Source organism: Mustela lutreola, chromosome 1 (assembly GCF_030435805.1).
Source record: "Mustela lutreola isolate mMusLut2 chromosome 1, mMusLut2.pri, whole genome shotgun sequence".
In the NCBI taxonomy this organism is placed as follows: domain Eukaryota; kingdom Metazoa; phylum Chordata; class Mammalia; order Carnivora; family Mustelidae; genus Mustela; species Mustela lutreola.
Window position 1 is genome coordinate 36,164,645 of NC_081290.1, and position 72,089 is coordinate 36,236,733.

General features: G+C 43.6%; 1 protein-coding gene and 1 pseudogene across 2 annotated transcripts; one reads left to right on the plus strand and one right to left on the minus strand.

Moving 5' to 3' along the window:
• Positions 1-1,172: 1,172 nt before the first annotated feature.
• On the minus strand, positions 1,173-36,050 carry KLF3 (KLF transcription factor 3). 2 transcript variants are annotated; one of them, XM_059163647.1, is made up of 7 exons: positions 35,911-36,033; positions 22,448-22,571; positions 20,238-20,333; positions 11,726-12,212; positions 10,881-11,031; positions 5,438-5,598; positions 1,173-3,386 (listed from the first exon to the last, which is right to left on the minus strand). In XM_059163647.1, the coding sequence occupies exons 3-7, from the start codon at positions 20,292-20,294 to the stop codon at positions 3,205-3,207; spliced, it is 1,038 nt and encodes a 345-aa protein (XP_059019630.1). In that variant the 5' UTR covers positions 20,295-20,333; positions 22,448-22,571; positions 35,911-36,033; the 3' UTR covers positions 1,173-3,204. The 2 variants fall into 2 exon arrangements, with proteins under 2 accessions (XP_059019630.1, XP_059019619.1); XM_059163636.1 differs by lacking the exon at positions 22,448-22,571 and having other exon boundaries at positions 35,911-36,050.
• LOC131838778 (serine/arginine repetitive matrix protein 3-like) lies at positions 32,678-43,105 on the plus strand (annotated as a pseudogene).
• The last annotated feature ends 28,984 nt before the right edge of the window (positions 43,106-72,089 follow it).

Consider the following 72,089-nt stretch of genomic DNA (forward strand, 5'->3'; position numbering starts at 1 on the left):
TTAGATCTTTGAGATTGTCTTTAAAACAATCTAATGAGGAATGACGTGCAGATATACAGTATCAGCAATAAAGTCTTTCAGATCCCACATTAGTGCAACACTGATAGTGCAGATGGGTGTTTTAATAAAATATACATTTACATCTATGGTTCCCCTAGAAATCTGTTCCAAGGCTCCTGAAACTCCCGTGTATGTAGCATTTCCTTGGTTGGACCTAGTTACGCTGCTAACACATTCTCCCTACCGGACGATTTAGAATGTTAATGCCCATTTATGATGTAGATTTCCATTTTGGAACTCTACAATATGATGCATTCAGCCTTAAATTTTCTGATTTCCCCAAGATGACCCTTGGACAATAATCAAAAGAAACTCCTTAACAAGATTTATACCACGCTAACTTCATGTATACAAATTATTCTCATCAATGTAAAATACTGCAATTAAAACCACTGATGGTGACCTGGAACATCATTAAATCCACACGTTCAAGGGCATCCTATCTTGTATTTGAGGTCTTCCACCATAACAGCTAAAAACGTCTAAGAGACTAAATTTCTCAACTATCATAGTAAAATACAAATATATATATATAAAGGAAATTTGGTCAAGAGCCAATCAGTAACTGAAGTATACAGACCAGCAATGGGAACAGTGGGTCTTTGCCTTTCTTTCAGACTTAAAATCAATCTTTGTTAATGAACTTGTTAACATAATCTAAGTAAACTGAACAGTAATGGAAAGTCTTTGCAGGGTCTTGCTTGCTCTTTCGACAAAATTTAAATATGCTGTAACAAACACACCAAATTTCATGAGAACCTACGAAGCTTTCTATCAACCAGACCCACACTCAAAAGCTAATTATTCCAAGATGATCAATTCTACCCTTTCTTGCTTTTCCCCCTACCTTCTCTATAGGTTGAACACGTGCACGCGTGCACACACACACCACACACACACACACACCACACACACACACAGGTCATCTCCATGAAAACAAAAAAGTTCCTCACATTCCAACTTGATCTTCAGTGTGTTGCAGAAGAACCCCTCCTAGAAATACACACTTTGGTATGAAAGTGACAGCATTTACAGTACAGACAATGCCTACTTTCCCAAGAGCCATTTTTATCCCTCAATTCATGTCATAGTTTGCAAAAACACAAAGAAAGCCCAATTAGGAGGTTTTAATATTCTGAACAAATTTCGCAGTGCTTACAAAAAAAAAAAAAAAAAAGAAGAAGAAGAAAAAAAACCAACAGAACCAAGTGCCAAGAAGGTAACAAGTAACTCTGCATTTCTCAACTGCATTTCCTTTCAGCTGGTTCAGAGGGCTGGTAAGTGGGATCTCTTAGGTGCACAGTCCCTACAACTAACTTTTTATTAACACAAAGCCATCAGAGTAAGCTCCCCACATGATTCGCCGGCCTCCAGAATCACTCATTCATTGATGTCTTAGAAACAGATGAGCAATGGATTCCTCCCAGTTAAGGTTGTGTTGGATCCTGAGTTGTGGCCGGGATGGCTCTTCAGAATTCCTCTCCCTTCTCTTCCATCCTTTATCGAGGGATGAAGGCGTGTTTGGTGACACACACCCACTGTTGCCCACTTTCTTCAAATTTAGGACCAATGACTTTTCTATGCGTGAATTATTTTTATTGGCATTTAGACTATGGTGCTCAAAAGCCAGCTTTTGAAAAAATTAAAAAAAAAAAAAAAAAAAAGGAAAAAAACCCCCCACAAAACATTAAACTTCCCCCCAAAGAATGGCGCGCTACTTCTCTTTGACATAAACACGAGTCATTTTCAGCTTCTTCTAAGGGGATACTTGAGTGATCGATTTCCAAACCCTTAAATAGTAATGTTGGGGAATTTTGGAACTCTCAAGATCTGAATCCCTGAACTGGGGTTTTCTGTATTTTTCAGAAATCTGTCCCCCGACTGAAGGTATGTGCGCTTCCCAACCAGCTGTTATTTACAAATCGGGTCACTCGGGTCTTAAAATGAACACGTCCACTAGAGGATCAGCAGACGCTGACTTATGGTATGTGTCACAAACACAAGTGACAGCCCACTTGGCACCCTATGGTCCACAGCAGACTTTCCGTATAAAAGCTCTATGATTAATTTGATATGGAAATACAAATACACTCAACGTTTCCCTGTTTGCAAAGAAAAAAAAAAAAAAAAAAGCTGCAAGTAGGTTGAGTGAAAGAAAGGCCATCCAGACTCTTCCTCAAAAGACTTTTGTCCCTTCCTACCATTATTGGGCAAAATATTTTCATGGTGTTTCGACAATCAAGGCTCGATGACCCACATTAAGGGCATCGGAGGAATGGTAACAGGGATGAGGAGGACTCACTCCATCAATTTTCGGCTCTGGGGATGCCCTGTGCAGCTAACCCAGTGATGAAACCTCAGTGGGAAAGCCCGAGCCCAGAAGGAAGGGGCCGGCTTCCTCCCTCGTCCATGCTGCTGCCTCTCCCCTGCGCCACGCCCCTTCATTCTGACTCCCTGCGAGGCTGGGCCCCTCACTGACCGAGATCACCGCCTAGCTCAGCCCCGGGGGGTGGCAAAGACCTTGTTAGCTGCAGGCACAGAAGTGCATCAAGGACTGAGGACATGGTAAATCCAAGTCGACAAGCAGGGTTTGTGAAGGGCACCGGAAGGGAGGAAGGGTGGACGGACAGTCCTACCTGAAATCCGGCTGCACTGTCTGCCTAACCTGGGAGAGGGGCCGCCCTACTTCTTGCTGGCAAGCACAAAATACATTCACAGGGCACATAGGTATCAAGGTCCCCTGGCAAGGACTTGCAGGCTGGATACTGTATTTCTAATACATTTACTTTGACATTCTTTTGAGAAATACATGGAGAAATCGACAATTGGCTATTTTAAGTTTACATGTTCCCTTGTTCTCATTACATTAAACGTATCTGTAAGAAGGGTTTGCTTAGCATCCCCGGAAAAAAAAAAAAAAAAAAAAGAAGTGTTCACATTCTTTAGGTCTGACCCGTGGTAAGGAGAGATTAGAGAACATCTACTACTGACCATATGGAAGTTTGCATGATATAAATTCCGAGATTCAGGCCAGCTGAATCCAAATTAAAATGTACATGTAAAAAATGAGTTAGATCATGGGGAGGGGGACAGAGAGCGAGCCAGGAGAGTGGGGAGCCACGCTGAGGCGGGGGACGGAGCCGTTCAAACGAGCATGTGGCGTTTCCTATGGAGGGCAAGGTGATCAGAGCGGGAGAAGCTTCGGTCACAGTCTGGACACTGGAAAGGTTTGATTCCAGTATGTTTTCGGAAATGTCTTGTTAGTTCATCAGACCGAGCAAACTTCCATGTGCATCCTTCCCATGTACATTTGTAGGGTTTTTCTCCTGCAAAAAGGAAAAACGGAGAAGCTTATTTTTTTTTCCCCCCTGAGGGTGAAAGGCTATTCATTAGTAAAATCTGTAAAGATGTTTGAGTTACAACTCTGGGCAAATATTATTTCCGAGGTATGTCCCTCCATCCGCTCCCCAAACAAGAAAACAAGGGGCTTAATTCTCTTACTATTTAACTAGCACTCTGCACCCGTCCCCACACAAAGAAAAGATCTTAAAAGTCTTCACAGCATAAAGCCACTGAAATCCATTTGGAGGAGCTCACAAGTAATTTCAGTTTTGCCCTAAAAAGCAGGGAGGAAATCAACTTGTGATCTGTATTTATCTTCAAGTCTTAAGCCACCGTGGTGCTTAGTTACACACAATGCTTTCCACTTAATGAGAAGTCCAAACTGAAAGTTTACAGGATTTCCTTCTTATTTTAAGTTTCCTAAAAATAAGAAGCGTGATAGATACTGACAGGAATTTCAGCATCTTTTGTTTGAGTCAACTGCAATCATGCCGAGGTATAATGCTCTGAGACATCCTAAAAATACAGTAGTTCCTCCTCGGCCTGTCAGCAACGAGGTCTCTCGGACACCCTCCCGTGGGATAACGGTAGCGGACAGGTGAGGAACAGAAGACCCTTGGCGGGAAATCACAGGGAGAGCCAGCATGAAGGCCCTCACAAATAAAAAGGCTGTTAGTGGCCATCGTACATGTTTAATGTGAGTCACTAAGGGCAAATGGGCCTCACAAATCAATTCCCACTTACTATCTCCCTCGTTGTCTAGAAATTTTAAGGACTGACATGCCTTGGTATTTCGAGGAGCTCTTCAGAATTGTCTTACCTGCTTTGCTTCAGAGAATGTAAATGCTGAGGTGTTTTTCCTACATCTAAATTGTTGCTCAAATAACCAATGTCTTTTTTCATCTTAAGCTGAAGTTGGTTAACATCCAACCTTTCAGGTCGCATTAATGCCCTGGGAATGCTTTTTTACTGGTTTCCCTGGCATCTGAGACCTGATGCTTCTCTAAACGCAAGGCGCACCTCCTACCCCAAGTTCCCTTTAAGAACCCTGTGACCAAACCCAGGAACTCAGCTGTCCACAAGCTGCCGTTCCCTCTCCCTGGGAATCACCGAATATCTTCACTCCACTCTGCCCCTCTCCTTCCCCTTTCTCTTTCAAACCCCCGATTTTCCTTGTTGTAAACATTCCTAACAGGAGTGATTCCCAAGGCTCAACAACAAACAGCAAACAAACAACGGACATTCTGAGTGAAGGAAAATGTGCCCAGGGGACAATGGCTGTTATACTAGAATTTCACATCCAAGGGTCTGAGGTTAGAGCAGACGAGGCCTGCTGTCAGCACGGATCTCCCACACTGACTGACAAAGCGGGCTGTGGGCACCATTCCTGTAGGGGTTCCTCGAGCTGCTCTGCTCATGAAACGTTCAAGAGCGAACAGAACAGCTGTGTTTTCTTCACCCGTGGAATCACTTCTGGAAGATCTGGTGGCATGCTCTGTGTTCAATCCTGGGCAGAAGAAATAATACCCCAGAACAAACAGGGCAGGCGAGAGCAAAGAAGTTCCCTCTGTTTTAGAAAATGCAAGTCACCCAAATATCTTTCCTTTTCTGTATTTGTTCTGCATAAAGAACTGTGGTGGTTTTGGTTTGCTTGTTTGCTGCCGTTGTGAATCTGGTGATGTACCACATTTATTAAAGGATGGTGCCTACAAAGGCCACATCCTTGATGAAACAGGCCCAGGGCTAAGAACATTCCCACCCCCCCTTCCCACCCCCCATCTCCCTGGAACACAGAGCACACAACCCCACGGGACTGGGAGCTACCCTGTCACGGTGATAGCCTCACATCCATTCTAACTGATTACAAAAAAGTGCGTTTTTTACAACTGGCAGAAGAGACTGGAGACAGCTCTGCTCCTTTCAAGATGCCTGGACCATGTCCTTATCATCACCTCTGAAAGCTAGAACATTCCTAATATTCCATTTCACTCTCTCTCATGAGGAAAAGATGGAGGGCGTGTGGCGTGTCTGATACCTGTGTGTGTTCTTCTGTGCGCTTTCAAGTGAGAGCTTTTAGTGTACACCTTGTTGCACCCGTCGTAGTCACATCTGTGTATCCTCCGCTTCCTCTGGGTGTCCGGAGATTCCACAGGTAACGGTCTCTTTCCCGGTTGCACTATGACCGACGGGTGATTCCTAGGAAAGCCAACGTGCAGTGTGAAATATCCGGGTGAAAGCCTCTCTCCTGTCCTTCAGTCTACTACCAAAGGCATTAACAACACTAGGCAAAACCAACCAACCAAACAAAACAAAACAAAAAAACCCAACGACAACAACAACAAAAAGAAATTAGCTGATCAACCCAAGAAGCACTTCTATAGTCATTCAACAAACATGGAGTGAGCACCTACCATGAGCCAGGCACTGTGCTTGGCACCGGGACACAAAGATGAATAAAAACAGGGTTCCTGCCCTCGAGGAGCTCACACTCTAGGGGGAGACAGACATGTAGATAAGTAATGACAGTAAGAAGGGTTAGGTGCTACGCTAGAGGGAGACACAGGTGCTAGGAGAGGCTTTCCCTCAGTACAGATTCACCTATTTACAGAATCTCGTGGTAGGAGAGCGAAGCTGAGTAGGGTTCCAGCGTCCTTCCACGGCTTGCCCTAATGGTCATTTCGTGTAGGGAAGAACACAGGTCAAATTCCTAAAGCTCAGGCAATCCCGCTCATCTGCATTTTATCCTTTCTGAAATTGGCAATGAGCTTCGCTTAAAGATCACCAATCCACGTCTGAGTTTCAAATTCTGGCTCTTCCAAAAGGAATAAAGAAAGGCACTGCTCTTTTCAAAACCTCAGACCTTTCCTGTTGCTGTTCTTCCTGCGTGAGGGAGGATTCTGGTGCAAAACCAGTTCGCCTGCTTGCCCACACCCCTTCCTGCGTCCGCACACCTTTCCTGGGGGGCTCTGAAAACCAATCAGGTCAATCACCACTGCTCTAAACTTTCTCTTTTTCAGAAGGAGAGAAGAGGCAGATGGGGAAAGATCTGGGGAAAGGTCTGTAAAGCTTTCTGGGGCTTCCTCTGCTAATTAATGTCAGTAATTAAAAAATTCTAATCGGTTCATTAGCTTTCCTAATGACTGATTACTTGATACATCATCACAAGCTTATGGAACTGGCCTCCAATGGTAACAGGTAATAAAAGACTTGTCTCTTAAACTGGGATCTAAAGTTCTTTAAATGGTCCAAATAAAATCTGAGTTTTTCTGTGCTAAGTGTGGATGAGGAGAAGAAAAGGAATCTGATGAAAGCAAACACACACGCTTGGGAGAGAAAAAAAGGGTAATAAAATTTCACCATCAGGGACGCCTGGGTGGCTCAGTTGGTTAAGCAGCTGCCTTCGGCTCAGGTCATGATCCCAGCATCCTGGGATAGAGTCCCTCATCGGGCTCCTTGCTCAGCAGGGAGCCTGCTTCTCCCTCTGCCTCTGCCTGCCATTCTGTCTGCCTGTGCTCACTCTCTCTGATAAATAAATAAAATCTTTAAAAAAAAAAATTTCACCATCAAAATCAAAAGGGAGCCCCTGAAATGAAGCTTGTTTTGATCTTGGTAAAAATCTCAATACAGTGCCCTATCAGGAGCTCTTCCAGGCCCATTAAGTAACTAGGAAAAGAATAAAAGGTGCATTGATTTTAAGTGACTACTTATTTTTCACTTCTATTATTAGCAAAGAAAACTGGCAGTTTTGAGTCTCACTTTACCCCTACCTTAATGTTTAGTGGGGTCAATACAGAAGAATGAATAGCCAGGTTTAGGTGGAAAAGTCAACACTGAAGGGGGAGTGCGCAAGGACTTCAATTATATGTATGTACAAACAGAGAGAAAATAGAAGAGTGACAGACCTGGGCACACATACAGGTTTTTAGAAAGTGGAATTAGTACTTTAATTACTCTCCTAGAGAAAGAAAAGAGTTGTCGGTTTATTTTTAACTTTCAACTTTAATGCCATCAACTGTAAAGTTTCATCTTCATTAAAAGAACTTCAGGAAATAAAATGCTGGGGGAAAAACGGAATGGTTAAAATGTTATCTCCTCTGCCGCTGGAATACTAGGGGAGTATCCCAGGTGATTTTAGAAATCGCTCCCAATTATTAGATTTTATGGGTTGGAAATCTGTTTCATAGTATCCGTGTGGTAGTTCTGACTGCTTTCCCCAGCTCATTTTGCATATAAAGGTATGTTAAAAGGCTATGTGCTCCAACGTCAAATCCCAGCTCTGTCACTCAGAGTCCCTGGGACCCTGGGCAAGGGACCGATCTCTCTGTGCCTCCATGTCCTCTGTACAGTGGGGATGCTGGTAATAATATGATGTCAGAAAGTTGTAACATACACAGAGGACTGCAGGGTAACATCAATTCCAGATGTGAATCTAGTAAATGGTCTCAGTTAATATTTTGAAGTTCAGAAGAAACCCATTTGCAAACTTGGCCTCTACAGTGGTTTAATTTCATGAGGCGTTTTCTGGGGGATCTCCCAACACCAGGAAAGGAAATCCCTGCTCGAGCCAATGTCTACCTTGAAAAGTAGCATCATTCTGAGAGCGGGTGGTGGCCCCACCTCTAGAGGGCCGGAGGCTGGCACAGGCGGCAGTTGGAGGCTGGGGTCTCAAAAGACTGCCCCCTTTTTGGACTCTCCGCTGCTCATTTTCAGAGAGGCTATTTGGGATCATTACAACCAAGGGTTGTGCTGTAATTCACAGACACAGTTAAATGGGGAGATCTGATCCTCAAGTTCTTTGTTCTAAATACATTTCATATATTTAAATATAAAAAAAAGAGAAGAGAGAAGAAATCTGATAGATATTCAAGTGCCTTTAAAAATCATCCTAGGGCGCCTGGGTGGCTCAGTGGGTTACACCGCTGCCCTTTGGCTCAGGTCATGATCTCAGGGTCCCGGGATCGAGTCCCGCATCGGGCTCTCTGCTTGGCGGGGAGCCTGCTTCCCTTCCTCTCTCTCTGCCTGCCTCTCTGCTTACTTGTGATCTCTCTCTGTCAAATAAATACATAAAATCTTAAAAAATAAAAATAAAAATAAAAATCATCCTAGAGCTCTAACTCCTCTGTGCAAGCAAATGGATTTCAAAGCTGTATCTCAAAGTCTGCCTTCGGACAGGAAGAGTTTCCGGAAAGAGAATTATTGGGACCGCCTCACTGCAATGGCACTAGGCACTTGGTTTCAATCGATTCTTTCCTGGCTAGCTGGCTTCCTATGTGGGCTGCTACTGGGCACATTCCAAGACATTACTTAATCACATCTGTGAGAGAATTACTTAAAGACTACATGTCCCAGTTGTGGCTAATCTGTTGAATTTTTTGAGGAGCAAAATGCATTCATTGGTCAGCATTAAAATAAGCATATTATTCATTGATCATTAAAAGCCACCGAGCTTGAGATCATCAAAAGGACATCACTCAAAGCAAGCAGAAAGTATGTTCTTTTCAGCAGCATTTTGAGCGCAAAATAATGCTCTCCAATCTTCTTCTTCTGTGACGGTTTACGTTGCAATTCACAGTCACCTCGACTTTGGAATCACCCCTTTTCAGTCTGTGGGTCATCCCTCCCTCTCTCTGCGGGCACTTTGGCTGTATTCCATCTTACTCACCACGTGGGCAAGAACAATAAGTGCAAGTCATGTAGCCAGTCACCTTGCCAAAGACACCTGGCACCATAAAAGAGGAGGGAACTTGGCCCACAAGGTATGTCTATTCTGGGTCTTTCTTTGGGTCTTTCTGGGTCTCCTTCCACCCGAGGGCAGGAGTGGGGGGGCACTGGTCAGATAGGGACGTGGCAGGAAGAGCCCTCATCAGGTGGCAGGGGGATGGAGGCTGGACCCCGCTGCTGTTGTTCACACTGTGACTCTAGGCAAATTATTTAATGTCTTGGCTCAGCCGTCTCCATTTGCTCTGACTCCCACAAGCTTGTTGTGCTGCAATGAAATAATTCCTTTGGAAGCACGTGGGAAAGTCTCACCGGGGGTGGGGGAAGCATGATGCAACTGTGAACTGTGAAAGGTAGTACTAGTCCAAGTTCACCAGACACTCTTTCCCTGCTGATGTGGCTGCTCGTAGGATTCATTCTCTTCTCCAGTTCTCAGGGAGCCAAGGACAACCCCTCCCCCCAAAATAACCAACTAGGACTTGTTGCAATGGGCACTGAACATGACCTTGAACATGACCTACTATGAAGGGATGCCTGCCTGGGTTAGATGTGGACAGCACTAGAATGAAGATTTTAAGTTCAAGAAAATAGCTCTTGGAAAGTCGGAGAAATTCACACTCTGTTGCAGAACGCCTTGGGTAGGAGAGATGGGAAAAGATGAAGTAGAAAGGAGTGCAGAACACTGTTTCAAGTTGGAGAAAAGTACTATAGGAGAAAGAGGACAGAAGGGGCCTGGAGGGAAGAAAGCCTACTGCCTTGTACCAGGAAGTCGGCCATGGTAGTCAACCTTGAAAGTGCCACACCACAAGACAATGAACAAGGAAAATAATCACAACCAATAATGAAAACAGAGAAGAAACGGAGGCAGCAAGACTGACTAGGCCAAGGTCATACATATGGTGGAGAGCAGAGCTGGGATCCAAGATGCCTGACCCAAAGGTCACCTTCCGAGCTCCTACAAACACAGCCTCCAGTAGAAGGCCAGACAAGGCTATCTACTGCAGCGAATTCCATTAATAATGCTATTGAACTTGTGTAGGACACCCATCACAAGTTAGACCTAAAACAAGCCACTGTTCAGGGCTTGGATGTAGTTGATACAGAAACCTTCCTCCTGGATGGCAGTTCTAAACCACGCTGAACATTCTAAGGGCAGATGTGATGAAGACCAGAGACCAGAGCATAATGGGTTATTCCAACACTGAACTTCTCCGAGCTACACAGCAACTTTCTGTTGCCACCACTGTCTACAGGTCTTTCTTGGAATGACTTCCTCGGGCTCACAGGTGGCCTGAAAATTCTGACTGAAGACATTCCCCATCACAGAAACAGTATTAGAGGTGACAACTGGAAGGACGAGGTGTGTCTTTTCAAGTTTTCACGATCCAACCTCGTGTAGAATATCCAGGATATCAAATTCAATCCATATTGGGATAAAGATTATGGGAAAACTATGTATAGTCTAGGAGGGTTAAAAAAAACACCAAAAAACTCCCCCCAAACCCCAAAACCCCAAGATAAAAACAACTGTTGTGAAAAGTGGCAATCGTAAGTGCTCAATCTGTTGTCGACTTGATGAGAATGTCAGGATGCAGTCCATACAGCAGAACACACTGCCTTTGGAGAGATTTCCCATCCTTCCAAGTGGCTGCAAGGTGTTCCTGGCAATCCACACAGCACGAGCTGGAAGCGCGTGCTTCCAACCCAGGTCCCAAGATGTGCGCTGCCACGCAAAGTACGGCAGACCTGAACATACTTACTCTTGCAACAGTGCTTGCGGGGGGGACACTGAGTTCATTAAAGGGGGTGACATTTCTTCAGGATAATAATCTGTCCTCTGTGGTTCAATCCCAGGTTCTATTTTAATTTTTTTCTGTAATATAGGCTTCTCGTATGATTCAATTACAGGTACTAAAAAATAAAAATAGAAAAGTCACTCCATGTACAATCGACCGATTTCAGGTTTTTTTAAAAGTTTACTGCACAGCTTCTATCTACGACAAGGATGTGTGGAGTATCTATTGGCTTCTGGCAAAATTTACAGCAGAAAGCAAATCTGGGGGGTGGGGGAGATCTCGTTTCCCCCCAACCACTACTCCACCAGCAAGCAGCAAGCATCAGAAGCTGACCTTTGAGCACACTGGCCCCAAATGGGTCTTCCTTAGGATTCTAGGAAATCTCCTTTTAACCCCACAGTCTTCTGCCTGCAACCAGCCAGTAAATGAGCTGGCTTTTGGTAACCATTACTTATCACCGCGATCAAAGGCATTTATTAAATGCCGTTTTAACGGAACCAGGTCAGCATTCAATAAAGCAGAATACAAAGTCAGGATTTTTAGTATCCTGAAGTTGACAATTATGCAGTGGGCGTAACCATTTCATGGCATTAAACAGCCTGGTTCCTGGGAGCTCTTCTAGTAGCAACACTTAAAAAAAAGAGAAAGGACCCCCTCAGCCCACCCCAGGACATCAGAAAGGAAATGCCTCAGGCAGGCCTACCCGAAGGGGACTAGCTCCTCCAAGAGCACAAGAGCTCTTGGTCCCGCCCCCAGTGCAGCCCCCGGTGCAGCCCCCAAGCGGCTGCGCAGTGGGCGGTGGTCTTTACCTTGCATGCTGCTGTTCGAGTTCTCCATGTCCTCCGACAAGGAGACCATGAGCGGCTGCTGGAGGTGGCTGGTGTACATGAAGGGGACCGGCTGCACCACGACGGGCTGGATGACGGGCAGTATCCCGGGGCTGCGGATGCCGTGGCGGGACAGGGCGGCGGCCATGACCGGGGGCATGGACAGCGGCACGCCGAAGGGCTGCACGCCCGGGGGAGGCGGCGAGTACTTCTTCATGGGCGGGCTGGAGGAAGGCATGCTCAGGCCGGGCGAGGCTCTCCGGTGCGAGGGCTGGAACTTCAGCGATGAAGGAGAACTGCCCGCGGAGGGCGGCGAGCTGCGCTTGTTCACGGTCAGGTCCACCGGCTCCATCTGCATCCCATGTGACAGGCCCTCCGGGGTCTGGAAGAACTTATCCGGCAACGGGGTGGAGTAGATGACCCCGTACTTGTTGGGCTTCATGGACTCCATGTAACTGGATGGGTAGGACTGTCGGGAAGGAAACACAGAAGCGTCTAAGCCGCGACACAGGTGCATTCGCTTCGGACATGGGAATGAAACTGGAGAGGTCCTCCAAGGCACGCTCATTTCCGTGGGCTCAATAAGCAGGGTACGGTCAGACGGCTACTGACCCTAAACAATGCCATGAGGGGGCTAGTGCAATAAAGGTTAAGGTTAATGGGATAACTGTGTCTCATGAAAAATTCTAACTGAATTCCCCGTCAGACGTTAAGGTTGAGGTTCAGGTTGATACCAGGCAAAAATTCTAGAACAGGTCATAAACAGAAGACTTATCATGGGCCTTGATTGGTGGGAGTCGGTGTTGGGGTTCACCAACAGCTAGCCAAGCCAAGAACCCCCCCCCCCCCCAGCTTTGCTGATGGTGGCTCCTCAGCGGGCAGGAAATGCTGTCACACCCTTCCAGAGGAGGACGTCTGTCCTCACCATACGCTGGTGTACCGGGGCTGCAGGCAGTAGGTTTGGGGGGTGGCTTCAGCTGCTGACCAACCCATGCCGAGGGTCCCCCAACCAACAGTCCTGGTTTACCCCCGACGGTCTGGTTTTAGCACTAAAAGCCCTACGTCCCAGGAGCCGCCTCAGTCTCCGGCAACCAGGTCAGTATCCCTCCCACCTCCACACCCTGAAGCCCACCCGCAAGCAATCACGTCCTTGACCCAAAAAGTCCTTGATCCCAGCTTTTTCGATGGTCTTAGTCACCATTTGAATGAAACCGTAGAAGGTGACCTGATGTCCAAGTTTGTGCATGCCACAGAACTTTGAGACAGTTAATGGGACTCCAGTTAAGGACACAAGGTGCTTGAAGCAACTTGCACACTGACCCAGGCCTGGTGCCTCCTCCAAACCTAAGAGGTGACAACTGACCTACTTTATCTCCTATTCTATTCTATTCTATTTATTTTAAAGATTTTATTTGATAGAGAGTGAGTGAGACAAGCAGGGGGGAGGGAGAAGCCGGCTCCTACGGAGCAGGGAGCCCAACTTGGGGCTCAATCCCAGAATCCTGCGATCATCACCTGAGCCGAAGGCAGACACCCGAACGGCTGAGCCTCCCTTTAAAATACCCTCCTCTCTTGTTCTATCAGAATAATGGACTACTCCCAGTTTTAAATACAAACCAATTATAATCACTACACACTATGGGTATGGTCCTTGGCCCTGAATTAACTAGAATGACTTCTATTCCTTAGTCATCATTGGGGGGGGGGGGGGGATCTCTGCTATAGGATGCTTTTTAAAAATTTACATTCAACAGAAGTTATTTTCTTTACTCTTAGGTATTTTAGGGAAATGGAAACGTTCAGTGATGACCATTTCAAGTCCCTGTGCAGGAAACTACTTGTATTTGAATTCTTTACACTTGATCTTAGCCAGAAAGCCAAGAAACGATGTATATGAATATACTGAAAGTGGTAACATACTATTCCTCCCTTCCAGCTCTCAAATCCAATGCTGCTCTCATCCTGAAACAATACTAGCTCATAATACAGCCAAGAAAACCCACCAGTGGGGCCTTATCATTAAAGGGCTTAAATGCATGATAAACTTCTGGGTTGCCCCAGTCCCCCAGTGGCCACAATTGTGAGTTATAAACAACTGTGGGACAGCGGTGGTTTTTACTGGGATTACCACGGATATCACACCCTTTCTTCTCTGGGCCTCCACTAGGTAAAACCTCCACAGGGCTAAGCACCCTGGTGTTGTTGCAAAAACTCCCTTCTCTGAGCATAGCAGGCCTAAGATCAGAGAGTATATGGGCGGTATGGGGCCAGGCAGTATTCATCTTTATCTGCTTTTTAATTTTAATTTTTTTTGACAGAGAGATCCCAAGTAGGCAGAGAGGCAGGCAGAGAGAGAGAGAGAGAGAGAGAGAGAGGAGGAAGCAGGCTCCCTGCTGAGCAGAGAGCCCAATGTGGGGCTCATCCCAGGACGCGGGGATCATGACCCAAGCCGAAGGCAGAGGCTTTAACCCACTGAGCCACCCCCCCTTATCTGCTTTTGAAGTCACTTTCTCACTGTTAAGATTGTGTGTTTTGTTCTTTTGTCCTTTCTTTATCCCTGTCAACGCCCATCATCTCCTAGAACTGTGATTTCTGTAGTAGGTACACACCTCTCTGGGGGCACCGAAGAGCTTTCTAGACAGTACACAAAAAATACACAGTGCTTTAAAATAGTTACGTGTTTATTTAAATTGCACAAGAAAAAACTTTTTTGTACAGTAGTGATACGTCCTTTTCAAAATTAATTTATTATGTTAATAAAAGCATGTCGACAAAAGATGGCAGGAAAAATGACTAAGTATTAGAATCGAAGGTGCCATGGGGATAGGGCAAAATTTGTCAGGATGACTGAAAACCCCATTCTAAATTTTAAATAATTTAAAATTGTAACTGGATTCATTGAGCTATGTTGTGAGCTTTACTCACACTGTGGGGCTAGAAGTCCCTTCTCTTTCTAGACCAGTAGGAGCACTGTAATAGGTCTGATTCCCCCTAATCAGGGCTTCTCGAACCTCACTCTGCATGAATGCTCCTGACCCATCTTGTCAAAATACAGATTCTGAGTTTCTGGGGAGCAGCCCTATGGGAACAGACCCTTTTTGAAGAACAGCATGGCTCTAAATGACAAAGAGATACAGAGTAGAATAAAAATACCAATTTTGAGTATTAAAATTTGGTAAGCCATTCAGAAACAATTTAAAGGTGGGGGAAGAATTTTTCACTAATAATACTGTTTAAAAAACAAGGACGTGAATATAAATAAGGAAATACAAAATATATAAATGGTGATTTATAAAAGATTTAATTTATTTAAGAGAGACAGAGTCCGTGTGCACAGGGGAGGGGGGAGCAGCACGGGGTAGGGGTGTGGGCAGAAGGGGAGGGAGAGGGAAACAATCTCTAAGACACTCCATGCTGAGGAGGGAACCTGATGAGTAAGAGGTCGGATGCTTAACTGACTGAGCCACTCAAACGCCCCCTATAAACTGCTGTTTTGGAAAACAGCTCTGAGTTATATATCAAGAGTCAGAGGAAAAGACTATTTCTACCTTTCTTTAGAACCAAGTACATGTAAATATACCACAGGGTGAGAGACCCAAAACATCAAGCTGTATTAATACTAAATACATTTACATTTAAATATTAAAATATATAAAGTTAAGAGGCAGTGATTTGTTTCTTAAAAAAAAAAAATTCCTAGTATGTACAACAAAGGTTTAAAGAAGTCATTAAATACAGGGGTAGAAAGATTTCTCCTAGTTCTAAAGGTTAACTCACTTCATAGGATTCTCAAAAGGGCAAAAGTCATGGTACTAGAAACAAAAAGTTAGGAAATGGGAGGCAGCATTTTTTTCTCCTCACCAAAATATACTTCTCCCTTATTTTCAGCCCTATTCTTCAAAGACCTCCCTATGACCTAGATTTTAATGCCAAGTTATTGGCAGCTAAATAGAAAGCAGAATGAGGACACACTTTTACTGCTGTCACTGCTGGATTTTTCTAACTGTGGGGTGAATTTAAGGAAAAGTAGGAATTTAGAACCTGGGAGATTTGCAAATTTAATAATCATCTTGGGTTTCTCCAGCCATAAAGAAAGAGAAAGCCACACATCAAGCCAAGTTTTATAAACATGCACATTCCTGCTGACTTTGCTCCCCAGTGGCTGCCCCGCACCCACCCTCCACCCCCTATTCCCTGGCCCGACCTGCAGTGTATGTAAGGCTACAGGGCTACAAGTAGGGAGACACGTTTGGACACACAACAGAGTACACAATTAACTATTTCCAGTCTGACCGCCTTGTTAAAGGGTGAAGAAACGCAGCTTCTCATACCATCTCACCAGAAAACCCCACAGCAGTGGTTACCAGAGCCTTCTGTGAGATGCATCTGCTTCCATTGTCTGGGTGGAGCACACGAGCTACTACACAACCAGCAACTACACAGCCAGCAACGGTGCGGATCTCCACAGGACAGGGTTCGCTCCGGGTGTGTGCCTTCGGGGGACACCACGGTAATAGGAGCCTGTCTCTGTTCCAGAACTTCCCTATCTCCTAGCAAAGCAGTGCAAACAGGCGCTGGAGGAGCCCCAAATCCAAACCAGACTCAAGTGTTGATGAGGTAGCCAGCCCTCCTCCGGCCCCCGATGGCCATCCAGCTCCGCTGTGCACAGCGGTCACCTGGGGAGACCTTCTATCCTGGAACAGAGCAGCCTCAAGACAGACTCCAGCAAGGGTCTCTCCGATCTTTTGGCCCTCAATGGGGGTGGGAATGGGCTGTTAACTTTCCAGAAAGTTCTCTCCCGTTGTGACAGACATTTATGTCACATTTATTTGCAGACTGCCTCCTCTTACCAGAACAGGAGATGTGGGTCTGGCTTTCATCGATAAACACGGAATGAACGAATGAAGTGAATTAGTACACACTGAGCGGGTTTTTATCACTGTCAAGAATAAAGATAGCACCCATTCTTTGGATTCTTGAAAAGCAGGAGGATTTTAATTTTGACAGGGAAGGCACAGCGTTTGGATGATTTTCCAAAGCTAACACTTTGTACCTAAGTGAACATTTTTTTTTGAAGATTTTATTTATTTATCTGTGAGAGAGAGAGAGAGAGCACGCAAGCACAAGCAGGGGGAGTGGTAGGCAGAGCAAGAAGCAGGCGCCCCACGCAGAACTCGATCCCAGGACCCTGAGATCTTGACCTGAGCCACAGGCAGGGGCCCAACCGACTGAGCCACCCATGCATCCCTTAAGTGAGCATTTCAATCGTTTGTTTTATTGGGAAGAGTTTTGGTGAGTTTTCCATCACCAGACAGCTGAAGCGGATAAAGTGATTGCACGAAACACTGGCAGTAGGATCTCTAGTTCACTGTTCTTTAATATGAAAAAAAGAGTGAGCGTCTGTGACAGGGCCAAGGCAAGTCAGAGGAATCTTCCTACCAAGGGTGGGGTTCCCAGTGCTGGAAGGCGTGGTGAGTTTATAAACACAAACTCTGGAAACAGCCGATGTCATACCCTTCTATGCAAACAAAAGTAGAAAGCGCTCTTTCTGCCAGGCTCAGAAGAGTCATGAAAGTTTCTGGGAGAACAGAACAGAGGTCCTACTGATTTTAAGTACTTCTCAACCTGTAAGGAGTCTGTTAGAGGGTAATATTCATTACAAGAAGAGGGGGGAATACACCCCCCACACACACCAAGAAGTTATCTTTCCTTAGGAATAAAATTAAGAAAGACTACTTTGAAAAACTTTGGTTTCTTTCTCACTTCCTGAATTCAATTCCTTAATCTCCAGCTTTCTTTGATGATATACTGGTGAAAGTTAACTATTCACATGTGCATTTTGTATTCACAGGCTGTTTCTTCACGTACATATGATCATCTCCAATTTGACAGAAAGGAAAGAGGCTCAGGGAGCCATGGGTGGTTTGCCAACATCACACTGATAGGAGGTAGCGGGGATCCACAGCCAGGGGAGGGGGCCGTGGTCTACTCTGCCCCACATTCTTGCACTTTTTCCTAGGGCGGTTCAAAGCCATCCTGTTTGCCTCAAAGCTCAAGGTTGAAGCAGGGGAGGGTACTGAAGTCTTGCATTTCCCTAAGCGAGAAAGGACACTTCCTTAATTTCTCTAAACTACAGCAAAATACCAAATAAGTAACCAACCTTCAGGTCAAGGGTGGGATTTAAAAAAAAAAAAAAAGAGGAGTAAAGGAATAATAAATTAGGTTTAGCACATTCTACCTAGGGAGGCAGGAAAGATAAAATCGGAATATTCAGGAGTGGAAACAAAGGCTTTTTATTTAGTTTTGTTAAGTAAAATAAATCATAACACCCCACACCCCCCAAATGTTTCAGTTAACTGAGGTTTTGCTGTTAAGAGAAAGACATTTCCTTGTGGGGACTGATTCTAACTTTTGGTGAAATGATCTAATTAAATTTTCTAAGTGTCAGCTGGAAGCTGAAATTGAGAACTGCAGTATGAAAGAGAAAAAAGATCATTAATTGCAAAGACACTTCTATATGTTTTAACTTCATGTATTTATTTAAGTTACAGCATTATAAGTATAAATGTTACTTCAAATTCATTTCCCTTCCATTTTTTTTTTCAGTCAAGTGCATTTGCTTGCTCTTAAATTATATCATACCAACTTGGCAATGCCGATCTTCATTTGAGCTTTAAATTGGCTCTTCAGCCGTATTTTCATGCTTGATTAAAGGCAGTGGAAGTATACGGAGTATTAAAATGCATCAAAGATGGTTCTGCATCATTTATAAAATTAATCATATTCTCCAGTACTAAAAACCTATTCATATTTCAAGGATATAATTAATAGGGAAATTTTATACCTCAATTTTCCTGCCATGTGATCAAGCAATAGTTTGGGTAAAGGGTTGATGAGTACAGTGAAAGGACCACATAACATCAGAAGTCAATTCAGTTTTTTGATTAAGGAAGTTCTTATTGCTCAGTTACTGAGTATTTAGACACTTGCTTATCCAGTTATCACACCAGAATGTAAATGTTATTTCCTGAAAGCCACTCAGACCTCACTTTTCACTGTCCACAGCAGTAAACACTTCACGGGCTCAGTCCTACCCATGGCAACTCAGCTCCAAGGGCCTCTGAGTGACCCCTGTGTCTTGTATAAACATTTTTGGCAGGAGCTTCAGCGGCCGATGCATAAGGATGATCTAATTTTGCAAGCGTGTCATTACCAACCTTCGGATACACCACTCGGGCCAAGTTTTTCCCCTTGTGACTATTTTCCAAGCCCGTGGAAGAAAAGAACAAGTCGGAGTGGGAGCCTTGCCTTGTTATTTCCTATTGGCCCAACCAATGGCCGGGAGTCCAAACCACTCCCTGCCTGTCAGCCTCCTGCCCTGGCTTCACATACTGGTGCTGAGAAAGGCAAGCCTACTCCCTCCCAGCCAGACTCCTCCAAGTGCAAAAGAATCCCACCCTCAAGGCCATGTTCTCTTTCACTACCATCTCCTCAAACATCTCAGGATCGCTGCTGTCAGTCGGTTTTTAAGCAAATCATTTTATTCGGAGTAAGTGTTTAGATGCAGGACTTGAGGACTTCCCCCCGCCCCACCCCGTTTCCTTTTTTATTTCATCAGCTCCATGAAGGAGATGCGGAACACTACAGAAGACAAAATGGAATGCTTTCTTCTTCCAGTATTAAAAAGAAAAAGACATTCACAAACATTTTTAAGAAACTCTTCTACTGGGCCCCTGGGTGGCTCAGTCAGTTAAGCCTCTGCCTTCGGCTCGGGTCATGATCCAAGGGTCCTGGGATCGAGTCCCAACGCTGGGCTCCCTGCTCAGCAGACTGCCTGCTTCTCCCTCCCCTGCTCTCCCTCTCTGTGTCAAATAAATAAATAAAATCTTATAAAAGAAAAGAAAAAAAGAAACTCTTCTATTATGATCGGGGTGGTGATCTTGATTAAAAAAACACCTCACAGGATTACTGTTTTGATGCAGATTTCTTATAAAAGTACATCTGAAAATTGCTTCCTAACCATGATAAACATTGCATACAAGGATTTTTTTTTTTTTTAAATGTTCCTGGGAGCAATTGGCGGGGGCAGGGTGGGGATTGGAAGTCCCCAGATGCACATTAATTGTTAAAAATCAGTCTGGCCAGACCTTTTTTTTTTTTTTTTTTGCCCAAACCAATAATCCTGAGAGCTCAAACTAAAAAGCTGGTAACAGGAGTTTTTGTAAACCTCCTTCCAGTCATGGCCTAGATTCACCTATGACCCAAGTTCTGTGCGGATCCAATCTTGGGGGCATGGGGTAATGGACCCCACTGATTAAAGGACGCACACTGCTAAAAGGGTGTTCACCCCACTCACTGACTGAGGCTTTAAGAAAAGTCTGTTCACCAAATGTCTGTCCGGTGATGAGTAACTTGAAGGAGTAACACAACACACAGTTATGTTATTGGCACTGGGAATAAAAGAGAAGAGGTGGCTCAATTTTGGAAAACTTACCACCGACACGGGGTCCATGGCCTCTTGCTTGACAGGGACTGGGTCAAACATGAGCATTCTTTTAGTTCAGCTTTCTAGGGTGCTCTGGTGTTTGGCCTAGAAAACAAAACAAGCCGTCCAAATAAATCCCAAGGTTACTTTAAATATAAACTAGTAAAAAGAAAACTTAAGAATCCTCAAACCCCTTCCTTAGCTCCTTCCTCTCCCCTGGCTCCAGAATGGCTGGGATTTATTTTCCTTACCTACAAAAGATGCCATCTGATAGAATTAAAACCAGATTCCATGGTCCTAAGTCGATGAGAGCCAACTGGCATTTCTAACTCAAATACATAACCCTGACATTTCTGGAACAATATGTACACAGCCCCCTCTGGGCAGCCAAGCCTGCTTAAGATTGCTGTGCAATTCACCAGAAGTTCACATGATATATGAGTGTTAAATGTTTTTCCTTATGTTCATTACAGAAAAAAAATGAAGAAAAACCAAGACAGGCAAAAAGAAAACCTAGAACCAACCAACCACTGTTCCCATCTTCAGTTTTCATCCTTCCGAACTCTCTTTTAAAATGGATTATAGCACACCCATAATTTCACTTGACAACGGATTGTGAAAATGTTTCTTTTTCAGCAAGTATGGTTCCACACTATTGAATTCAGTGTGCCACTGTGCCAACAGTTTGCTTCAAGTTTTCAGTTTACTTCAAGTTTCCCTTTTAACTGGGCACCGAGGTTGCTTCTAAATTTTCACCATTATGGATGGCAGCGAGCATCTCTGTACTTAGGTCCTCCTGCATATCCGTAATTCATCTTTAGGGTAAACCTTATGTAGGGGAATTCTTGGGTGAGAAGCACTGTACATTTTCCAAAGCAGCTGAGGTATCATCCAGCGAAAATACGATTTCCATGAACAAAACAGAACCCACTTCTCAACATGTCCACCTGCAATGTGTATTATCATTAAAAACAAAACAAAACTTTGTTAGTTTCAAAACTGCAAACTACTTTTATTCTAAATTGATTTAATTATTAAAGTCGGATATCCCCCCCATGTTTATTAACCATTTGCATGTCTTCTATAGACCCTATGTGAGGGTCTTGCACCCCGCCCCCAAGGCTGCCCATTGCTTTCTAAGCACTTTTTATATATGAAGACTATTAGTTTGTATTCATTCCCATTCTTCGTTAGGAAATTAGCTGATCTTCAGCCTAATATAAAGGAAATGTCCATGTTAATCCTGTTTGGCTTTCTCCTCTTCTTTCCTTCACTTTCTTTCGGTGTTCTGGACTAGCTCACTTCTGGCACTTCTCTCCATCAAGCCAACTGCTTCCCCACAAGACAAAATATTCAGTCTGCTCAACAATCAGCTGCGTTTCATAGGCTTTGGAATCGCTGCCCAGCTACTGTCCAGATCTTCAACAACCTCCTTCAGGCACCTAAAATCCAAATTTGGCTTAAGTCGTTTAGAGCTTTGGTTGAAGACAAGGTCTTTTCTGGACCCCTCTGGTTTGGGTGGGAAAGTGAGCAAGTTCCCAAAAAAGCTGCCGAAGTCTCTGGTTCTCGGTTACCTCCTATTTTTCAGTATGAAAACTCCCCAGCCCGTACCTCCAGGACCACAGTCCCGCGGTTTGCTGTATCCACGCTCTGTGGGTCATACACTAGGAAAGCTTCACGTACAATGACAAAAATAATACTGTCCTCCTTGCGTGCCCTTGCTCCATTGAAGAAAGACTGTTCCGGGTCTCATGACAACACGTGAGAATCGTCATTAACTCCACATAAGGCTCTGACTTCGAATTTTATTTTCCTACATCACAGGAGGTATTATAATCTGTGAACACAATTTGATACCAGGCTGCTCCAATCAATGGTGCTAATACCCTCTTATGTATGCCAGCAAAAACAAACCCCAACAGCCAGTGAAAAATGGATGATTTCATAATGAAGGATGAAAACCCCTTTTGTGTCTTAGGATCTATTATTAACCAGTTCCCAGCCTAGCAGCTGCAGAGATGGATATGGTTCTGAGAACTGCTGCCCAGTGCCTCCTAGCAGACGGTCAACAAAAGATGCAGAGATCTCCTGCTCGCATCAATGAGGTCAGGAAATTCAGCAGCTCTGACCCTTGGCCGGCCACCCCTCCCCCCAAGCCTTTTAAATGGAATGTAAAGGCCACCCCTCCCCCAAGTCTTTTAAATTGAATTTACTCTTACAGATTCATCCACTCTACTGGAGGGGGTCTTGACGCAAATCCTTCTAAATAGAAGCAGTCCAAGTCTCAGGTGCATCATGAAAGAGCCCCGGGCTGCAGACTCAAGCAGGCGATCTGCATGCTTGCTGTGAAATTTAAAGCAAAGCAGAACTCTTTGCCCTGTAAATAGTTTATATCCACAAATACGTATACAAATTTTGGAGATGCATACTGTACTCACAGCACTAAAATTGTCGGTTCCAGCATTTGGAACAACATCAAGTACTGGACTCTGTGCTAACATACCCAGGCTTAGAGGTCAGTCCCCACCGCCCTTTAAAAAACTCATAACCGGGGGGCCTGGTGGCTCGGTCAGTTAAGTATCTGCCTTCAGCTCAGGTCATGATCCCAGAGTCCTGGGATGGAGTCCGTAGGGCTCCCTGCTGGGGGGTGGGGGAAGCCTGCTTCTCCCTCTATCCACCACTCCCCCTGCATGCACACACTCTGGCACACTTGACTCTCACTGAAAAATAAATAAAATCTTAAAACAAAACAAAAAAAAACCCCTCAGACCGAATGGTTACAAGTGACCAACAGCGGACATCCTGCCTGAAACCTCACCTAGGGCCTGGTCACTTCCCAACTGCACCACAACTTAGCTTCCGGCCCCACCATACCGTACACCCTTTGCCACCAGCAAGAATGCACAGTGGAATTAGGATGGGCTCTGGTTCAAATTCTAACTCCACCACCTAGCTCAGAAAGCCTTTAGCGACTTTTCCTAATGCCCACAGCAGGGACTACTAAATCCACTTAGAAATGAATGACACATTAACCTACTACATCTCTTCTCATTTTTAAGATATTATTTAAATAACTTGCATTCTTTTAAGTTTTATCTAAATCTAAAGGCACAAGAATGCGTCACAGGACTTGGACTTGAAATCGCAGAAGAAAAGTCAAGTCTAATAGGGAGCATCTGCTCTAATGACACTTGATTTATTTGTGTTAAAAACTAATTATAAAGGTATGCTTATGTGTTCAGAATGGTACCTCAAGAGTAATTCCATCACTGCAGGAGGGCTATTTTTATTGTAGAAGTATTTCAGCTAGTAAGTGAGAAAGGACTGGTAGAATTAGGGTACATTTCAAAACTCCTGAACAAGCCATCGCTGGACAGTCAATGACTCTGCAGAAGTCACGTATTACTACCAACAGAACCAAAGTTACTCACTGTTCTTTTGCATGGTGAACAGTAGTATTCTGTTCCCAACTTGGTCTGCTTCTAAAACGACTGCTCATACTTTCAGTGGTCGTCACTGGATACGGAACAAGAGTAGGTGAAGGGCATGGAAAGAAAACCATCCACTCTCAGCTGTTATTAAGACAGTCCTTTCTGGGAGGGGCTGGGAAGGGGGACAGCCTTACACACATCTGTGTGCCAATTCTTTTTTTTTTTTTTTTAAGATTTTATTTATTTATTTGACAGACAGAGATCACAAGTAGGCAGAGAGGCAGGCAGAGAGAGAGAGAGAGGAGGAAGCAGGCTCCCTGCTGAGCAGAGAGCCCGATGTGGGACTCGATCCCAGGACCCTGAGATCATGACCTGAGCCGATGGCAGCGGCTTAACCCACTGAGCCACCCAGGCGCCTCTGTGTGCCAATTTTTAAATACATTAATTCCGTAATTAAAATGTTCAATAAGAAAAGGTAAGCTAGATAGAAACCAAATTTAGGAAGAGAATCGAACACAGTAACACAAACGAGGCATCTGTTATTTGCAGGAAAAAAAAAAACAAAACCCTAAACTCTGTAACTACTGTGCCCATCTCTGAAGAGAACACTTTGCTACTGGTATTGACCTTGTCTTTGGGTTTTGGTCTAGAATCAAAGAGGGACTGCCATGTCTCCAAGATGCCTTCCACACAACTGAGAATTAACTTATGTACTGAAAGAATTAGAACTTAATGACTTTTGTTACATACGGGCCACTGCCATCCTTCGAAAAGAATGCTCAATAAAACACGAACGCTGACGGAACTCTAGCACACGACACTGAGTGCAGTCTTAAGTGGAGCCAGCAGGTGGCGCACTATAACAGGTATTAGAGACTAAGGACGCAGGCAGTGAATTTGAGTTTGCCAACCTCCGAGTCTTTAAACCTAGTGGATTTTAAGCAAGCCTAGGAATTCTGTTAACTGTTTTATGTGAGTATCACAGAGATGAGGAGTCCCCAAATGTTTGCAAACAACTATCTTCCAATCATTAATACATTTACATCTTAGCTGTACTGAACTTGCCAGAATAATTTTCCATAACTGGAACAAATACCTTCTCTGTGTTCTTTTACTGGGAAGGGTGATACGACTGAATTTTTCCTCCAAAAGGAAGACACACTTCCCTTCACGCTCTCAACTTACACTTCTGACTTTTCAGAAGTCAAAATATGGGTCAGATTTTTTTTTTTTTTTTTTTTTTTTTTGCCACAGTGCAAAAACCGTGGGATTTAGGTATTTAAAGGCTTTGGTGAACCATTTACATTAACTTTCAAAAGCAATACAGTTCCATGTCCCAATCACATTGTCCACAGTAAGGCCTACTCAACAGTCTCTTTATGAGGGTACAAACCTCCTTTGAAAAGTAGCTTGTCTTGAAGCAACAGCAAGTTTTATTATAGAAACAATCTTAATGACTGTCCCTTCCTTAGAAGCAACACATACACACACACACACACACACACACACACAAACATACACACAGAATGTGTCTGCAGCGAAGTTTGTGATAAAAGCAGGATTTGCTTCTGCCATTCTCCCTTCTTGGGCACTTTCCATCTCTCTCCTCAGATCCTCAAGGGGTCCCTGCATTATCCTTCCCCAACCCAGCCCGATTCCTCATCCTCAGACTCCAAAGGACCTGCCACCCTCAGAGCAAGCTCGGGCTCCCCGCTGACCTCAGCAAGGTGCGAGGAGAGAAACAGTATGATGACCAAAGAAAGACATGGTCCGGTCCGCAAGCAACCTCAATTTTCCCAAGGGTTTAGATGCTAACAGAGGAAGTGCACTGCCTCCCCCCACTCTTTACTCCCCAAAGGAACTGCAGGAGAAAAACAGAAAAGTTTAAAAATATATATATAGATATATAAAATAATCGTGTGTGTGTGTGTGTGTGTTCTTGGGTCCAGAGAAGGACCAGGGGTAGGGCAAGCAGGCCATATCCCTGCAACCGCAACCTAACTGCGTTTCAAAAGAAACACTTCTCCACTTCTGTACCCAAACTATTTACGGGGCCCGAGGAGTCAAGTATTTCATGGCAGCTGACCTGGCCATAAATGCAGGAAGCCAGGCAACAGATGTGGGGGTGGGGGTGGGGGAAGCATGTTTAGGTTGGGGGCTCCTGTCAGAACAGCCAGATGCCGGCCTCTACCTGGAAGCGAGCCCCAGTTTTCCCATCACGAAAGGATTTTTCACCTTACCTTCGTCTCCTAGCGTTGGTTTGAGAGGAAAAAAATGCCACACAGTAGTTCTAAATCTTTGCCCCCTCATAAATCAGATTAGCCATTTTGCACAAAAATGTTTTGTAAATGGGCATGAAGTTAATTATTTAGTTTTAGGTTAAATATAAGGATCCGGGGAGCAAACAGCCCGCCCTCTCTCCTCTCTGCTAACAAGCCACCCAATTTTACTTTCTGCCTCCACCCATCTGCTCCACCCTGTGGAGAGCTGCCAAGGCGAGTCCAACTTGTCCAAACAGGACATGGCTTCAGATAAGACTCTGTCCACACCCTGTACTTCGGAAAAGACCAAGTGAAGCAATTGATTTTGCATGTAAATAGGGACAGGTGCAAAGGTAACCACCAGGTAAAATCCCAACACAGTTGCAGACCCGAGAGGCCCAGGGCTCAGCAGGGGTTGGGGGCGGGGAAACCCAAACCCATACCCTTCAGGTAAACTCTCAAGTTCAATGCCAGCCAGCTAGTGGCATTCCACACTTCTCTTTAAAAAAAAAAAAAAAAAAGTTCACAAATACAAGTCATTTCGCCTCCTAAGGTTACACACTTGTTTTCCTTCTTTAGGCTCTCTGACGTTCTGGTGTTTTAGTTTTAAGGACTACCAACCCAAGATCAACTGGAAAAAAAAAAAAAAATCACCACGCCCATACTGTGCAATAATCCTGCTGTGTACATATCCTACAAGGCCGGCCACAGCCCTCAGGATTCTCTTCGGTGGAGCGTTATATAATCAAATCCAGAAGGGCTGCGTGAGGCCACAGGGCCTAGTCCGCCTCGGGGCTGGTGCCCTATCACTGGGGACCCGCCCGGCTGGACCCCAAGGGGCCTCCGCCCATGGGCCCCACCCTGGAGGGAGTGGGAGGCAGGGAGGGACCGTGGAACTGGCTCCGGTCAGCAGCCAGTTCCTGGAAATTCCGGCCCAAGCAGGGATGGCTGGAACCTTAAAAATAACCAGAAAGAATAGTTAGGGTGGTGGTGGTCACTCCCGCGGCTCCTGAGGGTTCTCCGCGAGAAGTTTAGACCTCACAGCGCCACCTGGACCTCCGGATGTGAAACCATCAGCTAGCACCGCCCCCTCCCTTCAAAAGCACACAAAAGGGAAAGAGGAAAGCATTTCCAGCCCCGGCGAGGAGAGAGAATCCTCCTCCTCCTTCCTCCCACCTACCTCGTGAAGCCTGCCCCCCTCAGTCCCCACTTGCCTTACTTTCGGGTCCTGCACCGTGGAAACCTCGAGGTCATCATCACACAAGTCTTCCTCCCCAACTTTTCTTTCCATTCCTGCTACTGCCACTGGGGGCCAGGCCCTCAGGGCCCCCCCTCCCCCGACTGTGTGACTGGGTTCTGCCCTCAGCCCCCTTGGTCCCTCCAATTCATCCTGAACTCCTGGCCACCGACAAGGCTCCAAGCAAGCCCTCTTCTCCTCGGTCTTGCTCAAGCTTGCCTTCCTCCACAGGGATCCCCAGGGCTTGCAGAACGTGTTCAACTGCCCATGCTCCGCACCCCGTTTCCAACCGGGTGATACCCCCCCTCACCCCTGGCTCACAGGGCCCTTTGCGCTGCTGGCTGCCCCGTTCCCCCCACCCCCATGCCTTTGTTCAATTTTGGCCCTGATGCTGGGCAACCGGCGTGGAATGCCCCATCCCCTTCCGGCTTATCTAAATCCTCCTAATTCTTCAAAGACCAGCTCAAGGCCCTCTCTACCCTGTGCAGCCCGCTGATTGTGCCTGGGCTGATCACAGGCCACCCTTCTTACCTAGCCGGGTGAGGCCCTGGAGAGGGTTTGTCTCAAGACCACCACCTGGACTGGGAGCACCAGTAGGACGCACGCACCTTCTGTTTCCTTGGCGGAGCAGAGCGGGCCCCCTCCCAGCTCCCCCAAGGACAGCCTTGCTTACTAGATGATGTTTTCTGGCAGGCAGGAGGGGCTCCAAGAGCTTGCAGCCCATCCTAGGACCGCCGGTGTCCCTCCTTTTCCTTCTGCCTCTGAAAACACTTGAAATCTTCCCTAAACAAGTAATTTGGGTGAGGAGGCCTAACCTGAAACTTGTTAAACTAAACTTCCTTAAAAAAAAGTTACTGCTCCTGGGCGCCTGGGTGGCTCAGTTGGTTAAGCAACGGCCTTTGGCTCAGGTCATGGTCCCAGAGCCCTGGGGTCCATCCGACTCCCAGCTCCATGGGGAGTGTGCTTCTCCCTCTGACCTCCCCTCTCATGCTCTCTCTCACAAAATAAACAACTAAAATATACTAAAAAAAAGAAAAAGTTACTGCTCCTAACCTTAACCTTGCCTCTTAAGGGTCCTCCAGAGACCTTGTTAGTATCATCCTCCAAGAATTTTGTATTAACTACCCAGAGATCTTCTGAACAAATCTAGTGTCCTGTTTTACAACCTAGAAGGAGGAGTGAGGGGCAGAATAAAAGAGCGAAAGGGGAGGAAGTTTTGCATGAGACAAGAGTGTGCGATGGTAGGTATTCTTGTTTTTTTTTTTTTTTTTTTAAAGATTTTACTTATTTATTTGACAGAGAGAGATCACAAGTAGGCAGAGAGGCAGGCAGAGAGAGAGAAAGAGAGAGAGAGAGAGGAGGAAGCAGACTCCCCACAGAGCAGAGAGCCCGATGCGGGACTTGATCCCAGGACCCTGAGATCATGACCTGAGCTGAACGAAGGCAGCGGCTTAACCCACTGAGCCACCAAGGACACTTCTACTGACCAAGGAAAGGGGCTAAGTGATGTCACAGGTTTTCTGCGGACTGTCACCACCTTCAGGACCCAGGTGCTGTTCTTCACATGGACCCGAATGCCTATCAGGTGGGTGGACACTACTTTCCTATTACTTAGGAGAACTGCGGAACACAGAGGTAAGCGATCTGCCCAAGATCACACAGCTAGCTGCTCAGCGGGACAGCCGCGTTTCTGAACCTGAAGTAGTAGGACTGCGAAACTGGCGGACCTGGCGCTCTCCTCTCCTCCCTTCCCAGCCAGAGGACAACATTACCCCACAAGCGGCAATCGTGGGTGGACGCTTCTGCAAACACATCTGTCCATAGGGGACGCGGAAGGCAGGGACACAGTATTTACAGTGGCGGCAATTTCACCTCCTCCCAACTGGCCCCCACTGCCTACCCTGTCTCTGGGTGTGCAGGCTTGGACGCGAGATCAAAAGACACATTCTGAAGGCCCCAAATTAGGCTATTATTCTTCCCAGCCAATGCACCTGTGACTGGTCCATAAAACTGCTCAGAAAAAACCTGGCAGCACTAACCAAGTAAATACGGAAATCCTCCTAATAACTGTACGAAGGTGGAAGGGTCAGGTCCTCATCTCCATTTTAGAAATGAGGAAATGGAGGAACAGAGGTGAACTGACTTGCCCGAATTCACAGGGCTGGTTGGAGCTGCAGCCAAGAACAGAAATGAGTCTCCCTGTGGACCCGGGGCTCGCTCTCTGCTCGGTGCTGTGGCCAAGTCCTCTCAAACTGGGATCAGTCCCTGGGTACAGAGGGGATAGGTGGGTACCGTGCCTGCCGTGTTAGGTCCGTGTTAGGCAGTGCCCTGGGGAGGTTCCAGAGGTTCATTAAGATTTCCAAATGCCTTTTCAGGTTGGATCACCTGGGACCTACTCCATCCTGTGCCCTAACCAATAATAATGACAGCACGTAATGTGAGATTACCTCTAATGAGTAGGTGCTCAATAAATACTTGGGAGATGAATAAATGAATGGACGTCAAACTACCCTTCTTACACGTGAGGATAAAAAGCAGGACAAGGGCCTCCCAATGATTGTGCAGCAGGTGTCACACAAGGAAACCCTGCCCAGAGGCCGGTGAAGCTAGCCTGAAAACCATCTTCTAAAACCTAAAACGCAAAGGAAGTGTGAATGCTTTGGGAGGCTCGGGAGAGAAAAACTCCCTTGTTCGGAGAACAGAGCGGAACAGGAACTTGAACTTGCTAAGGAAAGTAGTTTTGGGGCACAAAGCTTTGGAAGGTATCAGGGTATAAGGTATAAAAGCGCAAGAAGAGATAAAGGAGTGGATTTCAGTGATTGAACTCGAGCACGGTAGTTAGCACATGGAAGGTGTACAGGCCAGAGGAGAAAAAACCCCCAGTTCATTCACAGGTCGCTCTCCAGGGTAGAATGCGCTGACCTCAATGTCCACTTGGTCTCTAATGTCTAAGCTTTGGCGAAACTCCACTGATCCGGACTGAGACTAGCCCCAGGCCATCCCTGGAGATCGCCAGGCCTGCCAGACACCGGCAACCACCTCAAGCAGGTCCCAGGCTAAGCTGGGTTCTCTTCAATATCCTCTGGTCAGGGGACTGCCTCGGGAAGCACCCCCTTCCTATACTAGACCCAGCTTTGTTCAGAATGCATGCGAATAAGGGCCGCTTAACTTGCTCCGTTTGGTCTCCAGCTCCCCTTAATAACTGGATGGAGGCAATGATAATGTATTCAGCCGGCCAACACAATGGAATGAGTTTCAAAAAGCTCCAGGAACCTGTTCTGCTAGAAAATGAACTTGACTACTAAAAACCCTGACTAGGCATACAAAATATACTAATTTTAATTTTTTTTTAATGTTTCATTGAACTATGGTGACATTCTAGAAAAAGTACAGATCCAATTAAAAGGGTATTTTTGCTTTGGGAGGAAACAGTCCTAGTTCTGGTGCAGAACTGAGTCTACAGCACTGGGTCTCTTTCTCATTACTACCAAATTTCAAGGAAGGAGAGCTAAGGGGGGGAAACAGGGCTGCCTCCTTTAGACAATGCTCTCCCTTATCAGGGCAGACTGCTGTCTGGTTTCCTGTCTCAAACTCTGGCTTACTGCTTCGGATGAGAACCAGGGTCCAAAAAAGGGACAGATGAGGCTTGAAAATGAGAATACCAAAACCCACCACAATCCTCTTGTCACTCTCTCCGAGATGAATTCAGACTAGAACATTACACATTAGCAAACCAGAGTATCAACTGCTTTATGAATCTAGGTTTTTGTGGGGTTTTTTTTGAAGTTAGAACCAATGACTATGAAGCATTCCAGAAAGAAACCCAATTTCCAGAATAATGTAATTCCTAGTCTTTCAAGGATAAGATTGCTTATATTTAGTTTTTTTTTTTTTCTTAAACACAACTGGTATGAAAAAAAGAGAGTAAGAAATACCACCTAAGAAAGCTGTTCACTGTAGCAGAAAGGTTGACTTGGAAATATTAAGACAAGTATGTCAAGGGGGAGGGGAGAAATAAAATGGGATTAAGTTAGGAATGATAATTTACATGGTCAAGAGATGAAACGGTTATTCCCATTTTTTTTTCCTTTTATAACTTTAGTAATTATCAGACTGGTGTAATTTTCCCAAATTGTTCAGCTTAGCTTTTAAAGGTTTGACGTTGGGGCGCCTGGGTGGCTCAGTGGTTTGGGCTGCTGCCTTCGGCTCGGGTCATGATCTCAGGGTCCTGGGATCGAGCCCCGCATCGGGCTCTCTGCTCCGCAGGAAGCCTGCTTCCCTCTCTCTCTCTCTCTCTCTCTGCCTACTTGTGATCTCTGTCAAACAAATAAATAAAATCTTTAAAAAAAAAAAAATAAAGGTTTGATGTTTTTCTTTTTTCCTGATAAAATATATAAGACCCTAAAGACATCTATTAGCCAACTACCTCCCTCTCCCCCCAAATGGGGAGGAAAGGTAACTTGAAGTAAGCTAAACAAAGATTCTGTCTACAAAAGCTAGGAGGATCATTAACAGCTTTGGAACTAAAACTGAAAAAGTTGCTTCGAATTTGGGTTACTTACAAATTTTAGCTTAAAGGTCCCCTGCGCTGTAAGTCAGCTTAGTATTTCAAGTTTGCTTCTCCCAAAGGAGAAAGAACAAATCTTACTGCAACTTCCAAGAGGCCCATCTTTTTTCAAAGAAGGTTATCAGTAACCTTCTATTTGATTCTAGTAGTTTTCTTAGTATTATACTATGTACTTCCCTTTACCCATAAAGAATGTGGTGGAATGTGAAGTTAAAAACCAAAGTACTATTATCATCAATTTTGGGAGGAGAGGGTCTGATTCGCTGCCGTGGCAACTCTGAATTAATTCCATTAGAGAACACTGTACATAATTCCTTTGGATTTTAACAAAAATCCAAAAATAAATTTAAAAAGAACCTTGCCAGAAGTTTCTTGTCCAACTTATTTCTTTAAAAACTTAGTTTCTGAAGAACCAAGAGAAAAAGTTAATAGGTTTTAAACAGTTAACCTAGAAATGTTAGCCCACAACTGACAAAATATACCCTCCCCCCCAAAAAATGGGGATTATGAAAAAGTTGGTGTTGTAAGACAATAAAAACAAGAGAAGTCTCCTTCTGTTTTCAGAATATAAGATTAAAATTTTCCAGACTGTCATTAAAATGAATTTCTTATTTCCAGTTCTCTTTTTCTTGGGGCTTTTTCTTCTTAGAACAGGTCAGAAATCAGATGCAGAATCCATCGTGGTCCTTAGGAAAATGATCCTAGTACTCCCATCTTTGTCTTTAAAAGTGATGACCCTGGGCTGATTCCCTCAAATGTAGCTTATGTTTCTAGCTTCAATACTTTTCCTAAATAAATATCTCTTCCTTAAAAACCTAGGCGAGATTTTCCAGTCAGCCCAGGGTGCCAGGAACACTTCAACTCTCCCTCCATCCAGTGGGCCCTCCAGTCTGGAGCTCCACTGGGACTGGGGAACAAGGGTGGGGCCAAGGGTGGGCCACAGCCTGGAGATAATGCTAGGTCTTGGTGACTGTAAGGTGGCAATCCTCCCCTCCAAAATTGACAGCTTCAGGGCCAAATGCCTATCTCCAAGCAAACACCCTGCCCACCTCGACACAAGAATGGAAAACCAACCAATGCAACCTCCGTTTAGCCTTCGGGCCAACCTGCACGCGCATTTCTCAGAGTCACACTTTGGCGATGATGAATTTCAGAAGGTGCAAGTATTTATTCACTCACAGAAACACACTGGAGCAAAGGGTATATGTAAAAAGGTTAACTGACTCCTCGTTATGACATAACACAGGCCTCTTAGGCAATCGCAAGTGTGTAGAGACAGGATAACTCCCTGGGTGGAGATCGGGAGTTTAGGGGCAGGGACCACGGCCTGGTCGCGGCTACTGATCAACCAGAAAACAGCCTGAAACAGGAAAGAGCACACATATGCCACTTGGAATGTATGACGCAAACCCCAGCCTTGAAACAAAGAACAGGAAACAGCTCTGCTGGCTGTGCTGGAGAGCGAGCAGAGAAACATTGAGCCAGCCCTCCCTGACCCTATATTCATGAGCAGCTGGAGTTTTTTAAGACAACAACAGGGGGGTGGAGGTGTTTGTTCCATGGGTGTGAATAATAACACCAGCTTTATACAGGGGACCTGCCCTATTTACAAATAGGAGCTTCCACATACAGTAAACACCGTAAGTGAACATGTAATTTTATCACATGCAGGCAGCAGAGACCCTTCCTAATTAACACCAGCCTCCTTTCCCATTTCTTTTGTCTCTTTCTCCCCCATCCCAATGGCTGGTCTCTAGCCTTCATCAGATCGGGGGTGAGGGTAATGATCACTGCTCAGCCTCAGCATCCCGAGAAGGCAGAGAGAGCACTGGTAAGAATTCAGAGGACACTGGGTTAGTCCATATAACCGACAACTGGACCAGTTCCGTGTGTCCCTTCACTATACAGAACTACATTCCTAGACACCAGAGTGTGGGCCACCTAGAGCCACCCCCCCAAATTTCACCATCTTTTTCAACTGCATAGTTAGAAACCTATCCGCACCCAGCTGCACATCTGTTCTCCCTGTCCATACATCTAAAGAAATTCACCTTTGGAGAATGTCACTCTGTTCCTGACATTTCATTTAACCCAAGAGTGTCATACAATCTGGAGACCAGAATGTCAATTTTTTACAAGATATCTGAAAACGTCTATTTTCCCTTAAGTATATTTAAGGTAGTAAAAACCATTCTTAGAGTCGCCCCCCCCCCCATTATGTCTCTTTTTTTGGTTAGTTGGTCAGGACTGCTCAACTCAGGTTTCCACGATCAGAGATTGAACAAAATGTGTGTAGACAAAACTACAGGTGAAAAAAAAAAAAGGCATTACTGTGCCCATAGCAACCAGAAGATTGGGTTTTAATTTAGAAACTTTGCAGTGAAAAAACAATAGCATGTTTTATATCTGACAAGATTTTGTGGTCTTAGCAGCTACTTTTCTTTGTTGTTCTAACATTTTTATACCTGCATTCCCATTCATGAAAGCCCAGTGTTCCTTGAAGTGTATCTTTATTGAACTTAAATAGTACACTGAGCTCTTTTTCTTCTAAGACTTCGGATGCAAACCCCACTGACTGGAGGACAGGACACAGTTTCCCTAGAGAGTTGAAATTCATCAAACATCTCATTTCAGGTCTCTGTTAATGAGCTACGGTCAACATATTCCATGCTTGGAGCCAGAAGAAACTCATCTGTCCGTTCTTTCTTTAAAAAACACGAACCCTCCACGTTTTGGAGATGTTAATATTATCAGACTGGTTTTCCCCTAAAAGCAAGTGTTTCCTCCAGTGGCAGATCATCATCCAGATGGATTTCTTATAAAAATGCTGCTCAAATTCGTACAGAAAGCACTATTTAAAAAAAAAAGTGCAAAATTGCTCAGTGGAAAAACCTATAATGAACAACTGTCCATTCTACTCCATTTTGCTAATAATTATACACTAAATGTAAATGAAGTCAGAACACCACTACATACTTCTCAAATACCAGACTCTTGTGAGACTATAACTGATATATTTAAAGTATCCTGGGTGATATTAGTGGAAAAATGCATTTTGAGCTGGTAAAAAATTCAGTGCAAAATGTTTATTTTAGTGCAATACAGGGTGAGCAATTTCCAGGTTCCGTTTCACCTGACTTATTAAAAATAAGTCCAGCTCACACAGATTCTCCATCTATTATTACTGTCTATAGCTGTGAAATGTAACACAGAAGATCCTCCCTGATATCTGCCAAAGTGGATATGACAATTCCAAGTATTATCTGCCATCTCCAAGAAAGCCAATCTGGAATGCTAGGTAAGTCCCAAGGGTCCAGGTCCAGGGGTCAGTCTCTTAAGTCTCCACACGGCTCGAGTCCCTAACGCTGCAGGCACTTGCCTAAGGCGCTCTCCGCCTCCAGCCTCGTTGCAATCCTTGCTCCAGGCACTGCGGCAGGTTCTCGGTGTGCCCCCGAGGAGGACTCTCCAAACCCGGCCAGCTCTTTTCTCCCGCCCCTGAGGATCCAGACGCCCTGGCAGCTCCTGGGCTCCAAGAGCGAGAATGGGATGCTGCCTTCAGTCCCAACGGCCCTAAGTTTCTTCCCAGAGGGCCCGGGAGGCTGCTCCAAGTTTGCTCCGGCGGGCGAGCGGTCGCGCGCCCCGTCCGAAGAGGGGGGCGGCGGGGGGCGGAGAGGGGAGGGCGCGGGAGCGGGGGGTGGGGGACCCGGAGGGGGAGGAGCAGGAGTGCGCGGCCTCCTCGCTACCTTTCTCCAAACAACGTTGCCACACGCGGAGAGCACTGAGATTTCTGGGGCTTTGGAGGGAATTGCGAGCGGGCGGGAGGGCGGGCGGCAGCCGGGGGACCACACAGGTGAGCCCCCGCCCGCGGCCTCGCCCGGGCCGCCGCGGGCGCCGCGGGTTTCGGTCCCCCGCACCGCGGGATCCGCACGGTGGCTCCCCCGAATCCCACACTTTCAACCGCCGAACCCGGGGTTCCCCCTCCCCCTTGCCTCCCCTTCCGCCCCCACCCCCGGCTTCGAGGAGCTGTTGCACTTTCCCAAGCCCACAGGCGCCCCCACCGCCGCGCTGCACCCCCGGCCCATTAACTGCGCGACCCCCCTCCGGGGGAAAAAGAAATGAGACCGGACGAGTCAAAAAGGGCGACAGCAGGAGTCGGGGCGAGGGAAGGTGAGGGAAAGGGACTTACTTTTCGAGGCGCGGTGCTGAGCGCTGCAGACGAGAAATAAAGGCCCGGCTCCGAACCGCCTTGAACCCCGCGAATGCAGTAATGTCAGCGCGCCAGCCGGGGCGGCGGTGGCGGTGGCGGCGCAGGGCACGGGGACAGGAACGGGGACGGGCGCGCGTGCGGCGGGCGCTCGCGCTGCGCTCCGGCTCGGGCCCCGGCTCCGCGCGGCTCCGCTCCTGGCTCCCCTCTGGCTCCTGGCACCAACTCCGGGCAGTCACATGACGCCGGCGCAGCTCGCTCTGCGAGCCTCCCGGGGCTGGCGGGGTAAGTAGAGGCTGGGACCCGGGGTGGGAGGGTCAGGGAGGGGAGAGGGAGCCGCCGCGGCCGCCCGGGCTGGGCGGGTCCCCACCCACTTGGGTGGAGGCAGCCGCCGGAGGGGTCGGCCGAGTCACTCGCGCAAACACGCACCCCGCCCTGCGCCCTTCCCCCGCCACCCCCGCCTCCCGCGCCGCCTCCGCCCCGCCCCGCCCAGTCACCCGGGGACGGCCTGACAGACACTCATTATTCCCCGGAGCCGGGCGCCGCCCCGCCGGCCCAACCTGTCCGGCGAGGCGCGGGGCGGCCGAGGGGCTGGGCGTGCGCGGCGCGGCCCCCGCCCCGGAGCCTCCGCCCTTCGCCCTCCGCCCCCCACCCTCCGCCCGGCCCGGCCCGGCCCCGCGCACCCGCCCCAGCTCCGGAGTCCCCGCCCGCGCCCCCTCCCTGCGCCCCCCGTCCCCCCAGTCCCCCGCCCGCTCGGGACCCGCCGCCGCGCCGCCGCCCCAGCCCGGGGGGAAGGAAGGGCGGCGCTGCCCGCTCCGGGCGTCACAGGGCTGCAGCCCGCTGCGCCGCTTCCAAAACACACAGCCGGGCGCGCGGGCCGGCCGAGGCGGGGGACCCGGGCGGCGGGGCCATCAATCAGCCGGCTCCGGCGGGAAGGGCGGCCCCGGGCGCGGCGGGAAGGGCTGGGCCCCGCAGCCAGCGCGGCCCCTCCTGGGCCGAGTGCGTGCAACTCTCTTAAAGAAAAAGCAGGAAAAGGCAGCGGCGGTGAAAGAGCGGGAGGACCGGGGCGGATTCGGGGCAGAAGAGCGGCGGGAAAGGGGAGGGCAGTGGGGAGGACTTAAACCCTAAAACGCTCCCGAGTTTCCAAGGTCATTCGAAGCAGTGTTAAGAGCGATCTTTCTTTGTGCCCGGAACGCTGGGTCCCCTCGTCGCCCTCCCCGCGCAGGGGCGGCCCGGGTCGGGCGTGGGGGGCGCGTCCCCGCCGTCCCCTCCCCCGCTCCGGGCTTCTTTGAAGGTCCTGGGACCCCCGGAGGCAAACTTCCCACGGGCCGGGCCTGCCACTGGAGCGAAAAGGCAACCGGTAGCAGCAGCATTTGCTCAGCCGGGCCTGCCTGAAAAGTTGGCAAACTTCGGTCGGGCTCCTCCTGCCCGGAGGGAGGACTTCGGGCCAGCAGAGGGCTCCGCCCGGCGACCTCTCATTTTTTTTTTTTTTTTTTTTTTTTTTTTTTTGTCGCTTCTCCGGGACCGAGCGCGAGCGTGCTCGGTGCGGGGCGGCGGAAACGCGCTTGCGGTCCTACCCAGGCCCCTGGGAGAACTTGGTATAGCATAGCCCCCGAGTTTAATGCTTTTTTGAATTTCTTTTAAACAGTATTAATGTAATAAAGAATGTAATAAAAAGAACAAAGGACAAATTGGTTCAATTGTTTTAGTCCTGCGTAATGTTTAAAAACGCCCTGCTTGAGTGTATGGCTTCTTATTGCTTCAAGATGTTTTAAAGGCCCTTTAAGTTCACCATTCTCACTTTGAAGCTTCATCCAGGCATGGTACTACTTAAAACCTGGAGATACAGTATATACCGAGCCCCATCATGTAGCTACGCAGTATTATAAAATTAGTACCAGGTAACCTCAAGTAGTGAAATTGCATGTTATAAAAAAAAAAAAAATGCACATAACATAAAAGACCACGTGGAGAACAGCCAGCTCTGACACTGGTTCCTGTGCCATCTCTCTGTTCCATAAGATTAAGCTTTAAATGTAAAAGGGATGAGGAGTTTCTGTTTACAAGAAAAGGACAGATGCAGGAAAATAAGTTGGATTTGTGTCAATTACTAATTGCAATTCATTGATCAGTAACTTCAAATGTCTCATTGGATGGTTTAGATGTGTATTAGCTGAAAGACCGTATTAGTGATGACTGATGAAATCATATTGCATTTCCAGGTCTGGCTCTGTAATGGGGGCTCCAAAACCATAGGCTTTGCTCAGAGGACACTATAGGTGAAAACCTAAAGCACATAAACCCGTGTTCTTTACATTGTTCATGTGGGTGTGGACCCAAAGGAGAAACTTGAAATAGGTCTGAGAAAAGTGTGATCCAAGATAAGCAGGGAGTGTCTTTGATATGGAAGGTGGGGGAAGGAGGAGAAAAGTTGTAAAAAAGTTTAATTAATGAACACACTGTGTTCAGTGCCCTGTGGGAACAGCTGAAACACAGCTTGTACCAAAATGAAGGATCCAGGGGAGGAGACCACCATCCATCCAGGTATCTACCACACCAGAAATGCCTGGAGTCGTCTTTGACTCCTCCCTTCCCCTAGCTAGTCAGAGCACTGTCATTCACTGAATCTTGGACCTCTTTAATCCCTACCCGATCTTTGACCACTCTTCTGGTCCAGCCCACTGCCACAGTGTCTTGTTGGTCATCTTGTTTGTAGTGTGTGTGTGTGGGGGGGGGGGGGGGGGCTCAAGTGTGGGAAAGGGATTGGAGCAAGGGAACAATGAGAATACTTTTTCTAAAATGCAAACCTGAACGTGTCAATGTCTTCATTACATTCCCATGGGATAAAGTCCAAGAGTTTACTACCTGTGCTGACCTGGCCTCCATCTATCTTTATAGACCCATCTCCTTCTATTACCCCCCACCCTACTCTGCCCTCCAGCAATGCTCAACTTTTCCCCCTCCAACTCACTCTCCCCACCTCTGGCCTTTTGCACATGCTGATTTTTCTAGGTGGACTAGCCTCCTTGCTTTCTCCCCCAACTCCTGACTTCCACTCTCATTTCTATACATTGTTTCCATCCTTTAATTATTGACTTACATGACATTTTCAACAAAATGGTTCTTGTCTTACCACCATCCCTCTGATAGCACTCACGCTCCACCTCTTGTAACTCTTTCTTATAACTGGTTATTTAACTCTCTTTCCATGACTCTGAAATAAGAAACTCTGTGAGGGCATGGACATTTTCTTTTTAGCAAAATTGTATCCTTGTGGCCCAGGTGCTCAATGTATATTTGTAAAATGAACAAGTGTCAGCTATGAATTGGGAAGAAGTCATTCAGAGACTAAACAAATAAGAGAAGAATTGTTGAGGGTTAAGGTGGCAGTGGCCATGAACTGTATATACCTTTGAGATAGTGAAAAGGAGGGAGTTCTCTCTCCCTGAATGTCTTCAAGAAGTAGAGTGAGATGGTCAAAGTGGCGCCTGGGTCTTCTCTTTATCCTTAACATTAGCACAGTGCCCGCACTTGCTCGGTTGTTCAAGACCATCCCCAGAAACGATATATCTCAATCTTGGTCCTTGTTCTAGCTGCTTACTCTTGTTCTTAGAGGACAGTAGATCTGTCTGGTTTAAGTTTGGGGCAGCACATACTGGGGGAAGGATGCCTGTCCTTGGCCCCAGCCTTTCTGCTCCCAACCAGTCATGGCAGTCCTGGTCTCTTTTGCCAGTGACTGGCCAAAGAGTAGTAGATAGATGACGTAGTTCTGGCCAGTAGGACAGGAAGGGAAGTGTGCTGGGGCTTGTTTTTCATCCTGAGTGAAGGAAACTCTTGCAAGGATAAACCCCTAGACCTGCTTTGGGAGTTATGTGAGAATGTGATTCTTGAAGCTGTGGCAGCCATCTTGTAAACATGAGAGGAAACCAAGGTTTCAGATTTCCATACGGAGAGCTCTTTATTCATCCTTAGTCGGCAGGGTCTGGTAAATAGAAGGCGTTCCAAAAGTAACTGTTGATTAATGGCTGACAACTAAAGAGTAACAGTGTGTTGAAACTGATTCAGAGCTGTAGGACCCAAACTACTGCACACCACCATTTTCTCTTCTGTGGCTCATATCATAGTTAGCTCCATTTCAGAAGATCTCTTTCTGCTACGCAATGACATATTCCTAAGATTCCTTCTTCTCCTACTCTCTTTCAGAGCTTTTCCATTCCTTCCCATAGGAAAGTTTCTCTTTTTCATTTGACAATGCATATTACAAAGGTAGAAAAGTGTCATGTGTTTAAGAAATTATGAACAACACAGATAATATCTACCTTAAAGGATAACAAAGCCATATAGTTTTTTCTTTTTTTTTTTTTCTCTGCTAGCTTTATTGAGATATTATTGGCCTATAGCATAGGTAAGTTTAAGGTGTATGACATGGTGGTTAAAGACACCTATATATTGCAAATGATTGCCACAATAAGGTTAGTTAACATTTCAATCCCCTCATGTATGGGTGTGTGGTGATGACATACATAAACTTACCCTCTTAACAACTCTCAAGGACATAACACAATATTGTTAATTATATTTACCATGCTGCACATTAGATCCCTAGACCTTTTCATTTGCTAGCTGGAAATTTGTGCCCTTTGACTGACATCTCCCCATCTCCCCCCGAGCCCCTGGAAACCACCATTCTATCGCCTGTTTCGATGAGTTTTGGCTTTTTTCGATTCCACATAGAAGTGAGATCACTTCTTTGTCTTTCTCTGTCTGACTTATTTCACTTAGCATGATGCCTTCAAGGTCCATCTGTGCAAAAGGTAGGATTTCCTTCTTTTTTAATGTGTGTGTGGGGTATATATATAGTGTGTGTGTATATACATGTGTGTGTATATGTGTGTGTGTTTGTGTGTGTGTATGTGTATATAAATATATATATATATACACACGAGAGTGAGAGTGAGAATGAGAGACATTTTTTTGATCCATTCATCCATCAGTACTTGTTTCAATATATTGGCTATCATAAATTATGCTGCAATGAACATGGCAATGCAGCTGTCTCTTTGAGATAGTGATATCATTTCCTTCGGATATCTACCCAGAAGTGGGATTGCTGGATCCTGTGGTCCTACTGTGAACTTTTGGAGGAACTGCCATTCTGTTTTCCACAGTGGTTATACCAATTTACATTCCCCTCAACAATGCAGAAGGCCTCCCTTTTCTTTACACCTTCACCAATACTTGTCTCTCGTGTGTTTTGTAACAGCCATTCTAACAGGTGTGGGGTGATATAATATTGTGGTTTTGATTTGCATTTCTCTGATGATGAGTGATACTGAGCACTTTTCGCATACCTCTTGGCCATTTGGATGTCTTCTTTGGAAAAATATTTACTCAAGTCAAGTCCTTTGCCCATTTTTTTTTTAATCAGATGATTTGTTGGTTTTTGTTACTGAGTTGTAATACATTTTAGATATCAACCCCTCATTGGTAGATAGTTTGCAAATATCCTCTCCTATAGACTACCCTTCCATTTTGCTGATTGTTTCCTTTGCTGGGAAGAAGCTTTCTAGTTTGATGTAGTCCCATTCATTGATTTTTGCTTTCGTTGTTTGTGCTTTTGGTGTCATATCCAAAAAACGGTTGCCAAGACCAAGGTCAAGGAGGTTTTCTCCCATGTTTTCTTCTAGCCATTTAACAGTTTCTGGTGTTACATTTAAGTTTTGAATCCATTTTGAGTTAATTTTTGTAAGCAGTATTAAGCTATGGGGTCCAGTTTCATTCTTTTGCATGTGAATATCCAGTTTTTCTAATATCGTTGGTTTTTTTTTTTTAAGATTTTATTTACATTTGACAGAGAGAGAGATCACAAGTAGGCAGACAGGCAGGCAGAGAGAGAGGGCTAAGTAGGCTCCCTGCTGAGCAGAGAACCTGACTTGGGGCTCCATCCCAGGACCCTGAGACCATGATCTGAGATGAAGGCAGAGGTTTAACCCACTGAGCCACCCAGGCACCTCCTAATATTGTTTTTATTAAAGAGACTATCCTTTCCCCACTGAGTATTCTTGGCTCCTTTGTCAAATATTAGTTGACCGTATATCTATGGGTTTATTTCTGGGTTTTCCGTTCTGTCCTATTGCTCTATGTGTCTGTTTTTATGCCAGAACCATGATACTGTGATTGCCATAACTTTGTGATATAGTTTGAAATCAGGGATTCTGATGCCTTCAACTTTGTTCTTAGATTTGTAAAGCCATATGTTTTTGAAATAAAATTAGAAATGCTAGACTAAGGGTCATCTATCTCAAAAGCATTAGAAAGGGCCCGGAGATTCTCTTTGGTTTCTCCCAGATTCCACCAATATTATCCATCAACCCATCCATTCATTCAGTTTCGGTTTGCCAGGAAGTATTGAGGTAGAGTTAGGTGACCAAGAGTTATAATAAACATGAAACTGAATGTATGATCTCTCCCCTTCCCCCACCCGACCCCTCCAGGAGCTCTCAACATTTCTAGGACAGATGGAATTCAACATTTCTAGTACAATTGGAACTGTCGTGGATTGTGTCTGGCAAGGCAATGCAATTGAAGGACTGTGGTACAAAACAGTTGAAATGTAGGATCCTGGAATCGAAGTTGAAGAGCTAAAACAGAAGGGGACACTGGCCAAAGGATCAGCAACTGAACATTTCAAACACATCGAGGAGAGGGCATCTTGGGAATAATGCAGTGAGTGACCTGAAAGGTTAGGAGATGAGCAGTCTGAGTGTGGGGACATGTGGCCTTAACATTTAAAGATGGCATAGCACCAGAGATGACAAGGCTTAGGGTGTACCTCTGAATGTGGGAGACTAGAAGAGGTGGTAAGATCAAGGGAAAAAATGACTGGGGTACTGAGCAAGTTCATGGAGCCTAAAAATTACTCAGAACTGTGGCTGGACTTGGGGTCAAGAACAAAACCCAGGCCATCAGACCACATCTTGCTTTCATGAGAAAAAGACTTCAAGGACCTGGTGACCAACAGCAACCAGGAGAGAACAGTTAAGACACCGTCTCCTTTATCTATGATTAAATTTGCTTTCCCTGCATCATGATGACTTGAGTTAAAAATAATCATTCATATGGGGTTGTTTATTAGTTATTTTACTAATAAAATATGTCAATAGTTTTGTACTTTTTATTGCAAATGTACTATTTCTGCTTCATTGAGAGTTCGAATCCCCCTTTGGAGGGAAGAGAGGACTTATCAGGGATCTCAAATACAATTTATTATATCATTTCAAAGGGAATATATCACTATACTCTTTGAAAGGGAAATGAATGGTAATTTCCAAATCAATGACCTATGCATATAAAGATGTAGAATGTGACTTCTTTCGAATTGGGGGACTACCTAGATTTCTCCTGTGCTGGGAGCACAGTGCGTAATGAATGGGGGAACCCACAAAGTAAGAGAAAACACTTGCCATTTTTCAACTGATTTCAGAATGAGCCTGATTCTTTATGTTTGCCGCCCTCCCCTCTCATGGAAAAATTATCAACACTGAAGTCCTGGGTTTAAGTTAGTTGAGCTAAGTATGGGTGGAACCTTTCCCATAGGTCTGCGGGGCGGGTGCAGGAGTGACAAAGCTAGCACAGAGAGGGTGTGTGAATTATGTTCTAGGGAAGTGGCCTGGCCACCTTCCTTTTTCTGCTCATTCCAAGTGTGCTGTAAACCGATACCCCAAACTCTGAAGACTTAAGTGCTTACCTCCATGGCAAAGCACACATGTTTCACTGGTACTTGCCGGGGAAGAAGACTTCTGGCCTTTCGTTCCTTAGCCTCTCAGGCCAGCCAGCCAGTGAGACCCGACTTACAAATACTTTAGAAGCTTTGCTGATATGTTCTGGGAAACAGTCAACAGATGGTAGGATCATTTAAATGATAGAGAGTTCTTTATCACCTTCGTCATTCAAAAAGATTTGATACCTGAAGACAATATTAAAGTTGTAATAATGGTCCTATGAAAGTGATAGGAGTAGGGTGATTTTTTTTCTTTGCCTTTGAATACTTTTCTGGTTTTTTTTCTTTAATGAGCATATACTACTTTTGTGATAAAAGAAGAAGAAGAAGGGGAGGAGGAGGAGGAAGAGGAAGAAGGTATGCTTTTAAAAAGAGCCCAGAGGGATGCCTGGATGGCCCTGTTGGTTAGGTGACTGCCTTCGGCTGGGGTCATGATCCCGACGGTCATGATTCCAGGGTCCTGGGATCGAGCCCCGAATTGGGCTCCCTGCTCAGTGGGGAGCCTGCTTCTCCCTCTCCCTCTGCTGCTCTGCCTGCTTGTGCACCCTCGCTCTCTCTGTCAAATGAATACATCAAATCTTTAAAAAAATAAAAATTTAAAAAGTCGAGAAAGAAATGTGTATGTTGTGTATGATTAAATGTGGGCCCTCAAAGCACAATTTTGCGGGCGGGGTCCTTGAAAGCACCCTGGACGCAGAAGTGTGTTTGTGTGCTTGTGACTTTTGAAGCAGGTTGCAGTGAGAAGGGAAGGGCTCTCGCAGGGGAGAACTGTGGGAGAGGGTGAACATCTCCTTTTAGTGACTCTAACTTGTTCACGGCTGCTTGAATCGCTGGACCTGTGCGGATTCTTGGAACTGCAATTCATCCTCAGAATAATCCGTCTTTTTTTTTTAAGATTTTATTTATTTATTTGACAGAGAGAGATCGCAAGTAAGCAGAGAGGCAGGCAGAGAGAGGAGGAAGCAGGCTCCTGGCTGAGCAGAGATCCGGATGTGGGGCTCAATCCCAGGACTCTGGGATCATGACCTGAGCCGAAGGCAGAGGCATTAGCCCACTGAGCCACCCAGGCGCCCCGAATAATCCGTATTTATTTTAAGAAACCACTCCAAGGAGTAAATGTTAAAAACAAAAACAAAAATAGAAAGCCCAGCACGTTGGACTGAGTAGAGCCCAAGTTCCTATTTCTTAAAAGATAGAAGTGTACTTCCTGGAGCACAAGGTCGACGCACTCACCCTGTCCCTGGGTCTGTCGCCGGGATCTGTCGATTCAGCGGGAAACCTAAGAGTCCGCGGGCTGCGCGGGGCCTGACTGTGCGCGAGGCTCGGTTCAGCTTCCCAAAGCACCATCGTGGATACACGGGCGAGGACGGCGCCTCGGCTATTGGGGTTCTAGCTTCTCTCCGATTTCTTCCTAAGTTACATCTGTTTGTTATTCTTAAAGTTTTCTGGGTAACTATAAGCAACAGACCTTGTCAGTTCCTCTTGAGATCGCCCACTACTCCCCACCCTTATTTCTCACCTCCCAGCATCCTGTTTGTCTCCCTGACTGTCCCCCGCCCCACTCCCACCCCCGCCCAGCTTTTAGCCATGTTTTGCTTCCCTCAGGTAGTAAATTTTAAATTTCTGTCTTTGTCAGTGTTCTTCATACCACAGGAGGCCTGCCGTAGATTCATTTTGTGTTCACTGGCTTATGATTGCTTCTCCTGTGAAAAATTTTAAAATATGTGCCATGGACATTCCAATGTGTGTCTCCCCCACCTTGTCTTGAAGACCCTGTACTTCCAGAAAATTTGGAAGAGTAGAGAGCCTAAGAGAAAATATGGGAAACTTTGAATGGATGGACAGGGTCTTTTTTGGTGAGTTTTGCCTATTTAAAATTACTCTGTTTTGATAGGAACAAAAAAATCTACAATGTATACTGTGTTTATACTCACATTGGGATAATCTTTAGCTTATTAAATTTTAAAGAATATTTTGGCCTGTCCATAATTTTATATGAACTATTTACACTTACATTTCGATTTTACTCATTATTATTGCAAATGGCTCTATCAGCTATTAAACGGTATTGAATCCGGCCTCTCTTAAGTCTTGCAGGTTTAGAGAAACACTAAAAAAGTTTTTGTTTTGTTTTGTTTTGTTTTAGAATACCAGCATGAAAAAGTCACCAGTACCCCCCTGAATATATGGTTCTGCCTAGTAGTGGTATCTTCACAGGAGAGAAAATTCATTTTCTAAAAAAAGGAGGAAAACGCTTTCAAACTCATTAAATACATCTTTTGCTACACAGTAATTTATCTAATCAGTTTCTTTTTCTCTGCTGAAGATAAGAAAAATAGAGACTCAAAAGAGCAGAAATGGACCATGATGTATTTTTAACCCCCTTTCTCCTAATACTTTGTAAATGTCTGAAAGGTTAAGATTCCCTCCAGATACACACATTTTCTCTCCTTTCCATGTTTGTTTATTTGGCGAATTTCTCAAATACAATTCACTTTCTTTCACTTAGTGCTGAAAAGACAAGGGCATCTTAAGATCCCAAGAAGATTCAGGAGACAGGAAAGGTCTCCACAAGGGTTTATTACCATGTCCCAGGAGAGATGATTTTGGTAGAATCTTAGTTTGCTTCCCCTTCTTGCCACCCCCCAAATTTCTCAAGGTGTTCCCTGTTCTGTTGCCTTTGAAGGTACTTTGCCAAAAGTCTAGTCCTCAGGACTTTGTGATTCTGATTAGATGATGGTTCTAAGAAATGAATAGTGCCATTTGGATGATAACATCTGTCACATTTCCTAATGTAGTTTCCTTTACTTTCTTCTGTACTTCAAGCAGAGGTACATTTAGAGCCTTAAAAACAAACAAACAAGCAAACAAACAAAAAACCCAGCTAATTTTATCTTAGACCATTTGGTACCGATGACCTGATGAAGATGTATTGTCTAATTCAGACACAGTGATTGCTATGTCTGATGCCTGCCCCAATAGCACTGTTGATTATGTTATTTCAAGTCTGGATAACAGTCTTTTTATTCCATAGTCTTTAAAAACTAGAAAAGGAAAGCAATGTTTGTTCAGCTCATTTTAAAGAAAATGTTTCTTGTATTATTTTTTTAAATGAGTCTAATTCAGATTTTCCTTTTGAATCTAAGAAAGAAATATTCCAAAAGAGTTTTAAGAATTGTTTTTATACTCTAGAATTATCTACCCCCCTCAGCTTCTCTGTGCAATTTATATTTTTAGTTAGCTTGACCTCCGATAAGTTGTTTGTAAGCTAATTAGGGTAAGGGCTTTATCTTTTTATAGCTCCTGTTACAATTCTTTATACTTAACAAACAGTTTTGTATTATCGCAAGAGCTAACTGACTTTACAATTTAAATAACTTGTTTTCTCATTAGAACTTAAGTATCTATATAAAGACGTCACTACTCTGATTTATATAGTGTCAATTTGTATTTTTATGTTTTATACCTTATTACATATTACTTGCTTTAGTATCTCTGAGTTATGTTCCTGAAAATGTAAGCTTTATTCAAGACAGTGTTTATTAGAGCCTAACATTTTAGGGAAAATATTATAATTAAATGTTATATTTAAAATATTGTAATTAAAAATCCATTCAGAGTGTCCTTTTTATAACACATAAAAATGGAGAGAGAATGAGACTAGGGATTAAACAAGGAATGGCCATGAAAATAATCAAAGATGGCGACGTCCATGCTTACGCGTGAAGTTAAGGCCCTCCTTCTCCAATTATCTTCAGTTTTCATTATTGCTTGGATCCAATTAAATGAAAAGAAACATAATAGGATTTGTAAAGGTCCTATGAAGATGAGATCAAGTGGTCAGAAAGCAACTCGAGGAATATTACATTTTTCCTAAAGGTTTTGCCTTAAATCAAGAAAAAAGACTTCCTTATAGTGGCTCACGTATTGTTATCAAGGGAATCAGAAAAATCACTGACTGTGAAAAACAACAACAACACAAAAAGTAATTAGTTCTGTACAGTATTTCTTTTAGCTGTGATTGTACAAACATGCTCTAGCTATTTGCTGAAGCCCACAGAGGCAGAGACCGAGCGAATTCCCGCATCCTGCTGCTGATTTGGTTATCTGAGGTAAGTGGCTATTTGATCAAAAACACACCCAGAGAAAAGAGAGTAAGAAGTCCTTAGATAGGAAACTCTCAATGTTAATTAAACCGGCATTATTCAAATATAGGGCATGGTGGATGTTTATTAGATTGATCCGCAATGGTCGTGCTATACTTTTTGGGGCTGTGACATCAGACTAACAATGTCATTACTATTTCCTATTTCCCACTTGTGGGAGGATTTGTGCCCAAGTTCATAAAAGAGAGTTGGATTTTCCAGTGCTTTCTCTGGCACTTCGTACTGTCAGGGCTGTGGCTGGGTGTGAACACTGATATGCTGTTTTCCAGTGATTTAATTCAAAATCTATTTACAATATTTGCTGACCCCTACTTAGATAGGGGTGGAATTGAGTATTTTTCAAGGTTCCTGTCCTCAGAGACCTTAGTCCAAAATGGAAACCAGACACATATCTTCACACCAAGATAACTACTGGTATGAGGAAGTAAGTGACATATTTCTTGAATGGTAGTCCAAAATAAGTGTGGTATCACTGTGGCTTCAGAGGGTCTGGAAAAGCTTCCTGGGAGAGCCGCTGAGCCTAGAAACACGAGGTAGCCAGAAGAGGCCCAGGCCACTGTGGTTCCAACAAGGGGGGGGCTTGTGGACTTGGGGAACAGGTTTTAAAGACCAGTGAGAGCTAGATGGGACAGTGCTTAAATTTAGGCCAAGGAGTGGAGACGTCAAACATTTGAAAAGTTAGATTATCCAAGGCCAGCTTGAGTATCACATTTTGCCCTGTTCAATTAAGATATCTGCTAAGTGCGATTCAATATTTAAAGTTTTGCAACGCTTATGTAAATACATTTACGTAACTTTGTTTTCCTCAGATTATATCCTGATATGGTATTTGGAAAATAACATAATTTATTCAGTCGTAAAATATTTGCTGACTCTCGTGCCAAGTACAAGACTGAACATTTATGTAATATTTCAACAATTACTTATTAGGGGTACTTGGGGGTACAACATAGAACAAAAAGAAACATTTCTGTCCTCATGGAGCTTGTATTCTAGTGGTATCTTAGTTTGCGGGGACTGCCACAAACTGTCTTAAACAACAGAACTTACTTCCTCACATATACAGAGACTAGAAACCTGAGATCAAGCGATCAGCCAGACTGGTTCCGTGTTAGGACCGTGAGGGAAGGATCTATCCTAGGCCTATCTCCCTGGCTTGTGGCCATCTCTCCTTGTGTCTTAAATTGTCTTCTCTCTATACTTGTTTGTATCTAAACTTCCTCTTCTTACAATGACACCAGTCACACTGGGTTAGGGCCCACCCTCATTTTAACTTAATTACTTTGGAAAGACCCTATTTGCAAATACAGTCACATTCTGAGGAGCTGGGGGTAAGGACTTGAACATACACATTTTGGGAAGGACACAGTTCAGCCCATAACAAGAGGGCATTGATGTCAGAGCAGTGAATCAAGTCTAGAACGTGGGTGGTCTTGGTCTCTGTGTGCCAGGCACAGTTCCAGGCATGCTCATGTCCCTCATCGCATTTAATGCTGTAACCAGCCCCGGAGGTAAGTATTGTTCCCCAGACTTTACAATGAGGAAACTGAGGGCAGACCACGTTAGTTCTTAGGGGTGTTTGCTTGAGCGGCACCGTGCTTAATGTTTTCATTGGTGAAGGCCTTGGAAAGGAAAATTGAGCTGTAACTGAATGTGTAGGCTATATATTTGTGGCTGATTCAGAGTCAGAAGCAATTTCTGAATGTTAATGTAAAGAGGGAAGGGTCTTTTCATTTTTATTTTTTAACATTAGGTTCTCAGAAAAAAAAAGATAAAAATAATATTTGATAATTAAGTATCTCTTTTCTCTATAAATAATCTTGTATATTATTTTATGAGTATTATATATAGTAACACATTATTACAAATAACCACAGTTATTTATAGTAAATATATAGCTATCTATTAAATAAATGCTCTATTTTTTATAGCAATGATCACTTCCTTTGGATTAGCTAGATTCAGGTAAAGTTCCAGGTCACTTCTGACCCATACCTTTTCATTCATCTCCAGACTAGGAAGCTCGCCTCAGCACTACTCCTATGGGAGGAATCCTCATATTATCTGTTTTGCCTGTTTCCATCGTGATGCTCCTCTGGTGGACAGATTCAGATTCAGCAAACTTATGGAGGGCGCACTGTCCTACGGCAGGCAATTTCATGGAAATCCGCGTGGTTCATAAATATGGAAAACCAAAGGATAATACGCATTTTTTTATGAGCACCAATTTTTATGCAGTTATTTTACAGGGAAAAAAGTACTTTTTCTTTTTTTAACTTAAGGTAACCAGTGGATAGTTTAAAATGTCATTTAAATATTAAAACGGGGATGTCTGGGTGGTTCAGTCGGTTGTGTCTGCCTTCGGCTCAGGTTGTGATCTCAGGGTCCTGGGATCGAGCAGCACATGGGGCTCCTTGCTCAGTGGGGAGCCTGATTCTCCCTCTGTCTGCTCTGCCTGTTCTGCCTGTAGCTCTCCCTGCTCCTGCTCTCTCTCTGACAAATAAATAAATAAAATCTTTAAAAAAAATAAATATTGAAACAATATAGGTATATATTAGAGTCCAAAATGCAACATTTGTATGAACTTTCAAGATGAAACTCATTTAAAAGGAGTGGCTTTTGTTGGGAGTTGTGCCTTTAGCTCAAAAGAGATGTGAACTTGCTCTTCTCCTTCCGAGGGCTGGGGCTCAGAAGCCCCAGGGGCTGCCCGAGCCCTGGGGCAGGGGGTGGGGTGGGGTGGGGTGGGGTGGGGTGAGGGGGTTGGGCCTCAGGAGAAAGCCTTTGAAAAGTTCTGAAATTTTCTTCATTCCGTCTTCTTAACAACCATGCGAGGTATATTATCCTCATTTAAGACATCAAAAAACAGAAGTTTGGGTAAATTATCTTGCCCTAGTTTACACAGTGAGTAAATAGCAGAGGCAGGTGTTAAATTCACACTTTCTGAGTCCAACACCCAGGCATTTCATACTGTACTACATCCACTCCTTGGATGAATGAGGCTTCTGTCCTCCCGAGGCTGCAGAGACCTCACTGCTCTGCTTGTCAACATGGTCCAACCTCATTTACTCATGGATTCATGCATTTATTTGTGCATTTAATCAATCAATACATCAATAAATATTGAGAGCTTACTATGTGCCAGGTTTCGTGCTGGGTCTGGAAGACACAGGGATTAGCAACAAAGGCAGAACATAGTTCTCTCCCTCGTGGAATTTACGGTCTAGTGGAAGAACAGACGTTAAACAAATACCGCAAAACACTTGCTCATAAATTGATTGACAGAGGTGCCTGGGTGGCTCAGTGTGTTAAAGCTTCTGCCTTCGACTCAGGTCATGATCCCGGGGTTCTGGGATCGAGCCCCTGCTGAGCAGAGAGCCCGTTTCCCTTCCTCTCTCTCTGCCTTCCTCTCTGCTTACTTGTGATCTCTGTCAAATAAATAAATAAAATCTTGAAAAAAAAATAAATTGATTGGCATTATGAAGCGAAAAATAGGGTGCCATGAGAAGAAAGCAACAGGTGAGTTAATTCAGATTAGTGATCAGAGAAGACCTCTTTAAGGAAGAGACCTTGGATCTGAGGTTTTGAGCATGACTTAGAAAGAGGAAAGCTTTTTTTGCCCTTGAAGTAGTTACAAATGGCCATCCTACACAACCCATCACTTCATTTCCCTCTGTCTTCATTAGATTCCCTCCTTCTCCACAGCAAGATCAAATCCTGCCCTCAGCCACTGCATTTATTCTTTTCTACTCTCTCCATCCACCTCTTCTGTCCCTTCATCATCGAGCATCAACTATGAGCCCGGCACTACTGCGCCCTGAATCCTTTTCTTTTTCATCTTCACTCTCTTCTTTTTTCTCCTTTGACTGCTTTAACTTTCTGATTCTTTTTTTTTTTTTTTTTTAAAGCTTTATCTTTTCGAGTGGGGTAGGGGTAGAGGGATAGGGAGACAGAATCTCAAGCCGACTTTCCGCTGAGCACCAGCCCAACTTGGGGCTTGATCTCATAACGCTGAGATCATGACCTGAGCTGAAATCAACAGTCGGATGCTTAACTGACTGAACCACCCAGGTGTCCCTAACCTTCTGATTCTTGAATCTATTTTTGACTCACATATTCAATCTTATGCCTTTCCCAGACCAGTCACTTCCCTTCCCTTGGGCTAAATTATCATTTCTATTCCTGTTTTCAACAAATGCATACTTTCCTCACATTTTTCTGAAATTTTTATAATCAGGTGCAAGAAAATTAATGAAATTTTGTTTGTTTGTTTGTCAACTACTTAGTATTTTCATCCCTTAACACAGAATTATCACTAATATAAAAAACAAACATCTAGGAATCTCTCTCTACCTTTCTACCTATATCTATCATCTGTTTCTATTTGGGACCATTTCTTTCTTTTAACTATAAACTCCTAGAGATGGGCAGATCTATCTGTGTAAGTTAATATAAAATCTGGAGCTAATAGTAATAACTTCTTAAGCTTTTCATATGCTTTTAAAAGAGGCAAGGCACATCCTTTATGGGTCTGTTAATATGCTTGATGTAACTCTGATATAAAAGTACAAATGAGGGGCACCTGGGTGGCTCAGTGAGTTAAGCTTCTGCCTTAGGCTCAGGTTGTGATCTCAGGGTCCTGGGATCAAGCCCCACATTGGGCTCTCTGCTCAGTGGGAGGCCTGCTTCCTCTTTCTCTCTCTCTGCCTACTTGTGATTTCTGTCTGTCAAATAAACAAATAAAATCTTTAAAAAAAAAATAATAAAAGCACAAATGAATTCAGAAATGCATAGATCAAGATTAGCCTGGTTTTACCTTCTCCTATAAAGTAATTTCTGTCCTTTATGTCATAACCTGGATATAAAAAACCCAAGTCAGCAATAATACAGCATATCATCAACTATTTAGGCAAATATATGCTTACTTCTCTATCTCCACACAAGTCAGACAAATCCAACAAACTTCCTTTGGAAAGTCTGAAAACTCAGAGTATGCTATCTAAAAAGTTCCACCTAACCAAAGGCAAGTAGAGGGGATTTCTCTTTCTAGGCATGATGGAGTAACAAAGATCAGACTTCAATGCCCACCATAAGTAATTAGAAAGCTGGATAAAATATGAAACAATGTTTTTCAGACATAGAGCAATAGTCTGCATAGGATTATGATTACTGACAGAAGAGAAACAAGTGAACTCAGTAATTCCCCTGGCTTTCTGCCTAGAAGAACTTTCTAGACTGTACAGTCAGGAACAGGGACTCAAATGGATCCTGATAGCCTTGCTGAGTTGATAAAATGCAGGCCAGAGTTTAAGGAGGCTGAGATGGCTAGAGGTAGTGTGGCAGAGTTCTGGGAAAGAGGAGACTATGCAGAAAAATTGCTCCAGAAATATGTACAGGAATCTTTTGAATCTTTGCTGAGTACCAAGACACAAGTGTATAGAATGACAGTCCACAAGTTTGGATAGAAAAGACTGGTGAGTTGTAAGCTGAATTAATCTCAGGGCACACACAAACTGGGAGAAAGTTTGGTTAGCCAAAGGAGAGAATCCTTGTTCATCCTTGGAACATTCAGAGGATACCCTAACATCATCATATGTTAGGAATAGTTCTGAACTATCCTTTGAGTGAGATACTCTAGAACAGGGGTTGGAAACTTTTCTTAAATTTAGAGAACACAATCATTTTGGATTGTGGGTCATATGGTCTTCATCACAACTACTCAAATCTGCCCTTGTAGTGTGAAAGCAACCATAGAAAATACATAAGTGAATGGGTGTGGCTGTGTTCCAGTAAAACTTTATTAGCAAAAAACAAGTGGCCAACCTGTGAGCTGTGGTTTGCTGACCTCTGCTCTAGAGCAGCACTGTTCAATAGAAATATAATGCAAGCCACATATGTGGTTTTAAATGTCTGGTAACCACAGTACAAAGGAAAAACACATAGGTAAACAATAATATATTTTACTTAATTCTATAAATCCAAACTATTATCAATTCAACTTGTAGTCAATATAAAAATTATTAATGAGGAAGTTTGTGTTTTTTCTCAAAATAAGTCTTCAAAATGTGTTGTGTATTTTATACCTATAGCAAGCACATCTTAATTCAGATTAGTCACATTTTAATAGCCACATACAGTTAGTGACTACCACAGCACTTGATAACACATTGGATAGCACAGCTCTCACCCCTTTCTATTAAAGCTTAAAGACAGGTCTCAAAGGAATCAAACTGATGGAACAATTAAGTTCACTGCCCAATGCTCTTCCAAGGAAGACAACACAATAAAGACACTTAATTATGTAACAATAACAATGTCAGGATTAAACAAAAAATCACTGGACATGCTTAAAAGCAAGAAAAAAACTACAACAAGAAAAACAATCAGTTAAGGGAAACAGACCTAGCAATGACAAAATAATGGAATTAGCAGACATGATGTTAAGACAGATTTTATTATTATGTATAAGTATTTAAAGGAAAAAATTATCAGAAGAAAAATATCAGAAGAAATAATACCCAAAACACTACAAAATTCAGTGGAAATTATATTTCATAAATCCAAGAAGCTTAAAAACCCATAAAAAAAAAAAGACCAAGTCACACAATAATCAAATATCTGAAAACCAGTGCTGAAAAGAAAATCTTAAAGGCAGTCAGAGGAAAAAAAAACAACAACAACACATTAAGTACAGAGAAATAGACATAAAAATGATTATAGACTTCACCTCAGAAATTTAGCAAGCCAGAAGACAATCAAATAACACCGTTAGAGTGCTGAAAGAAAAAACTCAACTTGGAATTCAATACTGATGGAAATAGCCTTCAAAAACAAAAGTGAAATAAGGGTGCCTGGGTGGCTCATCAGTTGAGTGTCTGACTCTTGGTTTCAGCTGAGGTCATGATCTCAGGGTCACGAGATCAAGCCTCACATCCAGCTCTAAACTCAGCAAGGAGTCTGCTTGAGATTCTCTCATCTCCCTCTGCCTGTCCCCTTGTTCATACACAGACACACACACTCTCACTCTCAAATAAATAAATAAGTAAAAACATTATTAGACAAACAAAATTTGAGGAACTTTGTTGCCAGCATATATATACTAAAAGAAAAGTTAAACAAAATTATTTAGGCAAAAGCAAAATGACAACAGATGGAAATTTAGAATACCAGAAATGGTAAATATGTGAACAATAGAAAAGATTTGTTTCCTCATTTTAAAATTTCTTCGAAAGCTAATAACCACATAAAGCAAAAATAATAACAATGTATTTTTGAGATTCATCAAATGCATAGAAACAGTATGTATGACAATAGATTGAAGGACAGAATGAGAGCAGTGGAAGTCTAGAGTATTAAGTATTTTATGTTATATATGAACATAAGTATTTTATGTTATATATGAACTTAAGTATTTTAGAGTATTTTATGTTATATATGAACCGGCATAATACTATTTGAATGTAAATTATGAGTTAAGATGCATATTGTAAAGTGTAGAGCAATCACTAAAATAAAATAATAAAATAATTCTCTTCAACAGTGGAGATAAAGTGGAATATTAAGCAGTACGAATTAACTCAAAAGAAGAAGGAAAAGAAAAAGTAACAAGAAAAGATGAGACAAAATGAAAACTGATAGTAAATGGTAGACTTAAACTCAACCATATTGATAATTATACTAAATGTAAATGGTCTGAAGACTCCAATTAAAAGTCAGAGATTGACAGACTAGATAAAAAATTAAGATTCTATTATATGCTGTGTAGGAACAAACCACTTCAAATATATAGACAGGATAGGTTAAAACTAAGAGGAAAAAAAAAGATATACTGTACAAACATAAATTATAAGAAAGCTAGAGTGGCTATATTAGTATCAGATAAAGCATGCAAGATAAAAAGAATATACTAGGAATAATGGGAAAGTATGCAGTTTATTGGGGGGAGATATGACAATCCTAAATGTAATAGAGCCTGAAAATACGTGAAGCAAAACCTGGAAAATAAGTCAGGGTTCTGGGAAGCACTTAAATTCTCTGAAGTGAATCAGTTGGGTGGATTTGGGAAAATCATTTAATCTGTGAATAAAACTTTATTCCCTTGTAAAATAAAAATAGTCACACAATATTTCATGGGTATTTTGTGAAGACTAGATAAAAGTATATATGAAAATAAAAACAAAAACAAAAAAAACAAACCTGAACTGAAAGGAAATTTAAAAATCTGCAGTGACAATTGGAGTCTTCAACACTTTCCACTTATAGTCAATAAAGAAAGAAGGCAAAATCAGCAAGGCTATTGAAGACTTGAATGATAACATCAATCAACTGTACCTAATTGACATTCATAGAATACTCTACCCACAACAGCAGAATTATGTGTTTTTTTAAAAATTTCACCTGGAACATTAATTAAGAGAGACCATATGTTAGTCACAGAACAAGTTTAAACAAATTTTAAAATATTTAAATCATAGGGTCTGTCCTCTGACCACAGTGAAATTAAATTAGAAATCAATAGCAGCTATTTGGGAAACCTCCAAATATTTAGGAATCAAATAGCATACTTCTAAACAACACATGGGCCAGAGAAGAAATCACAAGGGAATTTAAAAAATATTTTTAACTGAATGAAAAGGAAAACACATCAAAATTTATGAGATGTAGTTGAAACAGTGTCTCAAAGGAAATGTACAGCATTATATGTTAATATTAGAAAACAAGAAAGGTTTAAAATCAATAAGAATCTATCTAAAAAAACAAGAAAAGAATATATGTTGGCTAATTGAATTTAAATTTTAAAAATAAAAAAAAAAGTAAAAGAAGAACAAATTAAACCTAAAAAAAAAAAATAGAAGGGAGAAAATAACAAAGATAAAAGCAGAAATCAATGACATATAAAACAAAATAATAGTGAAAATCACTGAGACCAAAGGCTAGTTGGAGAATTTCAAAAAAACTTATAAACCCCTTGCTTGATACATTAAGGAAAAAAAGGGAGAAGACACAAATGATCAATATCAGTTACATACTACAGATGCTACTAATATTACAAGGATAGTAAATGAATATTATGAAAATTTGTTGTCAATAAATGCAACAACTTAGATGAATGGGCAAATTCCTTAGAAGACACAATTTGCCAAATATGACTGCAGAAGAAGTAGAAAACCCAAAGAAGCCATGTATTGCATAAAGAAATTAAATGTGTAAATTTAAAAATTTTCCGGGACGCCTGGGTGGCTCAGTTGGTTAAGCAGCTGCCTTCAGCTCAGGTCATCATCCCGGCATCATGGGATCGAGTCCCGTATCGGGCTCCTTGCTCTGCAGGGAGCCTGCTTCTCCCTGACTCTCCCTGCCACTCTGTCTGCCTGTGCTCGCGCTCGCTCGCTTTCTCTCTGACAAATAAATAAATAAAATCTTTAAAAAAAAAAAAAAGAATTTAAAAATTTTCCACAAAGAAAACTTTAGGACCAGAAGGTTTCACTTGTGAATTCTATCAAATATTTAAGAAACATACCAACATTTCACAAACTGTTTCAGAAAATGGGAGAATGGAATACTTTCCAACTCATTTCATGAGGCCAGCATCACCTTAGTATGAAAATCTGAGAGTGAATTATAAGAGAGAAAAAATGAAACAACATGAGACCAGTATGACCCATGAACTTAGGCACAGGAATTCTTAGCAAAATACTAACAAATTGAGTCCAACAATCTCTAAGAGGAACAATACATAGTGGTTGAGGGGTTATTTCAGAAATGTCGAAAATCTAGAGAAAGACCTCTGAAGGGGGGTGTATACCAATGGGAAGTAAAAAGTAAAAAGGGAGCATCATTAACTTCCATAGTCTTGATTTTCATCGTTTTAACAGCTGGCATTTCTGAACATTTACCACACTCCAGGAAGCAGGTTCAGAGCAGTATATGAATTCTCATGTTTAATTTATAAGAACCCTATGTGGTAGATACTATTGTTGTGCGCATTTTATAAATGAGTAAAGCAAAGCAGAGAGAAACCTCAAAACCTATCCACAGTCCCATAGCTATTAGGATTTGGACCTATATTGTCCATCTCCAGATCCTGCACTCTTTGCTAATAATGTACCACTCTACAGGGAACTGCTCATCTTCTGTGCTTTTGCCTAGCAAGGCTTATTTCATCACTCCTAAACATTTATCCACTTTTTCAGTCCATAATTAAGAACTTCCATCTGAGTAAAAATATTAAGTAGTTCCAAACACAAATACTTCTGAAATAAAAGTATGTGTATTAAATTATAAAACTTATAACACTAGCATGGAATATGTACTCCTTTATCCCCTTCCTAAATTTTTATGCTGTTACAAAAGTGGTCTCCAAGAAGTGGGGGAAAAAAAAAAACCCAACAAACAAACCAAAACCAATTTTCCCTTTCCTATGTGTAGAACAAAATGCTTTTTACCTGCCCACCGTGCCCCCCACCCCCCCCATCCATGGGTTGACCTAGAATTCAATGCTGGCACTAAGACTTGATGGCATATGAACTTGGGTAGGGTCTTAGAGCCCTGGAGCCTTAGTTCTCTGTTTTGTGAAACAGAATCTTTCTGCCTCCTGAGCTGGATAGTGTGAGGATGAGGAAGGTACCCAGGTGAACTTCAGTATTCTTTCCTTCCCTCTGTTTCTTCTTAGCCTTCATCCTTTGTGATGCTTCTTTAGAGTTTCAGAACTTTCAACCTCTCCAGAAAGGCCGTTTAGAAACTGTTTTTGATCCATGTCCACAGTGATCACAAATCAATAGAACCCTAATATACATATGTACGTATGTATAATAAAAGTGATTACCTAATTTATTGTAAAAATTAGGTAAATTATTACTTACAAAAGTAATAACTATGCTGATCCACCAGGAATAAACTGGGGCTATTCTGGAAGAACCGAGTCAGATGTCACAAAACCACTTAACCTTATTTATTTTGGTGCATTCTGTTATTTTATCTGTATTCTATTATTTATTTATTTATTTATTTTATAGTTTCCCAATTTTATTGTTTTTTTCATGCATTCTAGTTAATTATAAAGATGCTTTTCAGGATCTATTAAATCGATTTTGTATTCCACTAATGAATCCCTACCCATATAAATATATATGTATATATACATATTTATTTATTTATTTATTTATTTATTTATTTATTTATTTTGGCTTTTCTCAGAAGCCTGGAGGCTCTGCATGGGTTTGTTTATTTATTTATTTATTTATTTATTATTTTATTTTATTTTATTTATTTATTTGACAGAGAGAGATCACAAGTAGGCAGAGAGGCAGGCAGAGAGAGAGGAAGGGAAGCAGGCCCCCTGCTGAGTAGAGAGCCCTATTCGGGACTCGATCCCTGGACCCCGAGATCATGACCTGAGCTGAAGGCAGTGGCTTAACCCACTGAGTCACCCAGGCACCCTATTTTTAATTTTTTAATCTTTTATAAACATATAATGAATTATTAGCCCCAGTGGTACAGGTCTATGAATCGCCAGGTTTACACACTTCACAGCACTCACCATAGCCCACACCCTCCCCAATGTCCATAACCCCACCACCCTTTTCCTATCCCCCTCCCCTGGGGCCCCCTCAGTTTGTTTTGTGACATTAAGAGTCTTATGGTTTGTCTCCCTCCTGATCCCATCTTATTTCGTTTATTCTTTTCCCACCCCCCAAACCTCCCACATTGCATCTCCACTTCCTCAAATCAGGGAGATCATATGATCATTGTCTTTCTCCGATTGACTTATTTAGCTAAGCATAATACCCTCTAGTTCCATCCATGTCGTTGCAAATGGCAAGATTTCATTTCTTTTGATGGCTGCATAGTATTCCATTGTATATATATACCACATCTTCTTTATCCATTCATCTGTTGATGGACATCTAGGTTCTTTCCATAGTTTGGCTATTGTGGACATTGCTGCTATAAACATTTGGGTGCACGTGCCCCTTCGGATCACTGTTTGTATCTTTAGGGTAAATACCCAGTAGTGCAATTGCTGGGTTGTAAGGTAGCTCTATTTTCAACTTTTTGAGGAACCTCCATGCTGTTTTCCAGAGTGAAAGCTTGCATTCCTACCAACAGCATAGGACGGTTCCCCTTTCTCCTCATCCTTGCCAGCATCTATCATTTTAGCCCTTCTGACTGCCTACCCAGATATTTTGACTTCCTCTAAAGAATGTCTTGTCTGCCCTTTAAAATATTCCCAAGATCCCAAGTGCTAAAAGGAAGCATGCACGAATTTGAGGAAGTTCTGGAGAACTGAAGGGGTTCTAATTCCTATGGGTACACTTACTCTGTTTCTCTTCATTCATTCCTTGTCCATTCTTTCCTCCTCTCATTCATGGAATACTTTGAGCACTTCCCATATTACCAGGGGTTGGAAAGGATCAGATCCTGGATGCAGGGATGGGGGTCCCTGCCCTTGAGGAACTGCTGTATTCTGCTGGGCAGAGGCCCCTGAAGATGGAGCGTATCAGGACGGAGAGATAAGTGGTACAGCCAGAGATGATCAAATGGGCATAGGAATCTGGAAGAAGGATCCATCAGCTCCGCGGAGGTGGAAGGGAGGGTTCCGTGGGGAAGACTAACACTGAAATGTAGGAAGTTCTTGAGGATAGACATGGAGGCATGGGGTCGCCAGGGGAGCTACCGCAAGCCAACCTCCAGGCTGCTCCACGGGGCTCTCTTCACTGGCGGGAGGGGCACTGGGGCGCGGGGCTGATGGGGCGCCCCATCTGTTTCTTTGGCGTTTCTCAGATTTGTTTTAAACTTCGCGAGAGTGCTCACACCCCCTCTGTTTTCGTCTCCCCAACCTGACTGTCCTCTCCAGCTGACCCTGCTTGAGTTTTTTCACAGCAGGGTCAGTGAGTTTTACACGTTCTAAATATGCTAGGTCATTTACTTCTCTGGCATGTTTACTACCTGTTTGGTCCTCCTATAAGATAAGCTGAAAGAGAGGATTCGTTTATTTCGCTCACTCCGTGTCCCCCCAGCTTGGTGGAAAAGTGCTTGGTCCATTCACAGCAGCTTCCTGATAAATAATGCAAAAAGACCTGCAAGAGCGAATTTCTGTTTCCAGGACATAATTTGCATGTACTCGCATCTGAAGGAAAGTGTGGAGGAAAATAAAGTCCTACAAGGGACCACCGTTTCTAATAGCATCCTTTCCCTCTCTCCCGTCACTGGCGTTTACTAATCACCTGCTCCGCGCCAGCCCTGTTTTGAGCACTTGGATTTCAGAGAACAGAACAGATGCTCTTTCCTGTCTTCGTGGTGCTCATCCGCTAGAGTGGAAGAGACATTAATGAGCTGTGTAATTGCAAATTTGGGATAACTGCTAAGAAAAAAAAAATGTGCAGGAAGCTCTGAAAGCTTGAAACCATAGTGCATGACTTGGGCTGGGACGTCAGGGAAGTGATTTTTAAGCGGTGGCAGAGCTGAGTGTCTGGTGTGGCCAAGCCAGTGGGGAGGAGGGGCTTAGCCGAATGGGTGGGCGGGGCAGACCAAGCAGCTCCAGGTGCACGCCGGCCTTAAGGGGTTGACCATTTGGCCAGGAGCAAAGAGGAACAGCGAGAGGGGTGTCAGCTAGGGGATGTTGAAATGAAAAGATAGCTCAGGCTGAAGTGCAGGCATGAGATTAGGGAGTATCCCAGGGCTATGGGGGTATCAGGTAGGAGGGTGGTGCAGAGCTTAACAGGAGATGTGATGGTCCCAGGGATGAAAAGCTGTGGGTAGGTTAGAGAAATAATTAAGGCATAAAATTGAAGTTAATGGCTTTTTTGTACTTTCAAGTAAATCGGTAACGGCTTGTATGTATAAGAGATTTTTTAAAAAGATTTTATTTTTATTCATTTAGAGACGGAGGGAGGGAGCGGGGTGAAAGGGGCAGAGGGAGAGGGAGAGAGAGAATCTCAAGCAGACAGTGTGGAGCCCATTGCTGGGCTCGATCGCTCGACCCCCAAGATCATGATCTGAACTGAAATCAAGAATCAGATGTTCAAACAACTGAACTACCCAGGTGCCCGGTATGTGCAAGGTTTTCTTATGTTTGTGTGAACCAAACTATAAATAAAGATGCACTTTAAGTTGTCAGCATCCTCTGTGATATGTATACGGATATTATTAAGAATTGGCCCAATCCGTGGTGATCTAGTGGTCCCCGGGGGCTGGTGGGTCTTCTGGGGATGCAAACAAAGGAATGCTATCTAGAAGGGCTGTACAGACCATGGGAAGATAATAAAAGTGGCATGTGTGTTTGTGTGTACATGCATATAACCAATCATGGAACCTCACTCCTTTCCCATCCTTCCTTCTAGCCCTGCTTCTTTCTTTCCGCATTCTCCTGTCAGACTACAGTTTAAGATCAGTGGTTCCTAATGTTCCTTGGGCCTTAGCCTGAGAGTAGCATGCATCCAATACACGCAGAAAATGTCGTATCATGTATCAGCAGCCCCTGGGACCCCAGACTAAGAAGTTCTGACCTGCAGAGTTTGTAAAATGGCAATCCACAGACCAAAATAAATATATTTAGTCAATAATTTTTTTGAAAGATGGTCAAACTCATTAACAATCAATGGAGCTGGGTGCCTGGGTGGCTCAGTGGGTTAGGCCACTGCCTTCGGCTCAGTCGTGATCTCAGGGTCCTGGGATCGAGTCCCGCATCCGGCTCTCTGCTCTGCAGCGAGCCTGCTTCCTCCTCTCACTCTGCCTGCCTCTCCATCTACTTGTGATCTCTCTCAGTCAAATAAATAAATAAAATCTTAAAAAAAAAAAAATCAATGGAGCCAATGACAATATAACACCTTTTTTCTTTTTCTTTTTCTTAAAGTAGGCTCCATGCCCAGCGTAGAGCCCAATGCGGGGCTTGAACTCAAGACACTGAGATCAACACCTGGGCTGAGAATAAGAGCCTGACACTTAACCAACCGTCACCCCAGGAGATAACATCTTCTATTGATTGGCGGAAATGATTGATAATACCCAGCTTGGTGGTTGTGGGAGTAAATGAGCACGCTTATATATTCAGGGTAAGCGCAGATGGAACAGCTTTGGAGAGTGCAACTAGGCAGTACCTTTCAAAATTTTAAAGGCCTAGATCCTTCAACCTAGTAATTCCATCCTAAGAAACTATCCTGTAGGAAAGCAGATGTATGTGTGCACATAGGCAAGGATGTTCACTGCATCAATGACTAGAAAGTTAGGAACTACCTAAGTGATCACCAGCAGGTTAAATATCTCTAGGACATGCCCAGGCTACACAGTGGAATACCATACAATCCGAAAGAACGCACTTGATCTGTACTGAGAATATATTAAGTGAAAAAGCATATTGCAGACCAATATATGTAACCCAACACATTCTCCATTAGAGAACTCACAGAAGTATTTGTTCTATATAAATGCTTTTGTATATATTTAGAAAATAAATACATGGATATATATGAAATCCAAAATAGTGATTAACCCAAGGGAGTAGGACTTAAAGGGTGAGTGAGGAAGTCCTGAAATTTTCCTCTTTGATTTTGTGCACTTTCTATACTATTTGAATTTGTTTTAACAAGCCTATACTATCTGATCTTCATTCTTAAAATGAATAAAGTTCATGGAGAATTCTTCCCCTTGAGATTTTTTTCAACCGTACAGTTCTAACTTCAAAACTTGAGATGGGGAAGAAGCAAACAGTTAAGATGTGCCCTAGCGTCCTCCTCTGATTTAAATATTTCAGTGATGTCCCATGTGTTGGGGCTCAAGTCTGAACTTCCTGGGGCGCCTGGGTCGCTCCATGGGTTAAGCATCTGACTTGGGCTCAGGTCTTGATCTCAGGGTCCTGGGATCGAGCCCTGTGTTGAGCTCTGTGCTCAGCGGGGGGTCAGCTTGTCCCTCTCCTTCTGTCCCTTCCCTGCTCATGCTTGCGCTCTCTCTCTCTCTAATAACTGAATAAAAAATCTAAAAAAAAAAAAAAAAAAAAGTCTAAATTCCTGGGAGTAGCACTGCAGGCTCTCCTAAATCTGGCCACTTGCCTCCCCCTACAGTGTCTTCAGCAATCCTCCAACCCACAGACTCTGCCCTCACCAGATCGTGCTTGGATGTGGATTCCGAGGCGTCTCCGGGATTATTGCTACACGTTAGCTGTACTTGCCTCTAAAGACAGCCTCTGCTACCTGATATGTGTTCTGTCCTGTAAATGCCGCCTCCTCCGGAAGATCCAGCTCACTAGCCAGCGGCACTCTGGTCTGGGCAGGACGCAAATGCTCCATGTCTCCAGGCGTATCCCCTGTATGATATTACTTGTGGTACCCCACTGCGTCCCTGTTTTAGCATCCTATTTCCCTCCAGTTTGAGAACCTACTGAAGGCAGAGGCTGTGTTTTGTGTCACTATATGGGCTTTGCATATCCCAATGCCTGGCTCCCGGAGGCCCTTACCAAGCGGCTGTTGGATCGCGCAGTGCTCTCCCCACCTTTCAGGGATCCACTCGTTAGCAGCCTCAAAGAAGTATGGGGACCAGATTTTAGAATTCCTCACACATTTCTTCTTTCCATAGAATATAACTAAAAATTTAGACCCACCAAAGCACAGCACTTTAAAAGTAGAAAGGACTTAAGAGTTATCTAGGGGAGTTGTTTTCAATTAAAAGTCTGTGTATTAGTGCAAGGCTTCATACTCCGAGGCAGAATGAGAAAAACATGAGCAATAGAGCAGACTGAAAAAAAAAAATCAGGTTTAATGCATTTGGTTTAAAGGATGCTCTCTTACTCAGAGTTTGTCTCTCTCCCATTTTAAGGTTATTTATGAATTATGTGCTAGTAGAGTGTTTTTTTTTTTAAGTTTAATTGGTCTATTGAATAAGAAAATCTGGAAACTCTGCCTCTTGTCGTCTTTCTCCTCAGAACTAAGACCCAGAGGGATTATCACTTTGCTCATAGTCAACAAAGAAAAAACCGTTTAGGTCCAGGACCCTTCGGCTTGGTGGGTAATGCAATTGCGTATGTATACAAATATTGTATATGCTTGGTGTGACTGGTTTTCTCTTCGGCATTTTAAATCCAGAAATGCAACAGTCAGTTAACATATTTGTTGTATTACAATGGGAAACAGGCTTGCTGTTTGACAAGTGTCTATTACCATATGGTATTGCTGTCTGTTAGTATTTTGGTGAGGTTTTAAGAAATGTCAGAGTCTTGAAATTATATATATGCAATATTATTATTGACTTTGATATGGAAATAAAGGCTGTTTACTATCAAATTTTGGATGCTTTCTCTGTCTGAAAGTGTTGTAAGCATCTTAAAAAAGAATTTAAAGTGGCTTTGAATTTGGCTATTGCCAAAAACATCTGAATACTGTCCAACGATGGGATTCTACTTCTGAGAGTTTATCATGAGAAAATAATGAGAGATATGTGCACAGACATACATATGAAGGTGTTCGTTAAAGCATTTGTGTGAAAGATTAGGGAAAAAACACAAATGCCCAATAATAGAGAATTGTTTAAATACATCTTGACATAGTCCTATATGGTTGCATTTTTACCTTCTTTCGTATACTTGTTCGTGTTTTCCCATTTTTATCTACCACACATTATACTTATATAAGTAAAAAGTTTAAAAATCTGCCTAGCTTAACGTTTTATCCAAAATAATGTTTCTTACCTCTTTTCCTTATGGTTTTTTTTTCTGATTTGACGTTATTGACTAATATAATTTGATAGCCCATCAAAGCTCAGTGGATATAGACTTGAAATCTTATTTTTTTTTCAAATTTCACTTTTACCGCTTCTGTTTTTATGTAGTTTGGCTTGGCTTCATATCAATCAGCCCACAATCAAGGGCAAAGCTGTCATTCTCGTTTTGAACACTATTCTCTCGGGCAAGTTCATGTTCTAGGCTTGCACATTCTAATCAGCTATCAAGCACAGCTCTCAACTTAAAGATCTACGGATATTTGGAGGTGTAATCGATCTAAGTATTTATTTTTCCTCTAGATCTGGCTCCCTCTTAGCTCGGGGGGTTGGGGGGAAGCTTGGCCATCGTATTTACCAGTGGTGCAGCCTGTTGGCCTAAAAACCAGAGGGAATAGCATCTCCTGCATTGCCAGCCCCCAAGAAAGCCTCTTTGAGAGAGGAAGACAAGAGATGCTTTATCACACCCTAGCTATGTGTGTCTGTGTGTGCGTACCTGTGTGTGTATCAGTGTGTGCCCCAGTGTGTGTGTGTTTGTGCGCATGGCTGAGAGATGGGGGTGGGGCGGGAGGGAGAGAGAGAAAGGGAGAGTGGGATTGTGTACAAGGGTTTCTGGAATCTCTGGCGTTAGGTTAATTCTTATTCGCTGTTACAGTTTCCAATAGTTCTTCCTAGTAGCTGTTCTACTTTTAATTAATGAAAGAATTACCTGGTGAATGTCGGACTCTTTCTAGGATGTAAGACACCTGAAGACTAAGACCGTGTTCCCATTCCCCCCACCTACTCCCAGTACCTAGCATGGAGCTTTTTACATATGAAATGAGGATTTAAGCAATATTGGTTGAATAAATGTCTGTATTGGTTTTCAAAACCCTTATTTACTTATGTTTGGACCTTGTCTAACAATTTCTACAGCTGCTGTAGCTTTTCTTCCTCTAGTGAGTGGTTCCTTTTTTTTTTAAAAAAGATTTTACTTATTTATTTGACAGAGATCACAAGTAGGCAGAGAGAAAGGAGGAAGCAGGCTCCCTGCTGAACAGAGAGCTTGGTGCGGGGCTCGACCCCAGGACCCTGAGATCATGACCTGAGCCAAAGGTGGAGACTTTAACGTACTGAGCCACCCAGGCACCCTTCTAGTGTTTTGTTTTTTTTTTTAAGATTTTACCTATTCACCTGACAGACAGAGATCACAAGTAGGCAGAGAGGCAGGCAGAGAGAGAGAGGGAAGCAGGCTCCCTGCTGAGCAGAGAGCCCGACTTGGGGCTCGATCCCAGGACCCTGAGATCATGACCTGAGTCGAAGGCAGAGGTTTAATCCACTGAGCCACCCAGGTGCCCCTGAGGTGCTCTTTTGCCTATAGTTCGCCCAGTTAGGCTCTTCCCCAAATTACGGTTCCAGTCCTCTGCTACACAATCCTTCTAAACTGGATTCCACTTCTTCCATTTCCCCTTATGGAACATGCCAGACCATTCAGATTGATAATCATGGGCTAGTCTGTAGGTTATAAACTTCTGAATTTTCTCATCAACCATAGATTTTATCAATATAGCACATCAGCCTTTTTTTTTTTTTTTTTGTAAAATGGTATACTTTTAAATCAATGTTTTCCATAAGAATACCAATTTTTGTTGTGTGATTTGGAATGGAGATAATATACACTCCACTTTAAATTAATCTACCTTTTTTTATAAACAACAAAAACCTTGTCACTGCCAATGTGTCTTGTCTTGTGGGAAGCTCAGTGCGAAGACTTGTATCCCCTTGTCCTACCTACTTTTACCATCAACTTTCTGAAACAGTGATTTCACCTATTTTCCTTCATTACTTTGTTCTTTTAATCTTTAAAAAAATATATATATGGCATTATGCTTTGTTGAAAGTGGCCTCAAATTCTTTTTCAGTAGATGAAAAATTATAATTAATGAGAAGAAAAATATTTCCCTAACCATTGACAGGTGCTTTTCGAAGCCCACATTCCAAGATGCTCTCAATGCTTCCTTCTAACTCACTGGCTACCAACCTTCTCACTGAATCTGATTTCTCCAGCATCACAAGTGCTGGAAAACATGGCGGTTACACTAGAACATCAGAGTGTAGCAGAAAGAACCTTGGGTTTGCAAACAGCAGAACTGGGCTCTTGTTAAAATTCCACTTATTAGTGGCGTCATCTTGGATAAGACATTTAACCTCTCTGTGCCTCAATTTTTCTCCTGTACATTGGGTATAAAAATCACATGTGGTACCCACTACATTGGGTTTTTGTGATGTAAATGAGATAACACATGTCCAGACATTTTCTAAACATGACAGTTGTCTGCATTTCTGTGTCCCCCACAAATCTGTTTGCTCTTCAAGATCAGGGAGGACACCTGGTTCATATTTGTATTTCCGGGGCCTGGTTTGTGACCAAAAGATGTACTTTAGGAGAGGGCACTAGATGTGGGGGACATGAAGTTACCCTTTCTTTTATTTCAGGAATATTCCACTGGTTTCTCATTATTAACAAACCTTCATTGGTCAGCCGGAGTCAGCTGAATCCCTTCTGCATGCTTTCTACTGCCTCTAGGATATTGAATTGAGGAAGATGTATAGAAAAGAAACAGAAAAATGAAGTGCACGAACACACATACACTCACACACCATTATAGATTCATAAATGTCAGGGGTCCCAGATTGGTGACTTGAGGGCTACATCTGCCTCCAGACAGGCTTTCTCTGGCTCAAACACTCATTTTTAGAAAGCACGCCAAGAAGGGGCACCTGGCTGGCTCCATCGGTGGAGCACGTGACTCTGGATCTCAGTCAGGGATGTGAATTTGAGCCCTACCTTGTGTGTAGAGATTACTTAAAAATAAATTTTTTTTTAAAAAGTCACCCAATAATTTGAAATCCAAAAATGTGGATTTTCCCTTCTCTGAAAATTGTGAACAGCTGGTCGCACGAGGCCATGTCCCTCCAAGGGGGACAGATGCAGCTGTGGCTATTTCCGGCACGTCCTTGACAGTTCGTCATGGAGGCAGCCCTGTCACTTCCTGTTGCCTCCTGAACACCGAGACAGATAGGAGCTGCTGCCTGTTATCACATTTTTTGTCCTTTATAAACAGCACGTACTGCACACCAGGTGCTGTTGTGAGCTCTTTGGTTCCCCTATCTACCTAGCAGTCACGGGTTAAGAAACTGAGGCATAGTTAATGCCCGGTGGATTCAGAATTCCAACCCTGGTCATCTGGCTTCCAAGTTCTCACTATTAATCACTCAGCTATGTCACATCTCGACAGGGAGAGGAGGAAATCAAAAATCATACCTAACTACAGCGCAAAGGCGTGGCAGAGCCTCTGGTCTGGAGGACTCTATTCTGTCTAATCAGAGAAGGATTCACAAAGGAAGTGTGCAGAGTTGTCGAGTTTTAAAGATAAAAAGAATCATTAGCCCAGGCATGTTAAATGTTCTGTGCATAGGCTTGTTCTCGACCTGAGAGCCGGGCATACGGAGGGCAGGTAGGGCCAAGGCGGCGGAGTGAGGTGGGGGTAGGAGACAGACCCGGGGGTGAGGTGTGGCCGCCGAGCCTCACCTAGCCTCTGCGCCTGGAGCTGAGACCTGATATGAGAGGAGAGGAGTCTGACCTGGGCGGGGGGGGGGGGGGGGGGGGGGGGAGGGAGGAGGAGATACGGCCGAAGTCCTGTTTGACCAACGTGATGTGGGATGAATCGGCATTCTTACAGGAGTCCTGCCGAACTTCATTCATGGCTTTCACAACACCAGAAAGTCAGTTTTGTAACGCAGGTGTCCTTATAATGCTGGCCTGACTGTTTACTTCTGCTTCAGTCCCTGAGCTTATGAGCAAATACTTCAGGCACTATAACGAGCAGAAACTTGAGACAGAGCTTATCTTGTAATGCTGGGTTTTGCATCATATCCAGGGTGTGGTGTTACTTTAGAAGGCAAGTTCAATAATTACGTGTTTACAGATTGAGCAAACAGAGCATGTGCCCTGAGATGGCTCAGAATTTATACTTTGAGAGCCCAGGGAACTGACTTACTCAGCTGGACAGCAGGCTCAGTACCTGGATGTGTCAAGTGGTCACGGCATATTCAATACATATACATGTATGTACATATACATGTATGTAATAGAGAGGCATGCACATATTCAATATATACATATAGATTTATACACAAGCATACTTTCCATTTTTGAACATGTATACAGCACCTTATATTTAATCATACTGATGTACAAAATAGCCCAGGAAAGCTTGAAAATGTTAAGGGAATCAATTAAAGCTTAATTCAGGCAAGCCCAGGTCACTGACCTACCCAGCATGCCCTCTCTTTTTTATGTGTGATCTATTAACCGTAGTACTTTGTTTTGGTGTTCCCTAATAACATAATGAAGTGACCAAAATCAAAGTTAAAAGCATTAGGGTCATTTCAACTGCCTCTTTTAGAAAATAAAAATGCTGATCAACCAATTATATTCCTTTTTTTTTGCTCTGTTATTATTACTCTCTCCTGGAGAGAGATTGGAACCATGTTGACCTCTCTGCTCTTTACAGAGCTTGTCAACTACTGTCCTACATTAAGTGTTTATAAGCATCGGTACTAATGATTTGTGGCTCACACCTCCACCTAGTCTCAGTTTCCCTGGTTTATTTCCCTTAGATAACTCCTTCCTTTTCTATTTTTGCATTTTCAAGGACAAGGCAAAGCACGAGAATTACCCAATTCAGGGCTTTCTAAACACATTTGAAAAATGGCAATCACTTATTATTCTAGCTTGATAATAAACCTAAAGGCAAGCGTTCAAGCACTGACTTGTCCTTTCTCTCATTCCAGCTACTACTCACTTAAAGTGCAGGGCTTTGAAATTACCTGCTTAATTGGGCTACATGTCACAGCTGTCTGTGGAAGTGGCTTTAAGGTGCAGGTGTTGGCTTTTGGGGCCTTCTTTGCTGTGATTTTACATGTCATGTTTGCATTGCTACACTAGCTCCCAGGACCAGGCAACATCCTTAGCTTCCCCTGGGGTGAGTAGGAAGGGGCACGCCCTAGATTGTTCTACTCCCTTTGAAGTAGATGCAATTGGAGCCTGGCCCTTCCTTGCTTTGGTTTTTCAGACGTTCTTGATTTAAGTTTCTGCTCCTTTTGGAATGGTTGTCAGATGTCCACATGGAGACTTTTGGTCTACTTAGAGCTATGCTAGGAGAAGCATGAAATTACTTCCCAAAGGATGTGGTCCTGCCCTCTCAGAACCGGAAAAGTGGCAGCCATGTTTTGAACAGGAACCCATCTTGTGGGGTGTCAGTTTCCTTAGCTGTGAAGTGTTAAGCATCAGACAAGATGCCTCTAACAAATTTGCCTTCTTCTTCTCCTCCTCCTCTTCTTCTCCTTCTCTTCCTCCTTTTCCTCCTCCTCCTCCTCCTCTTCTTCTTCTTTTTCCTTCCCCTCCCCCTCCCCTGCCCCTCCCCCTCCTCCTCCTCCTCCTTCTTCTAAGTTTTATTTGTTTAAGTCATCTCTATGTCTCTACATAGGGCTCAAGCTCATGACCCGGAGATCAAGCCTTGCATGCTCTTCCAACTGAGCCAGCCGAGGGCCCCCAGGATTGCCTTTTCTGATCAAATATTCTATGAGCCACAGAAGGATAAGCATACACATAAATGGATTCTTATAATTCTGAAAAATTTTAAGAATCATCTGAAGAAAAATGAGATTCTGGCACCAGCCAACAGGACTGAGAGCTTGCAGACAAAGGGAATTAAGATTGAATCCAGTTCTGCCCATTCGTTGCTCTGTGACTCTTAGTATATTTCTTTTCTCTAGGCTTTTTTAGGTGTCTCCCCCTTAAAATGGAAATGCTGCTATCCACATAGTGAAGTTGTTTTAAGGATTTAATAAATGTACATAGTACCTTTTATTTACTAAAAGGTTGTTTATTTATTTATTTATTTGACGGACAGAGATCACAAGTAGGCAGAGACACAGGCAGAGAGAGAGAGAGAGAGAGAGAGGAGGAAGCAGGCTCCCTGCTGAGCAGAGAGCCCGATGCGGGATCATGGCCTGAGCAGAAGGCAGAGGCTTTAACCCCCTGAGCCACCCAGGCGCCCCAATAACTTTTAAATACTACATGCTTGGCTGCCACATTGCAGCCACTCTGTAAATGGTGACAGTCATCTTCTGAGTGTATGGTTTTGAGACTAGTGGAGGGTTTGGAATAGATTCGATCCAAGAAGATGGCATATGAAGTCTTTGAAGTTGAAGAAGGACTAAGATTAACATTGAGGATAGAGTAGCTACTGAAGCAAATGATGCCAAAATTGTGTTAAGAAACTGAAGCGAAGGGTACTGATGGCCGAGACCCTCTACTCACTTACTTCTAGCCCTTGTTATAGGTGTAGATATTTCTGACGAGAAAATCTCCTCATTATCAGTATGGTCTTGTGTCCTGTTCAGCATTTTCCAGACACAGAGTCAATCGTTGTATTCAAAGATGATGGTATACTGATGACACATTGTTG

Bases quoted from the DNA above. Each gene is read 5' to 3' on its own strand.
- KLF3 (XM_059163636.1), bottom strand. From the start codon at position 20,294: ATGCTCATGTTTGACCCAGTCCCTGTCAAGCAAGAGGCCATGGACCCC. The intron at 12,213-20,237 runs GTAAGTTTTCCA...CCTTCCCGACAG, and splicing joins CCATGGACCCCGTGTCGGTG to TCCTACCCATCCAGTTACAT. The intron at 5,599-10,880 runs GTAAGTATGTTC...TGGCTTTCCTAG, and splicing joins CCGCAAGCACTGTTGCAAGA to GAATCACCCGTCGGTCATAG.